General features: G+C 37.4%; 4 protein-coding genes and 1 non-coding gene across 6 annotated transcripts; 4 read left to right on the top strand and 1 right to left on the bottom strand.

Moving 5' to 3' along the window:
• Positions 1–23,373: 23,373 nt before the first annotated feature.
• Positions 23,374–24,081, top strand: LOC113312393. Its single transcript, XM_026561143.1, has one exon. It carries the CDS (start codon positions 23,374–23,376, stop codon positions 24,079–24,081), a length of 708 nt encoding a protein of 235 aa, XP_026416928.1.
• A 6,430-nt stretch (positions 24,082–30,511) lies between these two features.
• LOC113307848 (50S ribosomal protein L17, chloroplastic) lies at positions 30,512–31,533 on the bottom strand. Its single transcript, XM_026556309.1, has 2 exons — positions 31,221–31,533; positions 30,512–31,127 (listed from the first exon to the last, which is right to left on the bottom strand). The coding sequence occupies exons 1-2, from the start codon at positions 31,456–31,458 to the stop codon at positions 30,727–30,729; spliced, it is 639 nt and encodes a 212-aa protein (XP_026412094.1). The 5' UTR covers positions 31,459–31,533; the 3' UTR covers positions 30,512–30,726.
• A 234-nt stretch (positions 31,534–31,767) lies between these two features.
• Positions 31,768–33,091, top strand: LOC113314180 (bifunctional bis(5'-adenosyl)-triphosphatase/adenylylsulfatase FHIT-like). Its single transcript, XM_026562947.1, has 4 exons — positions 31,768–32,016; positions 32,242–32,388; positions 32,581–32,691; positions 32,802–33,091. Exons 1-4 carry the CDS (start codon positions 31,882–31,884, stop codon positions 32,916–32,918), a joined length of 510 nt encoding a protein of 169 aa, XP_026418732.1. The 5' UTR covers positions 31,768–31,881; the 3' UTR covers positions 32,919–33,091.
• Positions 33,092–43,653: 10,562 nt separating this feature from the next.
• On the top strand, positions 43,654–47,032 carry LOC113313523 (bifunctional bis(5'-adenosyl)-triphosphatase/adenylylsulfatase FHIT-like). Of its 2 annotated transcripts, none has more exons than XM_026562311.1 (5): positions 43,654–43,891; positions 43,953–44,087; positions 44,973–45,119; positions 46,509–46,607; positions 46,715–47,032. In XM_026562311.1, the coding sequence occupies exons 1-5, from the start codon at positions 43,739–43,741 to the stop codon at positions 46,829–46,831; spliced, it is 651 nt and encodes a 216-aa protein (XP_026418096.1). In that variant the 5' UTR covers positions 43,654–43,738; the 3' UTR covers positions 46,832–47,032. The 2 variants fall into 2 exon arrangements, with proteins under 2 accessions (XP_026418096.1, XP_026418097.1); XM_026562312.1 differs by having other exon boundaries at positions 43,660–43,891; positions 43,968–44,087.
• LOC113314471 lies at positions 46,202–46,391 on the top strand. The gene has a single exon (XR_003342418.1). It is a non-coding gene; the product is annotated as a U2 spliceosomal RNA (small nuclear RNA).
• Positions 47,033–72,089: the final 25,057 nt, after the last annotated feature.

Below are 72,089 nucleotides of genomic sequence, written 5' to 3'. Positions count from 1 at the left end.
TTCAATCATTGCAACATTCTTAGAGGATGACAATAGTTGTTTTCACAAAATATTAGCATCAAAGCTATTTTCAAGTGATTGACATAATCAATACGAAAACATTACAAGTCTACATCAAATAAGATGTTACAAGGCGATTTTCATATAATCATCTTTTGACTTTCGTCAAGAACATGAGATGAACATGGTTAAAGCGAAAGCTTACCAACACATATTTTGAGAAATATGTAAGCGAGTTAAGCTCAGCTCGAATTATCAAATGTATATAATCGAATACTATATAGCCATACGACTTTTGTCTCAATATATGAGATAGAGTAGAAATAGACTTTCCCATTGATAGATGAGTTTTAGTCTCCACATACGTTTTGTTGATGAAGTTCCACAAGCTCTCCTTAGTAGTTCTTCGTCTTCAATTGATGAACGTCGTGAATTCTAAAGTTTAACTACACAATTTATCCTAGTCCGAGACATAGCTATAAGTAGACTAGAAATCAAGACTTATAGTTTTGATCACTAAACTTGACAAACAAGCTTGAGATAGCAACGCTTGCGAGTTTGATCGAGCAGTGCTCTAATAGTTTTAGAGACGGTGTGTCTGCAAGGAAGGAAGTGGCCTTGGGACTCCTATCTTATGATGTTTCCGCTTTGAGGCCTGCTGATACTCTTGTTTACAACTGGGATAATGGTCAAGACACATGTTTTGATTTCACTGTGGCTTCTCCTTTCACAAGAGGGGGTGTTCGTACTTTCGCTCCTAGCCTTGCCATCTCTAATATTGTCTCTAAGTGTAGTGCAAAAAGTATTTAGATAAGTGTAGTGCTCAGGGATGTGGTTTAGGTGTCTTGGTGTTCTCTACCCTTGGTGAACTTGGTGATGATATGATGTCCTTTCTGAAGAGATTGGGATGTTGCATAGCCATCCATGATTTTAATGTTAAAGTTAGCAATTTTGTTTTTCATAGAATATGGATTGTCATTCAGAAAGGTGTTGGTGCCCAGCTTTTAGCTAGGCTACCGACCAACTCCTTTCTTTGGATTATAATTCTGATCGATCAAATAAAAAAAAATTATTTACATATTAAAATATTAAATTAAATGGAAATAAAATTTAAATCCAATTAAAGAAGTTGTAAAAATCAGTATGGTTGGAGATCAATATTTTTTCCCCTAACTTCAAGGGAAATTTAATGAAAAACAGGTTTGAGGATGTTTTGTTTGTTTCTCCACATAGGAAAGATACACAACCACCATTAGAGAAGCTTTTAATTATGTTCTAGACAAGTTAGTTAGTGGATACAGAGGGAATATGGGGTTCTTGATACAGAAGATCCAAACCCTTTTTATATATTTTATTTCCTTAATTAAGCATTAAATATGAAAGTATATGAGGTTAGTTAAGGTAAACTAATAACTAAAGATTTCAAAATATTATTTAGTCTTGCCTCCATATATGGAAATAACATGTAAGTTCTTGTTACACAAGGCCTCGAAATAGACTTCATAAATGAAAAGGGAAATCGTTTCTTTGTTGCAACCTTTCATATTATATATATACATGGTTTCCTTAGCCACCAGAGCACAAATCGAAAGAAACATAATATAACCTTCACATAGAACAAAAATAGGTGCATTATTAAGATACTTTAGGGGATTTTGGAAACAGGGAAAGATTTATAAAATCATCTTGTTATTTTCTTCTCTTCAAGGTAGCGATTCCAGTTATCCAAGGATATGTTAGAATTTCTAGTCTCTACCTTTACATTGATGGAAGATTTTCTCGAGGACGTCGTAGAAAAATTCTTTCTAACTTGGTGATTTTTATTCGATTTTCTATGAAGAATTCAAAAAATTGAAGTCCTATTCATAAGCCACAAAGTGGTGGATCTTACATACCATGCATTGTTTCTATAAATGGAATAGAAGTTTACATCTTTTTGGCATTCATACACAAACTAATTTTCATTGTGTACAACTTGAGGACAACATTGTTTTCAAGGGAGTGGGCATGATAGTGTTAGAGTACTGCTCGGACGAAATCGCAAGCGGTTCCATCTCAAGATTGTTTTTCAAGTTTAGTTGATCAAAACTATAGTCTTGATTTTTATTCTACTTATATCTATGTCTCGGATTAGGATAGAATGTGTAGTTGATCTTTAGACTTCACGGCATTCATCGTTTGAAGACGAAGATCTACTGAGGAGAGCTTGGAGGAACTTCATCAACAAAAGGTATGTGGAGACTAAAACTTATCTATCAATCAGAAGTCTATTCTATTTTATCTTATAATGCGACTGAGTTGTATAGCTATATATACTTTTACATTATACACATTTGATATATCGAGCTGAGTTTATCTCGCTTATCTATTTCTCGAAATATATGTTGGAAGATTTTTGCTTTAACTATGTTCATCATATTCTTTACGAGTTTAGTTGGAGACAATTTATTTGTTGGAAACTAAATATTAAGTCAAAAGATGATCATGTGGAAATTTTATTGAAACTTCTTACATGATTTGTGTGAGACAATCATTTGATGTCGACTTGGAAAGTTTCGTATTAATCGTTCGATCACTTGAAAATTACTTGGAGCTAATGGTTTGTGTGAGGCAGATATTGTAGTCTTCTAAGGATGTTTTAATGATTGAAATGGGAGTTTAGAACAATTAACCATGTTTGGATACAACACGGTATGCATACCTAGTATGCGAACTATTTTGTAATGATTCAGTTCCGGGAACCTTGTTTGCGTACCTAGTATGGGAATGGTTTTATCTGTATAGGCCAAGGTTCGAAGCTGTTGTTCACGTACCTGGTTTGCGAACACAATGGTTAAGCTCTAAAATCGGATATGTATGATTCTCATACTCATGAAATAAAACAATTATAAATTAAGGAATGCGATCTTTGCAAACCGTGGCTTAATGTTCATGAATTGATTCTTGTAGAAGTACTTTGTATGATTACGAATCAATCCGTTTTTGTTTCAATTTGTTCATATATATTTCTATGAGATAGTGAACAATTGAACAACTCTATGTGAAACCCAATTAGATTCATTTGATTATCTTTCATGTTTGATTGATCATCATATTTAATCTAGAAGTGTTAGATGAATGTGGTTAAGACAAAAGTGTTCATATGGCTAACTTCGGTTAACCGTTATTGAGCCAACTCAATATAAACGTTTAGGTACGGTTACCCATATCTAAATGAAGGTATATTTCATTTGTGTGTAACAAGCTAAGACCATCTAACAATGGAGATTAATTGCTCTATTTCTAAGCAGACTTAGCTTGAATCTTAAAACAGGATTTTATCTAACGGTGAATACTGAATGCTTTGTTACTAAGCTATCTTAGCTTTGATTGTAAGCAACCCTGATTTGAAAGACTATGTAAGGGAGAACTATCAACTAGAAAAACTAATCCCGGTACTTTCCTGTGTCCTAGTTGCAAACTAGAGTCGACTCTACTTTAACCTAGATTTTTCCAAAACCATATTAGGTTAACAATTTGAAGACTTCATTTGGGATTCGTGAAGCCAGATCCAACTATTTTCTCTTTAGTTGCGTATTTTGATCTTATTTGTTCTATCATATTGAGTATTGTCTTGTTCGTCTCAGACTTTGTGATTCTGCAGTAACTTCTTCTAGCATCATATAGTTAAGTTATTGTGAGGTGATTGATATTTCTAGGATGCTCTTCGGGAGTATAAGACTGGATTATCTATTGTTTCCTGTTCACCTTGATTTATCATAAGACGAAACAAAACTTCATCGATTCTTCTGTGGGAGACAGATTTATCTATCAAAATAGACTTTCAGTGCGAGACAGATTTGTTTATAAGTCTCCGACTTTGTGTCGTAGAAACTCTTAGTTGTGGGTGAGATCAGATAAGGGAATGAAGTGCGCAAAATCCGGCGTGGTTCTAAAGGCGTAAGGAACGCGACTGTACCTTAATCAGTATGTGTTGATGGTGGATTTTAGTTCAGGGCTAAAATTGTAAAACCAAATTTAATGTGCTGACATCCTGCAAAGGATAAAGCCATTTAATAAGCGATGAGCGCAGAAAACCTCTCGCTTTATTTATTTGAAGCAATTCAATAAATATACAAAATTCACCCAGAATGGTCCATGTAGCAACAATCCCAAATATTCTGTGAATTGATGGCATTATTAATTAATGCATGATTAGCCTAGTATTTCTTGTGTTGTTCTCAGCAAAACTCTCATTATTGGAGCGGCATGATGACTGGGTGTTACTCTCAGCAGAGTAGCATGAATATCCAAGTGTCAATAGTGAGGTATGCACGAAATACCCGTACAGGCTATACCATTCTCTAACAAAGATAATCTCGTATCGGCGTGCTTATATTAGCCCGGTCGAGCATGTTTAATTTCCTAAGGGAAATCTGGACTGTCCGTATCACTCCCAGAAACGATCACGGCCACGCAAGTTGACCGCATGATTTAACCAGCCTAGAAGAACCCTAACAGGAGCAGGCGATCACTGTGATGACCACCGGCGGGCCCGCTTATGCCCTAGACGGTCGAACACCACACTACACTATCAAACGACTGTTAAACGTCGGCCCAAAGAAAGGTGGCCGTGTTGCTTGGGGAAAGGCTCGAACGAGCAAAGGCTGTCCAAAACAGTCTCAAAGTCATCGCGACCGTCCAACTTCGCCAGCCTAGTTGGACGGCTTGGATCGTCCCGCGATTGATCAGTGAAGCGCTAATGTACACATTAGCGGGCCCACTCCTCACCTACCCTATCGGCTTTCTCACGGAATGGTCATAGAGCCGTGAACGTTTTCCCGAAACATGATGAGCGTGATGCTTTTCAAGGGTCACGGAAATTCCACTAGCGTCTTAAATTGATCGCAACCATTCAACTTAGCCAGCATTTTGGATGGCTTAGATCGCGCTTAGGATCGTCAGGAAGGTGCAGATATGTTCACCGTCAACCCAATGTGGGTCCCACACGATCAATTTCTCCAAAGGAGAAGCTTAGCTTGCCAAACCGTTTGGCCAAAGTCACGCGTACGTGACTATTAAAAACCCTAATTAGGGTTTGCGGCAATGCATATCTGTCGTAGTTTGATCTCGTCCATCCATCTTCACCAGCCTAAACGGAGGGTGTAGATATAGACTCAAGAGGTCCCAAGGATGTAGACATGATCACCGTGGGCCCACCTGTGCGTGTGACCGGTCGGCCTAGGCAGACTAGGACTCGGCAACCTCGAAACGCACTCCCAAAGGTGGCATGTCACGTGGCTTCCAAATCCTTTGCGACAATGGATTTTTGACGCAAATCGATCACGACCACTCATCTTTGCCGGTAAAATTGAGTGACCTAAATCGCACCTTCGTGAGACAAAGCGGTATGGACATGTACACCGGCAGGCCGTCTACACGCATGCCCTGTCGGTCCCAGCAAAGATGGTGTCCATGCTTGAATTCGGTCAAGCCAAAGAGTGATGCTTGCGCACCTCTTAAAAATCCTAAAATTCCATCAACGGTCGCAAATGTGTGTCTTAAACCATCTCGCTCGTCTAACTTTGACAGATTGGTCGGACAACCTAGGTTAAAGACTAGACAACCAATGAAGCACCTCGATGATCACCATCCGCCACTCTTCCACAGGGAATGATCGGTCAGGAGATGGCTCACCCATGCAGCCTCCAAACGATCACTCGAAGATGGTTGGACGTGATATTATTTTAAGACGCTTAATTCATGACTTATTCGGTTAAGCTTTAAAACATCGATGCTTCATGCATATTGATTGTTTTCGATGCATTACATGCATCGAGCATACACGATATTTCATGAATATCGATTTCTTAAACAACTTAGTTATTTAATTTAGCACCGTATGCTACTTCCTGCGGTGGGTCCCACGATCTACTCATTCGAGACATCAAGCATGTCACAAACTAGGGGATACTTACTGGGGTATTGGTCTGGCTGTTTACAGCGTGCAGCGTGCAACGCGCCATCACTAGAACGTGTCAGGAAAAGGTGGACGGTTAGCAGTGATGAGGGAAGTGGGCAAAGGTGTGATCGTGTGGCAATCACCACTCCTACACAACCCCACTACTCCATCACTTCACCTCCTCCACTTCCTACGAGATGAGGGTTGCGCTCAATGACTTGTAGAAATAGGTCCTTCACCTATATCCAAACAACACGGGGAAAAACATAGACAGAGAAACCAAGTGTTGTCATCAGTATCCAGAAAACACCCAGAACTGATAGCTTACATTATTGCAAGCCAGTTCATCATTCTGATATAAGCCATAAACAACCAACACCTTTACAATCTCAACACCTTCTTCGATTCCCTCCCTAAGATCAACCCCATCTCCTTCACTTTGTGACCGAAGCAAGTCTGGAACGGTCATTTCTTGGTTTAGGCCAGAATTGTATAGATTGATCTCTCGAATCAAAAGCACTCCCGTGCAGTGCATTTGTTTGGGGTTTAGATTCATTTCTCATCCACACACCCAAAATTAGCAAAACCAGCAGAAATAGTTTTCACCCATAAACAATTGGCGACCACAGTGGGAGATTAATCTCTCGGTTGTGAAGTGAATTTCTTCAATACCCAATCCCATTTGGTTGATTTCAAAATGGTTGGTCTTAGGACTTCCCCAACAACTTCAAATCCCGATCGAAGTTCTTCCAATGGAGATACCCCTCTTTCCAAGGGTGTATCTGATGGTGTAACCGGAAGAATCCCAACATTGATCGAGTCAGCACGGGTGAAGGAGATTAACACGAAGAACATGGACCTGATCAAAGAAGCGATAAACATTATACTCGATCTCCTCATCAAGATGACATCAGATATGAGCGGTCCTGTCACGGAGACTTCTACACTGGGGACTGATCCTCACAACGATCCTCCTCAAGTCAATAGTTTCACTATGAACCAGAGTCCGGTGGATCAGGAAGCGGCTTCTCTAGTAGAAAGTTTATGCGAACTTTTACACCTCTCGAAGAATCAGCGGGCGGAGACGTTTGCTGCAATCAACCAGATAGTCCTGGACGTGCATTTAACTCCTCTACGTCCGGAAACCTCGAAAACGCTAGAGATGTCTGTGAATAATGTCACATTTACAGAAGAGGACATGATGGCGGAAGAAGCTCACAACCGGGCCCTACACGTTACTGCACGCATCAAGGATTCGGAGTTCAAGAGGGCCCTCATCGACACGGGAGCATCTTCGAATGTGATTACTCTCAAGACGCTCAGGACGGTCAAGGTTCTCCCAAGCAAGATCGTACGACAACCTACCACGATGACAGATTTTGAAGGAAATCAAACCAACATGTACGGGTATGTCAATCTGAATTTATCTATAGGGCCCGTCCAGTCAAAGGTGAAATTCGAAGTCATAAAAAAGGAGCCGGACTACCATATGATACTGGGGAGACCGTGGCTTCATTACAATAGGATTGTCCCTTCGACGTATCATCAGTGCCTGAAGACTATGCTTGATAAAGAAGTCGTTCGTATTCCTGCATCGTTGTCTCCTTACGCACCGATATGTGGAGTGGAATTGTTTGAACCAAGAGAAGCTCCACGGGAAGAATCAGACAAAGTTCATTGCATCCCACTCCAAACATGGGCGTCAATCCAGGAGGAGGACCGACTTGCATCATTGAGGGATAAGCCCCACGATGCATCTTTGCTGACAAAGCGTTCTTCTTCATCCTGTGAAGCCGCGACCCACAATCACACTAAGAGGGAGCGAACTTTTGTGGCGAGCCGTGATCAGAAACGGAAAACTGTGTATCGACGCCATTGTTAGCAATTAGCAGGGGAGACTGTTATCCAGTCTCTCCGCCCAATGGAATGCTACAACGACGACGAACCACAGTAAGAGGTGTTGGATGCTCCACGACAGCTGCAAGATGGCACCAATTCCACAACTGAAGCTCGAAATCGTTAACATCGGGAATGAGGAATCTCCTAGGCCTATCTCCACCGGCTCAACCTTGTGTACGGATGAACGCACGAAGCTCGTGGAACTTCTCAAAGAGTACCAGGACATATTCGCTTGGACGTATGAAGAAATGACCGGTTTAGATAAAAAATTGGTCACCCATCATCTAGATGTCATACCTAGATCCAAGCCGGTTAAAACAGCCTCCGAGGCAGTTCAGACACGAGGTAGAAGAGCAAATCAAGACCGAGATTCAGAAGTTGCTAGCTGATGGCTTCATCAAACCCATTCATCATCCAACCTGGTTGGCTAATGTGGTTCCGGTGAAAAATAAAAATGGACAGATCAGGTGCTGTATGGATTTCAGAGACTTGAACAGATGCTTCCCCAAAGACGATTTTCCCCTACCTAACATCAACATGCTAGTAGATGCCACCAGCAGACACAACATGTTCTACAATCAGATAAGGATGTATCAGCATGACGCAAGTAAGACAACTTTTCGAACTCCTCTCAGAAATTTTTACTATATTGTAATGCCATTTGGTTTAAAGAACGCCGGTGCAACGTATCAACACGCTACGACGGCAATCTTCCACGACATGATGCATAAGCAAGTTGAAGACTAAGTGTATGATATATTAGTCAAGTCAAAAGTTCGGGCGTTCCACACAGGAGTCTTACGACAAGTGTTCGAGTGCCATGAATGCAAGTTGAAGATGAATCCTTTGAAATGCGCTTTCAGGTAAATTTCTGGGATTCCAGGTGACTGCTGAGGGAATCAAAGTGGACCCATCCAAGACCCAAGCTATCCTCACGATGCCGCCTCCGCGAAATGTGAAGGAACTCCAAAGCTTCATAGGCAAGGAAGCGTTTCAGAAGATTCAACGAATATTTTCATCTCCAAATCATCATAAAGAGTTCGCCTATTATGTCAGCCCGGACGAGAGCGAGCCCATGAAATCTTCATATCTACTGGAGCCGACACCTCAAGGGAGCATCCTCAAGAAGATAACGATGTCTGCATCATCATGTCGATAAAGAATCCGCAGCTTGGGTGAATCACTCTGTCAGACTTAAGAGGAATGATTCAGCGAAACAACGAACATCCAAATGATTATGTCAAGAGGTCCCGAATTCAGGCACTGAAGGGTCACGATCCAAATTGACTGAACAACAAGTGGTGTAATTGTGCATCAATAGGATGGTACATGTCAATCGTGATTTGTAGAAGAACATGCGCTTTTAGACATCCTCTGAACTCCGTGAAGCTGCTAAACGCTCAAGTTGCGACAGCACCTGCCCTGCTAGAAGGAACAAGCATGCCAGTAATAAAGAGCCTCATGATGTTCGTGGAAGCATACATCTCACCAACAGGCAATGCAAGCTTCAGCCTTCTATAAGCAGTTTCGCTGAAGTAGCAAGAGGAAAACCACCGAGATACAACATCCTGTGCGTCCAAAATTGCTAACTCCAACTCCAGTACCATATGCATGACTGCCACCATTATGAAACAACGTCCAAGATATTCCATATCTGGATCGATGATAACTATATCAATGAGAGACGCTTTCAGAATTTTGTCTCCTGTAGAATAAGTAGTTGTGTTACCAAAGGAGATTACACCTGGGGATTAAGAGGTACATACAGATCCTCCATGTCAAAAGCTTCATAATATTTGCAGAACCTATTAGTTAAGTCATTCACATGAAGGAACTTCCCTACTCCTCAAAGACACGATCCAAAGATGATAATGGCAAAGGAGTATGACTGGAGACTGCTTTGCACTGCCCATCTCAAAGATGGTGAATTTAGAGAGATGCAAGCACGCTATCATTATGATTCCAATATGTCCAAAGACGAGGATATACTCAAGAGAGCAGACGTAAAGACGGCTTCATGAACCTAGCGTGACATCATCTATCAAGTCGAAAGCTCAGTGGATACTCGTGGGAAGGGGATTGTCTCCCTCTTCTCTATTCCATGATGAAACATCAAGAAAGCCATCGGTTCCAGCTTCTCCCTCTAATAACGAGACGATCTCTACCATTATATGAAGAATGTCGATTTCGTGCAAGTTTCCACCACGCCTCTCCCTGCCAGTCTCTTCTGATCACAGCTTCTGCCAAGAACCGTTGTTGTTCGTCGATTGATACCATCCAGAGCTTCACCATATCAACTACCACTACGGACAGAGGTAATCCGAACTTCTGCATATTTTATTTTCCCGTGGAGATGTAATAGAGTCACGGAGGCGAGATGGCGATATCTTTATTATGGTAAAACCACCGACAATACAAGATAGAACCATGTAAATCACGCTTGGGGACTGAGGCTCAGCATGAATTTCCTTCACCGTCAGTCAAGGACTTCTTCAACACAAGAGAGATGGTCAAGAAGCATGTAATTCGCAAGGGGAAATCAAACTTAAGAAGAAGCCGCTTCAACACTCTCTCTAGAATAAGCCGCTTCAACGCTCCCTCCAGCAGAAACCTCTTCAGCGCTCTCTCCAACAGAAGCTGTTTCAACGCTCTCTCCAGAAGAAGGGTTTCAGCTCTCTTTCCAGAAGAAGGGTTTCAGCTCGCTCTTAGACGTACGCTCCAAAAACTCTCCAACGCTCTCTCCAGGAGCCGCCTCGACGTTCGCTCCAGAAGCTGCTTCAACACTCTCTCCGGGACCCGCTTAGACGTACGCTCCAAAAGCTCTCCAACGCTCTCTCCAGTAGCCGCCTCGACGTTCTCTCCAGAAGCTGCTTCAACACTCTCTCCGGGACCCGCTTAGACTACGCTCCAGAAGCTCTTCAACGCTCTCTCCAGGAGCCGCCTCGATGTTCGCTTCAGAAGCTGCTTCAACACGCTTTCCGGAAGCTACATCAACGTTCTCTTTGGGAGATTCTTCAACATATTTTTCAGAAATTGCTTCAGCAGCCTTGTAAGGATATTCCTCATGATAGGGCTCGTCCACATCAGAATCGAGGATTATGGCATCGTCATGAATAGTTTGAGATCCCAACCAACCACATGCCTAATCTACCTGGGGCCAACCGACATCATGCTAGGGGAACGCTCACCTGGATGCCTCTTGAAAGTGACATGTTCCAAAGACAGGCCGACCTATCTCTCCTGGTAACATCTAACTTTGTCTCATAAGCTTTATCTTTATTTGTCACCATCTCATGCCTACCCCACAATAATGCAACTATTATGTGCTAGGCAGGGGACTTAATGTTGATGGTGGATTTTAGTTCAGGTCTAAAATTGTAAAACCAAATTTAATGTGCTAACATCCTGCATAGGATAAAGCCGTGTGCTGACATCCTGCAAAGGATAAAGCCATTTGATAAGCGATGAGCGCAGAAAACCTCTCACTTTATTTATTTTAAGCAATTCAATAAATATACAAAATTCACCCAGAATGGTGCATGTAGCAACAATCCCAAATATTCTGTGAATTGATGGCATTATTAATTAATGCATGATTAGCCTAGTATTTCCTGTGATGTTCTCAGCAGAGCTCTCATTATTGGTGTGGCATGATGACTGAGTGTTACTCTCAGCAGAGTAGCATGAATATCTAAGTGTCAATAGTGAGGTATGCACGAAATAACCGTACAAGCTATACCATTCTCTAAAAAAGAGAATCTCGTATCGGCGTGCTTATATTAGCCCGGTCGAGCATGTTTAATTTCCTAAGGGAAATCTGGACTGTCCGTATCAGTCTCATAAACGATCACGGCCACGCAAGTTGACCGCGTGATTTAACCAGCCTAGACGAACCCTAGCAGGAGCAGGCGATCACTGTGATGACCACCGGCGTGCCCGCTTATTCCCTAGCCGGACGAACACCACATTACACTCCCAAACACCTGTCAAACACCGGCCCAAAGAAAGGTGGTCGTGTTACTTTGGTAAAGTCTCGAACGAGCAAAGGCTTTCCAAAACAGTCTCAAAGTCATCGCGACCTTCCAACTTCGCCATCCTAGTTGGACGACTTGGATCGTCCCGCGATTGATCAGTGAAGCGCTAATGTACACATTAGCGGGCCCACTCCTCACCTACCCTATTGGCTTGCTCGCGGCATGGTCATAGAGCCGTGAACGTTTGCCTGAAACATGATGAGTGTGATGCTTTTCAAGGGTCACGGAAATCCCACTAGCGTCTTAAATTGATCGCAACCATCCAACTTAGCCAGCATATTAGGATGGCTTAGATCGCGCTTAGTATCATCAGGAAGGTGCAGATATGTTCACCATCAACCCAATGTGGGTCCCACATGATCGGTTTCTCCAAAGGAGAAGCTTAGATTGCCAAACCGTTTGGCCAAAGTCATGCGTGCGTGACTATTAAAAACCCTAATTAGGGTTTGCGGCAATGCATATCTGTCGTATTTCGATCTCATCCATCCAGCTTCACCAGCCTAAACGGAGGGTGTAGATATAGACTCAAGAGGTCCCAAGGATGTATACATGATCACCGTGGGCCCACCTGTGCGTGTGACCGGCCCGCCTAGGCAGACTAGAACTCGGCAACCTCGAAACGCACGCCCAAAGGTGGCATGTCACGCGGCTTCCAAATCCTTTGCGGCAACGGATTTCTGCCGCAAATCGATCACGACCACTCATCTTTGCCGGTCAAATTGAGTTGCCTAGATCGCACATTCGTGAGACAAAGCGCTATGGACATGTACACCGGCAGGCCGTCTACACGCATGCCCTGTCGATCCCACCAAAGATGGTGTCCATGCTTGAATTCGGTCAAGACAAAGAGTGATGCTTGCGCACCTCTTAAAAATCCTAAAATTCCATCAATGGTCGCAAATGTGTGTCGTAAACCATCTCGTACGTCCAACTTTGACAGCTTGGTCGGACAGCCTAGGTTAAAGACTAGGCAACCAATTAAGCACCTCGATGATCACCGTCCGCCACTCTTCCACAGGGAGTGATCGGTCAGGAGATGGCTCGCCCATGCATCCTCCAAATGATCACTCGAAGATGGTTTGACGTGATATTATTTTAAGACGCTTAGTTCGCGACTTATTCGGTTAATCTTTAAAACATCGATGCTTCATACATATTGATTGTTTTCGATGCATTACATGCATCAAGCATACACGATATTTCATGAATATCGATTTTTTAAACAACTTAGTTATTTAACTTAGCACCGTATGCTACTTCCTGCGGTGGGTCCCAAGATCCACTCATTCGAGACATCAAGCATGTCACAAACTGGGGGATACTTACTGGGGTATTGGTCTGGCGGTTTACAGCGTGCAGCGTGCAACGCGCCATTACTAGAACGTGTCAGGAAAAGGTGGACGGTTGGCATTGATGAGGGAAGTGGGAAAAGGTGTGATCGTGTGGCAATCACCACTCCTACACGACCCCACTACTTCAACACTTCACCTCCTCCACTTCCTACGAGATGAGGGTTTCGCTCAATGACTTGTATAAATAGGTCCTTCACCTATTTCCAAACAACACGGGGAAAAACATAGACAGAGAAACCAAGTGTTGTCATCAGTATCCAGAAAACACCCAGAACTGATAGCTTACGTTATTGCAAGCCATTTCATCATTCTGATACAAGTCATAAACAACCAACACCTTCACAATCTCAACACCTTCTTCGCTTCCCTCCCTAAGATCAACCCCATCTCCTTCATTTTGTGACCGAAGCAAGTCTGGAATGCCCATTTCTTGGTTTAGGCCAGAATTGTATAGATTGATCTCTCGAATCAAAAGCGCTCCCATGCAGTGCATTTGTTTAGGGTTTAGATTCATTTCTCATCCACACACCCAAAATTAGCAAAACCAGCAGAAATAGTTTTCACCCATAAACAGTATGAGACTTGGTTAGGGATCAACTACATTCCATTCCGAAGTTAAGTTGTAGTAGGTTAGTGTCTGTAGCGGCTTAATATAGTGTGGTGTTCAAAGCTAGACTAGGTCCCGGGTTTTTTTCTGCATTTGCAGTTTCCTCGTTAATAAAATTTCTGGTGTCTGTGTTATTTCTTTTCCGCATTATATTTCTTTATATAATTGAAATATCACAGGTTGTGCGTAGTTCAATTAGTTGATAAATCCGAACTTGATTTTTGGATATAACTTGATTGACACTTGGGCATTGGTCTTTGGTACCGTCCAAATTATTTCTCATATTAATCAGGCTCACGGATTTCTATCTGTTCGATTTCCTGATTGCATTGAGGAATAGAGATAAATCTCTTTGATATATTTCTTGGTTGATCTTGCTTTTAAGTTGATAATCTCGAAATTATATTGGAGTGTAGTCCATACAGATTTCCGAACGAAATTTTGGGTGTGGTTGTTATACCCCGCTTTTTCAGATAGGGTCCTGAATCTGAAAGTACCTATTGTGGTAGAGTTAGGTATTAGGTATGTATGGTTATTAGGTGATTACTGTAAAAATAGTATCCATGTCCCAATATATATAGTTGTTTGTTTGTGTACGTGTGTGTGTGTAATATATAATGTAATAAATAGGAGTGAAAATGGATTGATATTCTTGTCTTTGTAATCTCCTCTCTATTTCCATGGTATTCTTCTTATTTCTAATCTGATTTCATCCCTTCTGTTATGATATTTCGTTTAATTTCACCATTGGTGATTCATAGGTTTTGAGGCTATCACTTTCAAAGGGTACCAATATAGGAAGCATTGGAAAGTAGCTCATCTACAAGTCAAACAACAGTTAAGAGAGCTATAAGAGATTAAAAGGTACTTAGGTTAATAAACATTTTCCGATATCATGGATAAAGATATTGCGGAACATAAACCCCAATATATGTCTAATCAAATGAAGATGGGATAATGAGGGTAATAAAATCTATCTTTCGACATACAAAATTACCTTATATTATCAATTCAATGATAGAGGACATAATTAACCAAGACTTTGTATCAGTCGATTAACTTCTCTTAAGCTTAAAATTACAATTACATATACAAAATTCTTAGCTAAGACAACCAATAGCCTTGCATAATAATTTGAATTAAACAACTTTGAACATTATAAATTTGAGGGGTGGGGAGGAACACAAGGTATTCAGTGAAATAACGAATAACAAACACATAAAAGGAATAAAAGTCAAGAGACAACAAATTAGATCTCATAAGAACAAGTTGAATCCGAAAACCAAACTCAAATTCTCAACTTCTTATGTCATAGTGAATTTTTTTAATTGTTCTAGAACATATAACATATAAGATTGTTACCAAAATATAATCTAATGAAACAAAAAAATAAACATACCTCCAAAACAAAATATTAAAAAAATAAATAAATGTAAAGTAATTTACAGAAACATAATAACCAAAAAACACTGTATCATTATGATCAAAACTGCCGAGAGAGATGAGAGAGCTTACCATTGTATTTTTGTCAAAAGCTAGACATGTTTTAAAGTTAGGAACAAAGATTTTTTCTTAAGAGGAAGAAGAAGGAATAATTGAAGATATCGAGGGTGAATTGACGCGATATACTATTTATACAAGGGCACAAAACTAAAGGAAGTCTTTGGGCGGTTATAACTAGATACAAATGGGTAGTTTGCTACTTGAGATTTTCTGTGTGAAATAAGTTTTCCTCTTATCCTTCAACCCTAGATAAATCATTCATACAAATAGGTATCAGGTATTAGAGTTACTATTATAATACTAAAAACTCTTTTTGTTTGTGTCTCACTCTCTACTATTTCACGAAAACATTATAAAGAATTCGTCTTTTCTTCTTCCCCTTTTCTCTATGTTAATCAGTAGGTTTTGTACTCTTTTCATACTAAAGAAATGTAATTAAATCATTCGCTGCACATAAGGATGAAACATTAGATACAAATGAACGTGATGTACTGAATAAAAAAGAGAAGGTGATCAAGAATAGAGAAGAAAACAAATAAGAGATGATGTTAGCAGAGGTTTGTAAGATACGTATTTTATCTAAAATCATCTTGTCCCAAAGACTTATATATTAAGAAAATTGTAAATTTCGGTTCTTGAAAAACGTTCAACCATTGGAGTGACAGTCACATATAATGAGATTTTATTCGGGGAATGTAAGACATAAACTTTCATGGATATTAATACCAAGAAAGGTACCCCTGAAATGTTTGGCTTTTCTTTTAAACCAAGGGATAAAGTTTATTTCTAGGTCAGAAGTGCATGATATGCCTTCTCCAATTAAGGCTTTGTTATTAGAGAAAGATATCGCCTTTGTTGGTATAAATATGTTTAGAAAAAGATCAATGAGATGTTACGGAACAAATACAATCTTGAGTTGGGTAATAACTTTAAATATTATGACAATATGGACTCTTTTGTTCATGTTGATTTTTATTTGTCCCTGCAATAAAAAATATATTATTTGTCAACGAAATTAGACTCCCATAACAAGACGAGATCATCACAACAGAGTAACGTGAACTTACAGAATGATCATATGCATTTGATTTTTTTGGAGTTATACTTTGTATTCAATGGCATCAAGCAATCGTTATCTTCAAAGGCAAAAAGGAAAAGTTGAACCGAATTATTGTTGTTTTAGGTACCACTTTCTCACTGGAAATGCATGGTTCACTTAGTCATGAATGCAAGTTTAACGACATATCTTAACTAAGAAACTATTAGAAACAATTTATCCATAAAATAAAAAATAAAATATCGATTTAGAAGTTGCAAAAAGTGACGAACATACTTAGTAGAAAGACTTACTTATCATATCCTAGACAATGAAAAGCATAATTCAATAAAAATTAAACGGCTCAAATTATGGTAATTCCCTTTTTTCCATATAAACATTTACCAATGTTTATCTGTTAATATATAAGTGTGGAAAAAAATTAAGAAAAAACTCGATATATAATGTATTCATATTATCATAATATGTTTATTATGTGTCCATTAACAAGATATTAAATAAGATATAAGTGTTACTGTATCAAGTTACGAACTTGTATTTTCCATACTTGAAGATGAATATGTTTTTTTACATATTGTTTTTTAATGTATAAAATAACTCTAATTTTATGCATATGAATACTTTTGTGCATATGATTTATCTTTTTTGCATGAGTTTGGGAATTTTGGGATTCATTCTATAAGAATAACTTTTCTCATTATAAATCATGCATGCAAAAACAATACCAGTTTGAAGTGCTAATTATTTTATATCAAAATGGAAAAACAATAAACAGTAGTTATTAGATATGAGTAAATATTTATAGGAAGACAAAAGTGGAATGTTGTTTAGTTGGAAAAAATCACCATACATTTACATTTAGTGATAATTATAATAATATCTAGGAATGGGGGTAAAAACAAATTTTGAAAAGTTTCATGTATAAACACTAATCAGAAGCTTTATACATGGGTAACCACATATTTTATACTACTTCCATTTCAAAAAGATAGGCCTCTTTCATGTGTAATTTGTACATGAGACAAGCCTATCTTTTTGAAACGGAGGGAGTATATCCCTAGTTAATTGATACCAAATCTTTCATACACCCTTCAATTTTAGTAAATACTCTGCAGGATATCTCAAGAATATTTTATAGATAAGATGATCAAAAAGGTCGTTTACAAAACAGTCCCTGAAAAATAATTATTCAAACATGGTTTAATTTTCGACAAATAACAACCATTTGATGATTACTTAATTAGATCTTGTATAAATCCGTCAATACCGATATAGATTACTTTTAGCGACAAAAGTTTTACAATCGGTAATTTGTTTCCTGTGCAATCTTTTATGTACATACTCATCGACATTTTTAACTTTATATGATAATGATGCTAACATAAAAAAAAAAGTTGGGGTAAATCTTATAAATCGAAGCATCAAATACTTGCTGGTAGGTTGATAAAAAACATAGGTTAATATTTTTGTTTTTTATCTCATGGATAACCTGGAATTGTCGAATATATTCATCTTTTAGAATATACAGAATGAAACTTAAACAATTACGGATTACAATGTTCGTTAACAAGGAGGTTCGTGACTAGGCTAAGCTTCCACCAGGGAACCAACATATACCAAACTTGTATAAGCACTTAAATGGTCTAGAGACTTCTCTTTCACGTTCCAATAGATGGACGTCGTATTCTAAAATAAGTATTAGTTTACTAGGTGCCTCTCCGGAAGATTTTATTCAAGAGCCTTCTGATGGTCCGTACTCCACCATGGAAGAAAGCTGGTTATGGAGCGTGTCTTCGACCAGCTACATGTAGTGTTTCGCCTACAGTTTCAGGTTGGCCCTTTTCTGCCCTTCTAACTTGGTACATGAGTTATTAGGGGAAAATAAGGTGATGAAGGTAGCCAGTTTAGGGGGAGTAGATAAACTTGAAATGGTAGTTGACACCATGGATGTCAAGTACCTCATTCACACCAAATTAGGTTTTACTATGGATAACATGTAACGAAAGAAGTCCAAAGAAATTTTGGATAAGTTAAAACTTGCTGCACCTTTTATATAGGGACTTGTTCCTGTCACAAAAATGTGTGAATAAAGGAGTATGTTAAAACGAAATGTTGGAAAACTTGGATAAACCTGAACTCCAGACTAAAGATAGTTGGAATGAAGGTGAACTTATTATTATGCAGAGAGAAAGGGAACGTCGATTTGCAGTCGACTGCTTGTCAAAGCTTCAGTGTGACACCAAAATCCCTAACACAATTAAGTTTTTTAATGATCCATATTTCAAATCAAATTGGAAGGTTTCTTCTTCCTATTTAGAAATATGTGGTGTTGCTACTTGCGTTTTGTAAAAAGGTGAGATTCTTACCGGTTCGTTAAAAATAAGGAAACTTATTATGCAAGATCATCCGCCAAATTTTATGTGGATAACTAGTCCAGCTAGGATTACGTGGGGTTTTCTCGAGGACCATGTTATGCAAAATTATGCAAGTGAGCATAATTTTTTTCATTTCTTGAAGATCATAAAAGAGACATGACCCACAAACGATGCCGGATTTCCTTTTCAAAATTTTAAATGCGCGATCGACATCATTCCTCAAAGCTATTGTTGCACGCAATGTAGTTAATATCGGTCGTACAGTTCAAAAATATCGTAATTTATCATGTATAAGCCTTTAACCTAAACGATACACAAAGTATCAGTGGTACATGATTATATCGGTCGTATCAGATTGATATGTCGATCGCAGTATCATCCGATAATATCGGTAAGGGTGTAAAGGTATTTATTAACAATGTTTTCTTTTGTCATTTTGATTTAATTTTTCTTCCCATACAAATTATATGATTGAGGATGTTAGGTATCAAATGAAACTACTTTAATTGATGTTTTTACGTTATAAATATATTCCATTAAAATTATAAGTAACATAATGCACATCCACCTATAAATTATAAAATTACAATGTTAATTGTGTATTGCTGATAAAGCCTGATATAACCATTTGTTTAGGTGTATCACACCTAGCCGATACTATACCAGTACACGATATTAACTACTTTCGTTGCATGTCAAAAATACTACTTACCCTTTAAATAGGATCCTCGCCAGTCTGATGTAGACTTGAACTAAAGTAGACCATTTTGGATAGATACCATCTGCCAGATAATACGCGTAGTTATGACCGTTGATTATGAAAATGCTTTAGATCTTCAAACAATGATGATTTACGCAAAACATTGATGTCATTTTGTGAACCCAGAAGCCGGAAAAAGACATGTCAAATCCAACAATCATAACTAGCTGAAATTCAGAAAATTTCAGTTGGTTGTGGGCAATGACCCTTAAATAGAACTGTCCACTCAACTGGACATCCTTGCCACGCTAAATGCATGCAATCAAAACTACCTAACATTCTTGGGAACCCTTTTTCATATTTTCCTTAAGAATTCGATCAACACATGTCTGAGTAGGTTTGCGTATCCGAAATAGTTGACTACTGTTTCACGACACACAAAGATATATTTGAATGCATTTGTTTTTCCCATAATATATCTAAGGTATATCCGATAACATAATATTGGTACGGCTGCAGTGTTTTTTTTTCAGAACTAAATCCACGTACATTTCTTGCACCAAACTGATAATTAAATAAAGGTTGTACCAGACAAAGCTCAGTAACAATTCTTTGAAGCAAGTTGTAGCTCGTGCGAAATCAATGCTGAAAATTTTCATCAAAATACACACTTCCAGGAACAAAATACACATGCATCAGCTTCTCATGGTAAAAGTGTCACCCTCGACACGTCCATCTTCTTGTGCAAACTTGTTTTGGCTCTAAATGCCTACGTATTATTCCTGAATGTATTTGCAACATATCGTTTCAGCGCCTTCTAGCCTCAACAAACTCTTTATCTAACTGTCACAAAATCTTCAAATACTTTTCTTGCTCCTCTCCGTACACATCCATATTAACTTTCATTTCCTCCAGAAGAATCAAAATCGGAATTCATGGTCGCAAAAATCAGATTGAGTAAAACATAGAGAAAAATAATTTGTGTTAGAGGAACCTGATTTAAGATAATATAATGGTGGAAGAATTATATTGAATAAAGAATATTCTTTGAGGAAATACCAGTTAGCGGTTCAACTTTGTTGGTGTTAAATATTATGTCATTTAATTAATTTTACCATGATGGAGAACTTAATTTGTTACCATGGTGCACACAAGAACTGCCCTTCAGTAAGCCGAGATGGCATAAGACGATGGATTGTGGAACTTATATAAATTTACAGCTAGCTTCCTGGTAAAGATGCCGGGGATTAGTTTGAGAAATAATTTTTTATAATGTCTTGAGGCTCTTTCCTTGGAAAATCAGGCCCTGTTACTTTCAGATAGCTTAAGCTGATTATTATAGACCCATTCCTGAATAATACTCGGATACCTCACATTTCTATGAAACAAACCGAACAAACCCGGTATGTCGACTAGTTATATTAATAGTTCTGGATCAAAGTATAGAGGGAGGATGGTATGATGAGATTGAGGCTCTGCAAATCGGGCGAATTCTGAGTCGACTCTTTCTTCACCGATCCAAAATTTCAAAATCATCTCTTATGAAAATTGAAAGCAAGATAAACTAAAATGGTGAATTCAACTTTTCAATTTAGGATGTGAAGTACATGCTAAGATAAGTGATTGAGTTTTTGATATCTTTTAAGTTTCGTTTTATGAATTTTGCCTGCTGATTGGTTTTCTTATTTCATATCGTAAATTTTAGGTGGGTTTGCTTTTGTTTTGATTTTAACTCGATCTTTTTGTTTTCATGGATCTAATTTCAGCCTGAATTTGGAGCTCTCCATCAAGAGTTAATTTCCCTGAAACTAGTTTTCCTCCTACCGGATTCCATGGCTATGAAATCTTCTATGAGGGTTTTGCTAGATCCCCTTCTAAAGATGTGGAATAGGTGTTTCGACTCAGTGATTCATAAATTTGACATCTGGTGGAAGCAGATCGACACGTGTAATCCCAAAGCTGAACTTGCAGAAGAAGGTTTGTCATGCAAGGATGGTTTGATCAAAATGGAGTATACGAGGAAGGTAATTATTGTTCTCTGCAGAATAAAGTTTTCCATGACAGTAGATAAAAGAATGAATCTTTGTTTAATTGGAGATATTATATATTGCATGGGTATTTTAGAAATTTTTATACAAGTGGAAAATAGCTTGCTAGTTACAGTGTTGAGTGTATTTTCCTCTCATATATGTATGAAATCAATCACAGAGGATTTTCTTTTTATCAAACCGTTTGGCTACAAAAAAATTTCTTAATCAAAACCACTGTTCTGCAAAATCAGCATCTACTTTCAATGGGAGACTTAATAATGTCTTTAGGTTTAAGTAAGGTGGTGGATTTAATGGAACAAAAGGCTAATCCAGCAGATAAGGGAAACATGAGATTGCTTGATTTCTTGAAAAGAGCTGCTAATTGTATCAAAAAAGGAGAATCCATATAGCTGGTTGGGAAAGTTTTCAGAGAAGTAGGACTTTATCACATAGAGCTCAAGCATGATGAGGTAAGGAGGAGCTTGAAGAACATGTAGAATCTTAACTAGAAACTGGAGATAAGGATAATTTGTTTTTCTTACTTTTGAGGATCCTGATGAATTTGCTAAAGTGGTAATGGTTGTTGCATCTATAGAAGGTAGACTCTTAACTTTTAGAGAAAATATAGAACAAGTTAGATTGTCAGACTTAGATTTTACTAAATGCTTGTTCTGGGCTAAATTCACTTTTAAGGACATTTATGCTGATAGAGTTTACTTAGCAAGAAAGGTGGCTCCTCTGGTTGGTGAAGTCTTAACTATGATTGGCCCTCATGATGGGGAATATAAGATTTTTGCGATTATTGATGTTAACAATCCCCTGGTGAAGAAGGTTGATGTTTTGGTTTCTGATTTAAGCTGTGTGAAAGATATTTTTAAGGTTTATTATGAAGGGTTACCTTCTAGAACTTGTTCTTATTGCAATTGGTTGATGCACCCTGATGGATATGATTGTAAGAAGGATACTCCAAAGCTTAAGAGACAAAATCCATTGGTTATTAGTTCAAAAGAAGAAGCTAAGGCTTTTTCAACTTTAAAGAAGAATAAAGCAAAGATGGGAAAGAACAAAGTGTAGACTTCAAATGAATTCATGAGTCTAATAGACAAGGAGGCAGTAAATAAGGCTAATGGAAAGAGGCAAAGGATGGAGATTGACTGGGTTAGTCCAAATCCTAATATAAAAGCAAAAGCAGTGGTCATTAAAGAACAAAAGGTGGATCAATTAGGGGAGGAAGCAATTAAGAATGATAAGGAAGAAAAGGACTTAGATGCTAATGAAGAAATGGATAAGGAATACCAGAAACAAAGAGAGAAGGAAAAATTCATGGAAAATGTGTTGGCTGGTAGACATTATCTACAAGGATATGCTTGGTTACTGACTGAATACTGCAACTTGGGTTATGAGAAGATTGGTGAAGGGGTGACTAATGTGCCATCTGAAGAATCTGGGGAATCTACTTCTACCTGTTATTTTGTTAGATGAAGAAAAAAGGGAGGAAGCTGTGGTTTCGAACAAGGTGAGGAAACTTAAACTAGGGGAAGGAAGCTCAAGTGCTGGAGGCTCTGATCAGGTTAGTACTTCACTACTAAATTCTTTGCTGTTGTTTTTCGTTTATCTTTTTGAATATACTGGTGTTTCCTCTGTTTGTGTGGTGGTGTTGTGCTTTAAATTTTCTTTAAGGTGCAATTTGTGGTCTAATTTCTGTGCTTTGCATGCTAAGTTTTCCAAAACTCATAGGATTATCAGTTTTAAGCAATTTCTAGTTAGGATGAAAATAATCTCATGGAATGCTCAAGGATGTAACAGTCCTAAAACTTTTAACCATCTGAATTTTCTGCTTGAAAATATACTATGGTTTTTATTTCTGAAACTAAAATGGGTCTGGAAAGAATGGAAACTACGGCTAAAAAGCTTCATTTTTGTGATTGGATAATAATCCCTTCAATTGGAAAATCCAGTGGTCAAATAGTGGCTTGGAATAGTAATTGCATAGCACAATTGTTTGAAATTAAGTTTAATATTATTATGATGTCAGTTAAGATTAAGGGGTTTTTATGTTTTGTGTCATGTATGTATGGAGCTTTAAATACTGTTAATAGGAAAGATCAATGGGATTATTTACAATGTCTCAGTGAGAACATTAAAAATCCGTGGATGTTGGTGGGGGATCTTAATTTCATTTTAGATAGTAGTGAAAAGGAGGGTGGAAATGAGGCTTTATCTAGCGACTCAGCTTTGATCCAAAATGTTATTCAACAGATTGGATTCATAGACCTTAAGTTTCAGGGTGATCCCTTCACTTGCTATAATCCGAGAGAAGGGGATGCTAATATAAGGGAAAGAATTGATAGGAGTTTGGTTAATATTAGCTGGTTTCAACATTTTCCTGATTCTGTGGTTCACCATCTTACAAGAGTAGCGTCTGATCACAGTCCTCTGTTCATTGAAATAGATCCAATTATAATGAGACTACATAGACCGTATAAACCTTTTAGGGGTTGGAAAGAACATAAGGAGTATGATATGTTTTTTGAAAATGCTTGGAAGAAAATAAAGAAAGTTGTGAAAATGATATCATTATAACTCTTGGTGATTTCTCTGTGGATTTTAGAAAATGGAATAAAAATGTTTTCAAAAATATTTTCAAAAACAAAGAGGATATAATGAAAAGGATAAACAAGGAAAATGCTACACCAGGTCATTTAGTTTCAAAAAAAGTCTTGAAGGAGTTAGAAAATTGGAATAAGATAGAAAACATATATTGGCTGGAAAATAACAGGGATAAGTTTTTTAATGAGCATGATAAATGTACGAGGTACTTCCATGTGGTGGCGTCAAATAGGAAAAGGTATAATCATATTCACTCTCTTAGAGAAGATTCAGGTATTTAGATTGAGGGTAAAGAACAACTTGATCAATTATTAAAAAAATCATTTTGCTAGTATTAGTTCTATGTCTGGGAATCGAATAGATCAGATTTTTGATACTATTATCCCCAATGTTATAACTGATGAGGAAAATTTTGATCTAGTTAAAATCCCAGATAAAGAGGAGATAAAGTCTGTGTTGTTTGAGATGAATTCTTGGGGATCTCCGGGTCCTGATGGATACCCACCAGGATTTTTTTAAACACATTGGAGTGTAGTTGAAGAGGATGTCACTAATTTGGTTATCAAGTTCTTTGTAACAGGGAAATTACAGGAATCACTAAATGATTTTTTTATCTCTCTTATTCCATAGGCTGAAAATCCAGTGACTCCTATAGACTTTAGGCCGATAAGCTTGAGTAATGCCTTGTATAAGCTTATCTTTAAAATACTAGCGAATAGGTTGAAAAGGGTTCTAGAGAAGAAAATTTCACCTAATCAATCCGCTTTCATTCCAAAAAGGAAAATAGTGGACAATATTGTCATAACACATGAAATGCTTCACAATATGAAAACTAATAAATTTAGTAAAGGGCACTTTGCTCTTAAATTAGATTTGGCGAAAGCTTTTACAAAATGGAGTGGAATTTTGTGATACATGTATTCAAAAATTTGGTTTCAGCCAAAAGTTTTGTGATTTGATTTTTGAATGCATTTCTACGGTGAAGTCAACAATTTTATTGAATGGGATTCTCGGTATCCAGTTTTGCCCTACTAGGGGTCTTCGACAAGGAAACCCATTGTCTCCGTATTTATTCATTACGACGCTAGAGGGTCTGTCGAGATTACTTATTCATGTTGAATCAAACAATCAATTCTCAGGGTTTATGATTAATAAAAATGGTCTTGTCATTTCTCATTTATTGTTTGCGGATGATTGCTTCATCTTCAGTAAAGCAGATCTCCCTGAGGTTAGAAAACTTATGAATTTACTGGAGATATTTTCTAGTTCCTCCGGTCAGACAATAAATTATCAAAAGTCGGGGGTGTATTTCAGTAGAAAAATGCATAAAAGACATGAAAAAATGATAGCAAGAATGTTAAAAGTTAACAGAATATCTGTTGATGAAAGTTATTTAGGTACTCCTCTATTTTTCAATAGGAAGAAGGCTTTGAATTTTGAACCACTTTTAGATAGAGCTTACAAATCTCTGAGTGGGTGGAAAGCTAAATTGCTATCTCAAGCAGGCAGAACAGTGCTGATTAACTCGACATTGTCTGCTTTCCCCTGCTATCAGATGCAATGTTTTGAGTTTCCTAAAGGAACTTTAGATGAATTCGATAAAATTCAGAGGGACTTTTGGTGGAATAAAGACAATCCAAAGAAATCTTTTTATCCTAAAGCTTGGGATGAAATCAGAACTCCTAAAATAAGTGGAGGTGTTGGTATCAGAAATCCTCATAATGTTAATTTATCATTACTTTCCAAGTTGGCATGGATGATGATGAATAATCCTAATGATCTTTGGGTTAGAATACTGAAAGGGAAGTATTTTCCTATAAATAATCCCTTGCATAAGAATAGAGACTATGAAATATCCTGGATATGGCATAGTATTAGAAAAGGATTAGAAATAGTTAAGGAAAATTATATTTGGGAAGTAGGAGATGGAAGAAATATTAGCATAAACATAGATAATCGGATCCCTGATACTGGTCATTTTAATGAATTGGCACAATAATGATTTAAAACTTGTTTCGGATTTGATTGATGATAATGGTTGTTGGGATATTAACAAGGTTGATGCTGCTTTTACCCCTGATGTTGCTGATAAAATCAAATTAACTTACATAAATGCAGATAGTCAAGACAAAATGAGATGGATGAGAACAAAAAATGGAGAATTTTCCACTAAGTCAGCATATAGATTATTGTCTAATGTATGGGATAATGAGGATAAATTCTGGTTAAAATTGTGGAATTTGGATGTTTTTCCTAGAATTCGTTTGTTTGTGTGGAAAATGGCTGTTGGAGTTTTGAATTTAAAAGAAAAAATGCATGAAGAATTAAAAAAAGGTGATCTGTTTTGTGTTCTGTGTAGTGGGGGAATTTTAGAGACATATCATCATATTTTTAGGGATTGTAACTTCACAAAAGCGGTCTGGTTTGGTATGGGTATTCAGCTGCCACCATCTAACATTAACATGTTGAATTGGGTAAAATCTTGGTTCAATAGTCATTTGAATGAATGGAAGAATCATTTTAGTATAATATGTTGAGAAATTTGAAATCATAGGAATGTTGTAGTTTTCCAGAATGCTAAAGCTAATCCAATTGAATGTATAAGGTCTATTAAAAATTCCTTAAATAATAGGGAGCAGTTTCTTGGAAAAACAACTTTGAAAAATAAGGTGGGAATCAAAAACAGAATGTCTAGTTCCAATGATTCCGATGAAATCAAAGACAATGTCTTTTATGTGGATGCGACTTTTGACAAAAATGATGGATCTTATGGTTTGGGCTTAATCCATTGGAAAGATAACAAAATTGCTAACATTAAAGTCTTTGCAGGAAGTACAACAAGTTCCTCAGCAGCAAAAGGATTAGCTATCAAGAAAGCGGTAGAATGGGCGAAGGAGCTCAATGAAGTTTGTGTGAAAATAAGATCAGATTGTAGGGATGTATAAACTTCTTGAATGGAAGGCAGGTGAACTGTGACTGGAGGACAAGGAAGATTTTGAATGATGTCCTTTCTTTTTTGGGTAGCAATATTTTGGTAGATTTCAAATATGTAAATAGGGTTGATAATAGTGAAGCAGATAGGCTAGCTAAATGGAACCGTGTAAAGAAAGGTTTTTTTGTTGAAACAAACTCCCAGCATAATATTCTGAAAAGAAAAATTCTAAATGGAATTGTAAAGGGAGAAAACATTACGACGTATAACTTCTAGTATTTAATATAATGTCTTTTCACTAAAAAATATTAATAGTTCTGACATCTTTCACATCAAAAAGGAAGCAAGGTATTGGTGCCCCGAAATGGGCTAGAATAACAATTGGGCTAGAATAACAATTGGGCTACTGTTACACCAACTGATGTGCGTAGGAAAAGGAATGTTTAGACTACTGGAAAAGGTTGTTGGTTTAAAGTTTAAACTAGAACGGTTTTTTGGGATCAGCCTTTTTGTGGGGGACCATTGTTTTATTTTGGGTAAGACATTAGAAGTAATTTTAGGTCACCCCTTATCTACATATTTATATTAATACCAAAATTACTCTCTGACTATTTTTGTATAATGATTAGTTAGTGTAATTAATCATTGATTAAGGTTTAATTAATAGATTGTTTTTTTAAAGTAGAATTATTGAGTGACTAAAGTGATAGAAGAAGAAGAAGATGGAGAAAAAAATTATTTTGAGATGGGTGAATATGGAGAAAAAACATCCTCTGGGTACCGAAGTATGCTTGTAACTTAGTGAATGTTGTTATAAATGGCCTAAAATATCTTCAAAATCAAAATTGTAACAAAAAAATTTCAACCAGGTCAACAAAGTTCGGTTAGATTATATGAAGAACATGTAACCGAACTTTCTGCAAATGCAGTTCGGTTAATAAATCCAAAATCACAGGCAACCGAACCAGAGCTTTAATGGAGTTTTTGTTTGTTCGGCTAGCTGATGAAAAATCAAATGTAACCGAACTACTATGCTTGAGTTTACAGAGTTTGTTCGGTTCAGTCGACTCGACCACGTTATAACCGAACTTTAAACAACAGAGTTCGGTAAGTTCGCAAAAAAAAAAATTGCGATTAAACCGAACTCAACATTTGGCTATACAGAGAAGAGTTCGGTTTTGAAATTATTTTTGCGAGTTAACCGAACTCATTGTATAGGTTTTCTGAATAAAATTCGATTAGGATTTTTTTTGGCGATTAAACCGAACTCAACATTTGGCTATATGGAGAAGAGTTCGGTTTTGAAATTATTTTTGCGACTCAGCCGAACTCAGGTGTTCGGTTAGGCCAAAAAAAATTCTTAGCCGAAGTGTTCTTCGTGTTCTTCATTTTTAAAAGTTCGGTTGTAAAACTAGGGTTTTTTTTTCAAAATTATCCTAACCGAACTTACTACTGTAACCTCCAAATTCAACATATTTTGATGACTATGGCTCAAAATTTCAATCAAAAACGAATTAGAAGTAATGGGTTTGTGGAAAAATATTTATGGATAGGTTTGTTTATAAAAGATTGATTAATCGACGATGAAAACTCAATGAATCGACGACGATGAAAATTTGATGATTTTGATTAGATTTGTATACGATCAGGTTTAGATGATCATATATTGATGAAGAAGAGAAGAAGAAAAATTGTAGAATAGAGGAAGAAGAAGTTGTACATTAGTTATAATTTTAATTAAGTAAAAGGATAAACTAGTCATCTCCACCTTTTAGGACATCCCTTATAATTATAGGGAAAGTTCCCTAATCAAATTATGGTCCCCTTAAAAAACTCATGGTCCCAAAAAAATGATTCTTAAACTAGGATGCGAGCGAGGCGTGGTTCACAGAAGTCGCAAGTCCAAGAAAGAAATCTAGAAAGTCCTTTTCTTGTAATCGGAGAAATCTAGAAGTCCCATGGGGAAGACGAGGAAAAGAGATGCGGGAATGAAGAAAATAATTTGTCCATATATGTTGAGTGTTCTGTTTGTTGCTGATTCAAAATGGTGTTATTGTTAGAAACGGCCAGCATAACCACAATCCCCCAGAATCTCTAGTGGAACATGTGACCTCGTCATCGAGTAAACAAGGGTATCTCAGGGTTGTACAGCTCTATGGATGGTGGAGAACCCGCTAACATCCTCGAGCATCGAAACATAAACCCTGGGATTTGCCATTTCAAGACCATTTACAACGCGATTCAAAAGAGGAAAGAGTGTACCAAGGAATGGGAGGCAACAGACCAACGGTTCAAGAGTTTATGCATTTGTGTGCAGATAACCACTACACCGTCCTGTCGAGAACTAACACGAGCCTAGAAGTTTTTTTCCCATCCGAAGTTTGCTAATTTAGTCGACACTTATCACAACTTTGTTGTACTTGTCAAAGTTCGCTAATTTAGCCAACACTTGCACGACTTTGTTGTACTTGTCAACACGTACAATATGACATGCCATCGCTAAATGTGGTCAGCCATACATCAACCACAGCTCCGTTTACAGTTGTGTTATGTTCATGCAATTTTGTCTAGGCATTAGAGAGTCTCAAGGAGCTTTACTTGTATAACAATGTGCCAACTTTGTTTCTGACGGGTTCCAACCAAATCATGATCCATCTAAGCCATGATCCAAGCTGTTAACTGGGTATTTTCCATTGTCAAGGCACTTGCTTGCCATGTTAACAAGGATATGATGGCACTTGCTTCCCATATTAACTAGCAAATGATGGCATTAGAATGCTGTACCATATAGGCAAATAGGCAACCACCGGAAGCAATTGATCCAGAAAACAAAACACAACATACTAATAGAGAAGTTGCAAAAGTAACAGACATACTAATAGAGCAGCTTCCTAGCCAACGAAAAGCATCTATTCAGTAGAAAGTAAACTGCTCAAAGCGGAATCGTAGCCAGAAGATGAAGTAGTTTCAGGTGTCAACTTAATGCTAAACCCACGGACTCTTGTCATATGCATTCCCATTCCTGTTACTATCTAATACCTGGGGGACATAGATTAAGTGGTTATGATCTCTTACAACTAGGATTTTGGAGGTCATTGTTATATACATCCCAGTGCTTAGGTAATGAGACATTCTTTGCGACTCTTTTCTGCACATAAAACGGTGTTATATACATTGTCGTTCCTCTCTCTAACAGTACATGTTTCTACAGTATGCGATTCTCAATATAAAAATGTTCCAAGCAATAGGTGAGACATAACTTCTTGGGAGGTCCGAAAGATGATATTACTGCGAGAGTCATTTACCTTCAATGAACCAATATGGTACTTCAGATAAATATGATTCAACCAATTATGCATCATGTGATTCACAATGTAGCTTCACTCACAATTCTAGCTTCAGCACTAAGTGAATCGCTAATAGTTTCCTCCCTAACAAAACCATAACTAACCCATACATCAACAGCACAAATTCATTCCAAAAACATCCTTGATTCCACAATATACATCTCAAATATAACTTAGCATTCAATCGCAATTATCTACGTTGCGCTAGCATTATAACAAAGAAGCTGAATAACAAAATCTTAACAAATTGTTGCACAATCATTTCATCTAACTTCAAAACATAAACCGTTTTACCAAATTAACAACACCAAACATTTTAAAATTGTTATCTTTGTACCTCTAAACAAGCTCAATGTAAGCCATTGGAGCATTATCACCACGTCTAGGCAAGGTTCTAATAATCCTAGTGTACCCACCATTTCTTTCTCCATATCTCTCAGGCACTTCAGCAAACAAGGCATGAACAATTTGTTTCTCATAAATGTATCCTAAAGCCTGTCTACGTTTGTGAAGAGACCCATCTTTTGCTAATGTAATCATCTTATCAACAAACTTTCTCATTGCACTTGCCCTAGCTCTAGTAGTCTTAATTCTACCATGTTTCAGGAGTTGAGTAGTTAAACCTCTCAGCAAAGCCTTTCTCTGATCAGGTGGTCGATTGAGCTTTGGTACTTTCCTTCCATGCCTCATCGCATACACCCTCCCACCATTATCAATGATTGTTAATGTAAATCCCATATCTGCAAAAACCAAAAACAAGACTTGGGTATGTCAGAAAATAAAGAAATTAAGGTCATTTTTGGATAATTGGATTTCTAGGTTTAGGATGTTACCTTGGGTACCAAAGGAGAGAAGTGGGTTTAGAGAAGAAAGACCATTAAAAGTAGGAATCATCATTTTGGGTTTTTGAGTAGAAGATGAGAATTTGAGAGATGAGGAAGTGTATGCTGATGAAATGGGGAAGTGAAGAGAAGGGATTGATAAAGAAGGAGATGGAGAGGGAAGAGTAGTTGGTAATGCAGACCTAAGTGAGGTCATATTCCATGTTGATGATGCTGTTGCTGTTGCCATCTTTCTTGTTTTTCCTTCACAGCTGCTGCTGCTGCTGCTTCAATTGTGAAATTGAACTTCTCTTCTTCCTCTTTGCTCAGATGAGGTTTTAGGATAAGACCCTGTTTCTGTTATCCTTTGGATGATGCATCTCCTGCATTATAAACCGTCCGATGATGTTTGCTTATGACTTATTGGGCTTGTTTTTCAAGTCCAAGCCCATGCTCAAGCTCAAGATGTTGTTGACTTCTGGTCAATGAAATACAAGTCAAGTAAAAGAATTAAAAATGAATAATGGATACCAACAACTCCAACTGAAATTATTCTGGGAATTATTCTGTGATGTAAGATTTAAAAAGTGAAATGAAGTTTAAACCTAACTTTCAGTTCGAGTCCATTGATCTTCATCTTCTTCTTCTCAATCTTGAATTTTAGCTAGTAGAAATGGCATTCTCAACATCATCAGCATCTGAGGAGGAGTATTATATGTTTGGTCCATACAAAGTATACCACAAAGAAGTTTTTCATACAACTCAGCTCACCTTTGCTATGGTTAATCTTAGACCTCTTCTTCCCGGTTCGTTTCCATTTCCGTTCTCAAAATTCATATTTCCAGTAGATAACATTATTTTGGAGCAGTAATTGATTGTTATTTTTTGTTTCCTTTGTTTTGCAGGTCATATCCTTTTCACTAATTGATTTTTAGATTTATGTACTTGTTAGAACTATTTTGTTATTTTGGTTGCCTACTATTTTATGAGGCTGATTTCAGGATGATGACTACCCTTAACATATACCAGTATACATGTTCTAATCTGTCCGAAGCGCGTAGTAAAGCGTTTCGTTGACTTAACTTCAGAAGAGGCAACTGATCTGTGGCTCACTGCACATAAGGTAGGCGGTACACTTGAAGATCACTACCAAGCATCCTCACTCACCTTTACCATACAGGTATAACTTTCATATCTTTAATTTGAATCTTAATTTTCTTTTTTGTGGAGCATTTTAATTAGGACCGAGACGGAAACATACATGAACTCGCTAGACTAAGTTTCTTGTTTTGCTTGCTCAGTGGAGTCTGAACTCTAAAGCTTAATTTGATAGGGATGTCGATGGTCTTTCTTGTTTTTTTGCCAATACCAGGATGGACCAGAGGCAGGACAGACGGTACCTCATGTACACATCCATATTCTTCCCCGGAGAGCTGGCGACTTAATGAGAAGAAACGGGAAACATGACCGTTTCTATGATGCTGTAAGTTTTATTGTTTACATTTAGCTTTTGGTAATTCAGCTTGTGGAAAGAGATATAAATTTGGTTATGTTGTTGAGATGTTTTTCTGATGCAATATTAGTTTTGAACAGATAGATGAGAAGGAGAAGGAATTAAAACAAGGTTTTGACTTGGATATCGTGAGGAAGGACAGAAGCTGGGAGGAAAGGACTCAAGAAGCTCATGTATTTCGAAAGCTTTTCCCATAGAGAGGCTATGCCAAGATTAAACTACACTTGCTGGGAGTTGCGACTGATGAGTACGTATGGGAAGCTTATGTTAAGCTCAAAAATTGGAGAAGGTCTAAATAAATGAGCAAGAATAGAGTTGCAAATCTTTATGTACTCACTATGGCTCATTAATTAAATTTCTGATACAAAAAGATTAAACCCAAATTGGTGTAAATGCACCATGGTTTATGATCTGCTAGATGGTGCAATGCCGCTGATGGGTAATGGCCAATAGAGCCGCCCACTGCCATATATATAGCATGCTTTTTTAGGCCAATAGCAACACCCAAAATCTGATTCAAGTTCTTGTTCCGGTTGGGGCCAAGTTTCTTTTGCTCTTGTTTTCGAGCACACCACTTGGGGGGAAAATTAGGCTAAGGTCCAACTCATGGATAACCCATAATATAAGGCCCTTAATTAAAAGAAGTTTAAATCTAGGCCCCGAGTTATTAAAAGACATCCATGCCCTTTTATATATTGTCAACCTCCAAATTAAATAAAATTTAAATTTAAGCCCAAAATTTTAAATTTAGGCCCAAAATTGTTAAAATACAGTGTGAATGACAGAAGTTACACATGCATATGGCATGTGTATCCTGAAGTTACACATCCTTATGCCATGTGTAATGCAAAGTTAAACATCAAAAAAATAGACATCAAAAAGAATACATACAAAAAATACATGTATTACTTTAATATTCATTTACAATAATTTCTTAGCATGTGTAACTAGAAGTTACACACGCATCTGTCTAGTGTAATTGAGAGTTACATGTGCATCTATCTAGTATAATTGAGAGTTACACATGCGTCTGACGTCTGATTTGTGCTTTTATGAAGTTTAAATATTTGCATTTCCTTCTTGTCTTCCTCCCTCCAAAATGCTTGCATATCTGCAACGAAATAAACATCCATAGATTAGGTTGGATGAACAAAAAGCAAAAATAATAATATTATAGAACAATTGTAAGGCAAAATTATAAAACAAAGATCACAGAAAAGACACATGATAACCTATCTTAGCATGTGTAACTGGGAGCTACACATGCATCTGTCATGTGTAATTGAAAGTTACACATGCATATGACTTGGATACCTAGCATGTGGAATTTTTTGGTTGCAAGTTTGTTTATTTTAGAATGTGTAACTAGGAGATACACGTGCATCTGTCTAGTGTAAAGAGGAACATGCATATAGTATGTGTAACTAGGAGTTACACATGCATATATCATGTGTAACTGAGAGTTACAAATGCACCCGACTTGTGTAACTGCGAGTTACACGTCCATATAAAGCACACATTTTCAACTACAAAAGAGCTAAAAATCATCACTTCTCACCTGGACGGTAGCCAAAATCCTTATCTATCCATCCATAAACCGCAAGAATATCCCAGAGCTTTGATAAATGTTCTTGGTTCTCTTGGTAAGCTAGTTTCTTATCAGTGCGCGCAAACCACATCGAGACCTGCATAGACGTCAATTGATATAGAAAAGGTTACAATTATTCAGAAATTACTTCCATAGAAACATTGAAATACCATAGTCAAAACACCCCTAAACAAGCATGTGTAATCAGCTGAGACACGTACAAAATCCATGCGTAATTCGGAGTTACACATGCATCCTTCTAGTGTAACTGAGAGTTACACATGCATGTCACAGTACCTAACTTCTGCATCCCAAACCTGTAATCCTGTAAATAGATGCATAATCCATACCCAGTCAGTTGCTCCAGAAACAACCAATCCCCAAAGGCTGGTAAATACCATTCATTTATAATCATCCTGCATAGAAAAAAAACATGCAGAAACTTAACTAAAATCGATTAGATACATGTTTCATACCATACTATCATTCACATATTATACGCACGTTTAATAATGAAAAGAATGCAACCTTAATGAAAAGAATGCAACATTTTCAATCAGTAACAACCATTAATATATGTAAGTAAAATCTATGTAACCAGAAGTTACACATTCAATCAGTATGTGTAAGTAAAAGTTCCACATCTAATTAGCATGTGTAACTAGAAATTACACATCTATTTAGCTTGTGTAACTAGAAGTAGATTACTCAAGGAGTAGTAGAAGGCAACTTTGTAGTATTTGACATCCCAGCCCTTTGAACTCCCTCACAAACTTTCCAAGGCATTGAATAGAAGGAGATGACATTCTTATTCTTTCTATGAGTAACCTGAATAAGATGTTCAAAAACTGAAACTAGTTAGGATATATTTATCATCTATCAATATTTGCATAAAATTTGATCAAAGCAGTACTTGAAAACCTAGAGCAGTTATCAACGTTAAGATCGACAAACTAATTGAAACAATTACTTTTATATCGGAGAATGTCCTATTTGAGTTTTAGCCAGCCTATCAAATCTGTTAGATTCTTAATCTGATAAACACAATATATTATAAACTTCTAGTCTAACCAACACAATATCATATTGAACCTACTAGTAAACTGCACAAAGCATCATTTCAACTACACCTTCAGGTTTTATAGCCTGTGCAGGATATTTCTCAGTAATTAATACATTACTAGAACTCATGTATATGCTTAGTAATCTACAACAAAAGATAGGCACACAACCGCCAAAAACCTAATATCAATCTATGACTGATTTTACACATTCAACGGGACTGAATTCTGACAGATATAACTGTAGAAAATTTCCCATTTGGGCTACTTACCATGATCCATTTGTTTTGAAACTTTTACATATCAATCATCACATAAATGGGTTCTACATATCCAAAAATCAGACAAAACCATGGATTTAAAGTGCTTAATTAGAGGTCTCGAAACTCTGCCACGTTATACAAGTTCTACAGAATGTGTCTCTGTAACACAGCAGTTTCTGCCACTTTCCTTGGTCCGATTATCCTGAAATTTTAGACGAGTTGTCCTGACAAATCTAAGTATAACATATTCAAATTTCACCTAGTTCTAACGGTTAGATCTCTATTTATAGCCTTAATCGTACATATGTTCCAGACATTAGAAAAACAGATTCGTAGGTTGTGCTAAGGTTTTATCATCTAGACTAAGTTTCCAAGTAACTCATCACTGAAACTCAAGTTCCAGCAATAATAAAGGTTGGGGAAAGAGTAACTTGCCTTCATTTATGCTTCACCCACCCATACCACATAAAACTGGTATTATTCTTGGTTCCCTTCAAACACTTTGCGTGGAGTTTTTAACGCAAAAATAGTCTAGCATTGTTCCTAGGTCATGTGAAAAATGATTTCCAGTAGAATGAGTGTAGGTGCAAGTGTTCTCTGTGTCTCATTATTATTCTTAGCTACTTACCATTGTAGCAGACTAGGAGCAACACCTCCATGTCATGAGAAGCTCATGCCAAGTAGCTTACTGTTAAGTTTATTGCTCCACAACACAGGGTTGACAAGGAACTCGCACCTTGCAGAAAGACATAGAAATGTTTAACCTTGATGTAACTTATATTAACAATATAATACAGAAGGTCAGTGACTATTACTTTCCATGACCAAAAATGAGAAATGACTGAAGATGGAAAAGAGTTAATGTTTGATCGTGATGCTCCATTTTTTACAATTACTGACAATGGTGTCATGGATCTAGTACGTGAATGGGAACAACGAGGTTTTGTTGCCGAGTGGGAGGAGAAATTTAATTCTAAACATAAATTACCTGCAATAATTTACCGCATGCAACAAATGGATGTTCCGGTATCCGCAGGAAAGGGAATATAACAACAAAAGAATGGTAATTAGTTCCATGAACCATGTCATCACTAATGGACGTTCTGTGAGAACATAAACTATTAACAAAAATTGATACAAATGCTCTAGATTAGATATATGATTCAATTCTTAAAACCAGCTAATTACATGTGACAACCACCACCACCAGTAACACCAGCAGCAAAAACTAAAAACGGTTCATCCTCTTTCATGTCACATTCTCCTTCAATTATATCCCCTTATTATTCAACCTACCCGTGAAAATTATTACCACTGCCATTAATCATCCCTGTAAAATCAAAATTGAAATATAAAAAACAACCAATCGAACCTCAAACAACAACAAGAACAACATCAACAATAACAAACAAAAACGTACCTAGATTCAAAATACATGAATCGATTGATTCAAGAAAAAAATGTGTTGTTCCTCTCTCCGATCTCATTTGACGGGTTATGGATATTAAGATGCTCTGAGTTCATAAATAAACCTAAATTTTCGATCGGAAATATAGATTAAAAGTTAAATCGAATTTCAATTCAAAACCCTAGAAAATTTGCTTACAAAATTTTTCCGAAATTTCGATCTTAAAAGAGAGATAAAGATGAAATAATTATAGATATTTGTTCTAATCATATTTTCAGTACGGATTTCTAAATGAAATCAGATCGGTTTGGTTTTCAATAATAAACCGAGAATATTTTTGTTTCTGATATTGATTTGGAAATCAAAAAACTAGAAGTTGAAATCAAATGAAAAGATGAAGATATATTAAACTTATCTTTCTCATCATGATTTGATGATTAAAACCTTCATTTCTAGTTGTTGATGACAATTTTGATTAAGATTTCTTCATCAATATGCACTGCAACCTCAAGAACAAGAGTTTTGGACGATGTTTTTATGTTTGAGAACTTGATTTCGACAGAGAAATCTTCTTTGATCTGAAAATGAAAAATCTGACCAGAAACTGTTTCTGCAGAAGAAAAACTTGTTCGGAGGAGAGAGAGATGAATTCTGAAAATGAAAATCTATTATGTTTTTTCTCTTGTATATATTCAAAAGGGTAGTGTTGTCATTATTGAAATTAATAATAATTAATTATGGGCCGGATTTGAAGAAAATTTGATATTTTGGGCCTAGCAATATCATTTTCCTAAAATACGGAATTGACAGTGTATGATCCATTTAATGGGGCTTCTATATATTGAACCCATATAGTAAGGGGGTTCTAGTATTTTTCACTTTGGAGAAACCATGGCAATACCAAACTGGGATCGAATTATGACCTGACGTCCGATCAAATTACACAAATGTTACCAAAGACAAAAGTAGTGCAAGAAATGGGAAATCCACTATCACTACCCTAAGATTGATAAATTAAACAAATCTTACCAGAGCCAAATGTAGTGAAAAGAAATGAAAAATCCACCACGACCCGCGCCACTGTCCTAAGATTGATTCATCAATAACGAAGTTGGTAGTGCGACTACTTCCCAGCTCAGGATACTGGTATCATCACCCAATGACTTCACTCATACCAAATTTTTTGTAAGGAAAAAAAACGATTTAGTCCAAAACCGCGTCAAAAAGTACAGATTAGTCCGTCCCGAGTTAACTAGGTACAATTTAGTTCAAAAGATATTTAAAATATGGAAAATACCCGTATAACCTTCCTGATTTACAATTTAGTCCACATATTTACTGTTTAGTCCAAAGTGACACATGATGATGTCAGCAATTTTAAATAATATAAAAATAATTAAAAAAATGATTTATCTTTCGAACCGTTCGCCCAAAATTCGCAAATTTTATATATTCGGAAAGCTCTTTTTCGATATCTACGAAAAGAGTACCCATATGACTATATAATTTTCATAAGAAAATCATAGTTTACACTGGTGTATATAACCATGTACATTCACAAAAATCCAGAAATTCCAAAGAATTTATCCAGAGATTACACAGGTGCACCAATATGTACACCCCCAAAATACATGTATAAAATCAATTATTGATAACCGACCACAAGCCTTCGTTATCATGGGAATTACACAGATACACCAATATGTACACCCCTGCAAAACATGCGTAAAATCGATCATTTATAACCACATATAAACCTATTTTATTCATGGGAAATATTACACAACCACACCAACATATACACACCTAAAAACATGCATAAAATAAATTATTGATTGATAACCTGACACAAACCTACTTTTTACATGGGAACTACATAGGTATACCAATATGTACGTCCCTACAAACACCTACTTTGTACACCGGAAACAAGTTTAGGGTAGCGGAAAAACATTTACAAAACACAACCCCGAACAAGCAAAAGCGACCGGTGCCAAACTACATCTTCTACTAAATCTACTAACATTTGCTTACAATAAGACGAATTCCACAAAGCGATATTTCGGATTCTAGTAACCAAATACTCTATAAACTATTTCGTATTGTAAAGCTAATATTTGAACAAGGACAATAGAAACTAAAACATAAAAAATGTTATTGTCATCAAACTTGGGCATGATTTTCATTAATTATCAAACTCGTGGTTAGTAAAAAAGAGAAGGAGAAAGAAACAACAGACTTACTATGGATTCCCTTAGTCTCAGAGGCAGTAAGAGCTACAACACCTGTTGCAGACTTGCAGCAACAACTATTAGTGCCCCTCCACCAAAAATCATGAAACCCATTTTCTCCCTTCCACTTGCAATTAGCTCGTGGTTGACTTGGGATAGAAGAAGCTAATCTTGTCATCATCAACATAAGCTCCAACTAAAAAATAAATACAATGCTCAACACCTATATTTACATGCCAAAATAATGAACACTTTACACATTATGTGCAAAACATATATCTCTACGAATGATATTCTTCTCATGGCATTAACAATCAACTGGTGTATGACTATGTACACAAACAGGTGTACAACTATGTACACCATCATTAACTATGGTAAAATTCACCCGCCAATTAGATATATATGAAATCTCCAAGCTTCCACTACTATATGGTAAACTACCACCAAGTAGATCAAACATTCATGGGTAGATAAGAGAATAAAAATCTTAACAAGAAGTAATCAGGATTATTGAAATTATTAAATAGCCAAATAAACCCAATAAGGTATCATAACGTTTCGTTTCTTGTAAAATAAACTATAATTATTAAGCAATGTTTCGAAAAGGGTAGCTGTCTCAAAAACTTGGAAATTTAGGTCCATTGGGCGCATCATGATCCAACCAACAACCACGCAAAATGGAATCTACATGCAATAATATTAATGTGTAGAACCATGTACACATTAACAATAAACAGGTGTACAACTATGTACACATGAAAACCGTAGAAGATCAAGCTCGCACGCTGATCTTTTTTAAAAGGTAAAAAAGCAGTAGAAAATGAAAATGTGGATTCTAAGGCTGATAACTTAGGATTGAGAAAGTACTAATGATATAAAAACATCAAGGTTAACATCGTATTGGTTTACGAAAGTTGAGAAGAAAAAGATTTCTTCAATCCAGACATCAATAGTCCAATTTAAGCATAAAAACGAAAAACGATTCATAAGAGAATAAAAAAAAAGTGGATTACCTTTCTGTATTCCTAAAAGGGGTCGGCATAACTAATCTTTCAAAGTGTTTAATTTCCTGGCAGTACCAGGTACCCATTGATCATTTTTCTGCATTCAGCCAAGAAAATCAAGGGCAGTTACTAGTAATATAAAATCAAGTCACATCTACTAATTACCTAATACAATTATCCAAGAAAGTGCATATAGTTAACCGTCATTTCCTTGAAATATATATAAAAGAAGACCAATAATCAATTCTATCTCCACGGTAATTTATATAAAAGAAGACCAATACTGCATGATATGCTTTAAATTAGAAAGCATATGTAAGCAACACAATTCAGTGCATCTACTTAATCAAACTTGAGATGCCCCTCCTTCATTATAGCGATAATGATAAATATTTTTTGCGTCATGTTTTCTCATTTCTTCCTCTGTAAGCGCATGTATGGTCTCATACATTAAACTCCTGAAATCGAATTCCTTTCTCGGATCCATTCTGACCTGAGTATCGACAGAAACAACGAAGCAATCACAACCACAACATTCCAATAGGTGTCTTTACTGAATAAGGATTTAAAAGGACCTAAGCTTCAAAAGTAAAAGTGCGAAAAGCCACGATCGACAGGTGTACAATTATGTGCACAGTAAAATTCAACATGTGTACAATTATGTGCACATTAAAAATCAACATGTGTACATAGTTGTACACATTAATAATTCAAAACTAAAGTCTCCCCAGAGGCAAAAAAAGTGTTCCAGAAAACAAGGCAATCAAAACAAATGCCCTGAGCCTGTCAATTAATATTGTCCTGCAAGTAATGATAACGCAGACTACAAAGAACCAGAACAAGAAAGGCCATGTCGATAATAAAGTGTATACGTTGATATTAACATAACATACTAAATTTTTATATATGATCTTTGGAACTAATGTATAATCATGTACACATTAAGAATCTAGAGAAACTAATGTGTGGTAATCTTGAAGAAAGAAGTTGCACATTTTAATTCATTGGTACTAACCTAAGATACACAGCTCCTCTTATGCAGCTCCTAAAACAAATCTCTGGGAATGATTCAAGCAACAAAGAGAAAGAAAAAAAAAATCATTTTAGGTGACAATAGAGATTACACTAACCTGATTCGAAGCATCGAAGTTAAAAATAATAAAAAAGTAAATAAGGCGTTGGCGTTTGGGAATTGGTATCATAGTGTTACTGGTCAATTTCATAAAGTGTACGACTACGTACAAGTCAAGAATCAATGGGTGTATAACTATGTACACATTACTAATTCAAAAACAAATGTGTAAGAAAAAAAGCTAGGCATGACCGTAACAAACCTTTCATCTTTATTGACCACTTGTTCCCCTTTTTCCACATGATCATAATGGATACTACGGACGCTACCAACTCAAAACTCACCTTGAATACCTGAGTTCATGTGCAAACTTGAACTTGATTAAATTGATCTTTCGCAGGTATTAGCAAGCCATGTGAACTCAAAACATAGAGGACAAAATATTGTTGCAACTGGTTGTACAAATTGCCAAATAGGCTTACCTTGAAGATACAATTGCTAGTAGTTTTACGTTCCTTGGGTACCCATCCATATATTTCACATCAAATGTGATCATTATGAACTTTTTCTGTTAACTGTAGTGGGATCTCACTATCCACCTGAATACCCTGCACTAGTTTACTATGAGCAGTAGGTAGCTAGTTAAAGGTCATTTCCATTCATTTTAATCTTTTCTAGTTCCCATTGTAGCATCAGAAATAAAATAATTAAATTGCTATTCACAAAATAAGTAATGTATCTCCGAGTACCGGCACGCCGCTCCTCCTTGGAAAATTGATACAATGCACCAAAAATAGAAATGACTTTATAAAAAAAAATCAAACTCTCTTTGTGGGCCTTTGGATTTAATCCCTGGAAATGCAAGTCCACATTAAAGGCAAACACCATAAGTCCTCACCATTTTCTGGTATAATCCGCACCCAAATGGTCAAATCTATGCAAATATCATTTATAATTTGTGTTTACAACAAACCCAACTTTTGTACCTATGCTAGGACTCCAGAAAATAATCAATCATAATCATTCATCACCTAACTTCACATACGGAACTTATTTTCCAGCAGCAATATTAACAAAAGAAGAGAAAAATGGCTGATGTGTCATTCGGATATCGGTTTACAAAGTTCAATACTAAGCTGAAATTGATCATTGAGCAAACTGATTTAACTCCATGGGATCACTCTCTAATTCAATTTTGTTCTCTCTACACAAAATGAAGAAATATTTCTCCAATTTAATAACAAAACTGTATGAGATCAAAAAGTAAAATAACGACTGATTTTTAACCTTCATGCATATAATTCATTTTCAATTGTAAACAAGACAAATGATATAGTTTATACCCTAAGGCAATTTCAACAGCCTCTTGCTTCACTGGCACCAAATTAATGGTGTTAGAACATCTCCTCCAGACCATCATACGCAATTTCTAACTACGTATAGTTTCTCAGTAGTCAATAATAGAAATGTATAGACATTCTTTAAAGAGGAATAATTTTCACTTCCAAATTTTTTTTTTTAAAAAAAAGCATAAACTAAGACATTAAAGACAGGCAAGAATTCAAGTGAATTCATATTATCCAAATACCAAAAACTCGTGATTGGTACGGATATTAAAGAGATCAGATGCAATTTCTAGGGGTGTACGTTTTTATCTAGTAATTCTTCTTCGTTGAAGTTCGAGATCAATCAACTAGTGATTAGCCTAAATCTAAATTAAATTCCAATACCAAATACAAAAAATCCATAATTCTTGTTCGAAAGATCAATCAACTAGTGATTATCCCAAATATGAATTAAATCCCAAATCAAATCAAAAAAGACCTAATTCTTGTTCGAAAGATCGATCAACTAGTGATTAGCAGAGATCGATCGAAAGCTTACCTTGTGTTACAAAGGAATATTGAAAATGGATTTCAACTGGAAACGGAAGAACAGATTAGGGAGAGGCAGAGAACAATATCGACGAAGCTAATGGAGCGATTGACATTTGAATATCATTTTTAGCTTATGGGTATGTTTGTCATCAATATTTCTTGTTTTGGACTGAATCGTCTATAAAAAGATTAACTCGTTCTAAAAATGGTAAATTTGGACCTCCTAATACCAGGCCTGAGAGGATAAGACTAGATTGTCCAAAGCCCAACTAATTTAGGATTAAACGTCAATTTCTACTTTTTGTAATCTTAATGTCATACTTTAGCATCATAGCACCACTGATGTAGTGTGCCAAGAACGGCCGCTGCCTCAGAGGCTTTGACAAAATTGCACAAAGGCCAAAGCCACACATTCAGCGGCCCATCTTAGCAGAATATTTGCCTTCAAAGGAACTCTTCAGGGCAGGAGCATCTTTTCTTCTTTAAAGTTGGTAGAAATAAAATTAGGAAATGCTAAAACTGCAATTATTTGGTAATATTGGGAAAGGGCTCGTTACAACCAAATCTCTGTTCAATAATCGAAACCCTAGACCTAATTTTTATTTCAGCAGCAGAATTATCAGATCATCTTCATCATCATCAAGTTCTGTGAAGTTCCCGAAGGTATAATAAACTATTCATCTTCGTCATTTGATATTTTTGTTGCTTTGTAACTCGGTTTCAGTTGTTAATTTTACAGGCAATGGCATCTGAAGAGGAGAATTATATGTTTGGTCCATACAAGATACATCTGAATGAAGTATTCTATTCTACAAAGCTCTCTTTTGCTATGGTTAATCTCAGACCTCTTCTTCCTGGTTCGTTCTCTCCAACTTTTTTTTATTCTTTTGAAACTAGGGTTTATTGGTGATTACAAATTCAGCTTGTAAAATACCCATTTTTGGTTATTTGCATTTCCATTTATGTAGTCAAATGGGGTTCCTGATATTTTGAATTCTAAACTACAAGAAGATGAGACTAAAATTTTGTGTTCGCCTTCCCTTTTAGCATAGTAAAATCCGTTTGAGTTAATTCTCTTAAATGGTTAGAGTTTCACCAAACCTCTGGGTTTTAACCGATTATTAGTTTAATTTCACGACAACATTGAATTTCAAAAGAATCAAAAGATTGTTTCAGATGAAGCCTTAAACAGATCATTTTCTCTGCAGAAGCTAGAGTAATCATTTGATTAGGTTGTCTTTTCTAAATTCCTTGGGGAAAATGTCTCATAAAAGAACGGAGATGTTGAAAGGTCCTTTCTTGGTGAAAATTTTGTTCTTCCTGTCATTAGATGATAGTTCCACCCGTATCCATAATCAATCATATTAAGTACTTTAGAACTTAATTCTATGACGCTCGTTAAGCCACTGTTTTATAATTTCCTCATGGTCCATCTTGGTTTATTATGAACTTTTATTTTTGAATGCATGAAATGGTCTTTAGGTTTGACTTAGGGTGATCGACTTCATAAACGAGTTTATAACTTAATATACGAGTTAGTTTGGTATCTTTTGCTTCGCGTGCTATAAGTCATCTGAAAGCAACTTCTTTCTAATGAAACTTCTTTTATTTTTGTTTTTGTGCAGGTCATATCCTTTTTCTAGCATATGTTGCATTTTTTTAAATGATTTGTTGTTGTATTTTAATAATCTGTGTGAATTTCTGGTTCTGAGCATTTCATTTGATTAACTTGACATTGCAAGTACATGTGCTTGTCTGTCCAAGACGTGAAGTGAAGCGCTTTGTTGACCTCACTTCTGACGAGACTAGTGATTTGTGGCTCACAGCACAAAAAATAGGTGGTACACTAGAACATCATCACAAAGCATCTTCGCTTACTTTCACGATCCAGGTAAAACTTCTCCCTCCCTCCCTCATAAGCAAATTGTTATTATATCTAATTATGTTTCAACTATCTATCTTTCACTTCGGCTCCAATTTCTCATGATTCACCATCTGTTACGTTCTGCATTTCCACAGAAGTAGTTCTATACTACCTAATATTATAAACTGTTTGCTGCATTAACAAGCTATGTCATACTCAAGGTCAGTTAGAACCATAGAAGAATAATAGAATATAGTACATGGAGTATTACAAACCTTAACGTGTATCTAAGAATTTTCTGCGTTGAAGAAGCTATGCCATACCACGTTCAAGAGTATGTCAGCTCACCGTTCCACTAAATGTTAATTAATTTGCAGTATTTTTTTTGCATTCATGAGTATGTTCTTTCTCATAGGATGAAGTGTCACATGTGTCGGCATATTGGATTTGTGTCTCATTATTTCCTACTTTTCATGCCAATGAGGACACAGAAACACAACTCACAAATATAAAGAGTCTTATTAGTTCTTTGGGCAATCTAGTGTCTCCTCTCTCCTAAGGTTTTTTCAAGGATCCGTTTATGCTTAAGTGTCAGAGGTCAAGGAAAATCAATTCCGGCTTTAAAGGGAAATCACTTTGATGAATAACGGAACTTTATTTTTGTAAATTTATGGCAGTGTCATTTTCCTTGTGCCTAAACCAGATACATTTTATACAAATAAATTATCCAATCATTCCCTCGAGCAACCGAGCTTGTAAGCTATCTTGCAAGTGTACGATTTAATCCTTCGGCGGATCAAATGATAGAAATTACATTTATAATGGATATTTCTGTTAAGAAGTTCAATACCCTAGTTTTCTTTTTTCCCTCTGGCTGTAATAAACGTTGTCCTGTTAAGCTTGGGGTATTGGGCTTTTGCAGTTTCTCGCTGCCACTCTCTCTCCTGCAACCACCACACACATGGTCGAAATCAGATAACCTTTAGAAAACCTTTCGTAAAAATTAAGATAAATTCTGCATCAAGAATCTTTTTTATTTTTGTTTTCTAACAAATGGCATAATTTGCATTGATGAAGCTTGAAATTAAACTAGTAACTTGACATGGGGAATACCTTTCCGTGGCCTTTTGGCTAAGATAAAGTGTAGTTTCTGTTCTTATCAGTTTAAGATTCTGATATGTGATCAATCGGCTCACATGATTTTAAATTAATTTTTTTTTCATGGGGGAGTTCCCATCACAGTGGCTTACTGTTGGGGCTCTTTCCGCATTTCGGAACTAGTCAATATGCGAGAATTGTGTGTATAGTAGAACAACACTTCTGCATATAAGTTTTCCTAAATATAGGCGATGGCGTACACCTGCAGATCACTAGTAAACGCCAATGAATGAACTTTAATTTTCTCTTTGCCTTCAGGATGGACCTCATGCAGGACAGACAGTACCTCATGTACACATTCATATTCTCCCAAGAGCAGCAGGTGACTTTGAGAAGAATGATGAGATTTATGATGCTGTAAGTAACAAAGTTTATTTTCTGGTTCAGTTATTTTCCTGTCTTGTTAGACAAGAAAGTACATGGATTTTGTTGGCTTATGAAATTTTTAACCTGAGTTTTTGCAGTTAGACGAGAAAGAGAAGGAATTGAAGCAGAAGCTTGACTTGGATAAGGAAAGGAAAGATAGGAGCTATGAGGACATGGCTCAAGAGGCTGCTGAGTATCGAAAACTTTTCTCCTAGAAATATCAACTATAATATGTGGTGCAACATAATTCTTATATTAATTTGGCAACAATTTTCTGGATGTGATTATGATCAAAGTCTATAAGTACGACTCATTTTGGAAGTAAGTTCCAGTACAACATTGTTTTGAACTGGTAATGAACTCATCATTTACAACCTCAGACTGCTCAATATAAATGGCTTTATTTTGTATTATTTTATCGGGATTCGATGCATGTTCAAGTGCATTTTGACTTTGTGCTTTTTTCAGGTTTATATCCACTAACCTCTGCATCAGAGTTTAAATGTCCATAGAGTGCCCACTTATTCAGTATCATTCTGGTCTTTTGTTGATCTTTTGACATTACAAAGCTCCTTTCTCCTATGGTGTTCGCAGCTGACATTATTTTGTCATCTCCAACACCACCTTTTTTATAAGACAGAAAGAACGGCTAACTAGAGACACCAATAAAATCACTGGGGTTTTCTTTTCAAAGGTAGATTTGAAACTAGGTTGCATACATACTGAGCCTGTAATTTGTGGTTACCGACTGTAGGAGCAACTTTGGTAAGAAAAAGTCTCGTAGGAGCAACCTTGGTAAGAAAAAGTCCACTTCGAGAAAAGGATGTTTTCTGACCGAGTCAAGTCAATAACTCATTCACTTTCATCTAGTTTGGCAATGAGCATTCATTTGAAATTATTAAACAAGTTGGATTTCGAAGTGTTGTAGTGCAGTGTGATATTAATCATAAGTCTATAAATACTAAGGCATTCTGCAAATCCGTTGTTCAAGCAAAACCTAGACATGAATTCATTCAAGAAGAATACTCGAATAAAATCACATCTTCTTCATCTAACTAATTTGCATTTACTGTTCAGATTAGTTATGGGCGTCACTGAATTCGCACTTGCCTCTCATGGCTGTCATGAAGGGGAAAGAAGAGCTCTATTAAACTTTAAATCCTTGATGACAGACCCTGCGGATCGCTTATCTTCATGGCAAGAAGGCAGACAACATTACAACTGTTGTAGTTGGCAAGGTATTGGGTGTTCCAGTGAATCTTTCCATGTCATTTAATCGACCTTCGAAACATAGCCAGTGAAATGTATAACACTGAGTTCACCGAAACTTCGCCGCCAAATACTGGTCTACGAGGTAAAATCTCTCCTTCCCTTTTCAACATTACCCATCTCGAGTATCTTGACCTTGCCTGGAACGATTTTCAGGAGTCTGATGAACTTCCTCTTCAGTTAACTAATTTAACAAAACTCATTCATCTTGATCTCTCCAACTCAAGGATTTCAGGCTCAATTACAACACAGTTCACCAATCTATCTTCTTTGCAGTACCTTGGCTTATCATGCGAGTCAGACCCATACGTCTGCTTAGAGTTGCCGTCTATGAAATGGGCGAGGCAGTTGGTAAATTTAAAGGTATTAAGGTTGAGTCATGTTGATCTTTCCGTGGCTACATCTTCAGATGATAGTTTTGCTGAAGATATTTCATATCTCTCCGATCTTAGGCATCTTGATCTCACATCTTGCAATATATCAGGCTCAGTTTTTCCCATCCATGAGTTTCACAATTTTTCTGTCTATCCTCACTCAAAATGAGTCGAAATTACGGCCTTAATTCCCCAGTCCCTCAATATCTGACTAATCTAACTTCACTATCTATTCTTGAGCTATCTGGTTGTGATTTAAGAGGTTCATTTCCTCAGCTTTCTCAACTTAAGGAGCTCTATATGAGTTGGAACTATGATCTTCATGTTGATCTAATTAAAATGTTTAAACAACGATGGCCTAAACTACAAACATTTTCTATATCACAAACCAAAGTTACCGGATCATTCCGGGATTTTGTGATAAACACTCCAAGATTGGTTAATCTTAATGCCCCATATTGTTATATTCAAGGATCTATCCCAAAATCAATTTGCAAGATATCTTCTCTTCAAAAAGTAAGTTTAAACCATAACAAATTTACAGGAACTATTCCAAGTTGCATTACTGATCTTAAGAACCTTAATTTGTTTGATATTAGAAGTAACTCAATAAAGGGCAAAGTTTCATTGATCTCTTTGATTAATGAACTAAACCTAACATTCCTAGACCTGAGCTCAAATAGGCTAACTGTTGTTATAGACCCTCACTTAGTTGCATCAAAATTTGAACTAGAGACGCTAAACTTGCGGCCATGCAACTTGAAAGGAATAATCCCTCCTCTCATTTGTAGTTTAACTCATCTTAAGGAATTGGATTTGTCTAATAACATGCTAACTGGATATATACCTTCTTGCATCTTTGAGTTCAAAAATGCCAACCGGTTTAAATTGGCGAACAATGGACTTCGTGGAGCACAGCCTCTTCCACCCCCATACAACTTTGCAAAAGAGAATGTGTTGTTTTATGGTGATGTTGCGTTGGGGTATATAATTGGCTTTTGGGGTCTGTTTTTTGTTCTGCTTATAAAAAAAGAAAAATGGTGGTTACGATATCGGAGATTTGTTGATACTGTTGCAACAAGAATCGTTGGATTTCGGCATTGGTGTTGGAGAAATAGAATTCGGTTCAAAATAGATTATGTACTGTATTATTTTTTCAACGATTGAACTCCTGCCGCCTCTTCAACCAGCAATAAAAGAAGAACGATTTTTTAGGTACCATGGTTATTTTGAGGGGGCCATGGTTTTATTAGACCACCTTCCTATAGTTATAAGGGGTGTCCTAAAGCATTGAAATGACTAACCTATCCTTAACCTAATTTAATTTAAAACCAACCCAATAACCATATATATATATAACCACCACCACCTCCCACCATCGCCGATTACCACCACCACCACCTCCGATTAGCACCACCACCAACCACCGATTACCACCACCACCGCCGCCGCCCACCACCGTCGATTACCACCACCACCGCCGCCGATTACCACCACCACCAACCACCGATTACCATCACCACCTCCCACCATCGTCGATTACCACCACCACCACCTCCGATTATCACCACCACCAACCACCGATTACCACGACCACCACCACCGCCCACCACCACCGATTACCACCACCACCACCGTCGATTACCACCACCACCAACCACCGATTACCACCACCACCTCCTCCGATTACCACCACCACCAACCACCGATTACCACCAACACCTCCGATTATCACCACCACCACTATATATATATATATCTTAATTTAAAACATTAACAAAGATATTCTCACAAACCCATTACTTGTCATTCGTTTTTTGGTTGAATAAATGAGAAGTACTCATTAAAATGAGTTGAAAATGGAAGTTGCAGAGAGGTTTAATGGAGGGTTTTTTTCAGAGAAAAGTTCGGTTATCACGAATTAATTTTTTCTTAACCGAACTAAGAGTTCGGTTGATTCGCAAAAAAAATACTTTTAACCGAACTCCTTGTATTAGAACAACACAAGTCCATAAGTTCGGTTCCTTCGCAAAATAAGGACATCACCGAACTTTAGTTTACGAAAATAATGAGAAGTCCACAAGTTCGGTTCGTTCGCAAAAATGTTAAGTTTTCTTTGTAACCGAACTCTACCTTTGAAACTTCGTAAACGAACTCTACCTAATTCGCCAAGAAATAAATTTCGTGGTAACCGAACGTTTGCCTAATTGCATATATGCATATATAAGCCCAGTTCGGTTGATTCGCAAAATATGTTGAAGTTTGCGAACCAACCGAACTTCTAACACTAGGTTACGTTTAACTTGCAGTTCGGTTGGGAACTTGGTTGCGTTGAAGTTTGCGAACTAACCGAACACACAAGATGTACTCAAATAAATTGTTAAGTTCAAAGTTCGGTTACCTACCATTTTATCCCAGGTAACCGAACATTACACTGTACGACCAAAACCTCCATTAAAGAGCGAGTTCGGTAACCTGCGTGTTTGGAAAACGTAACCGAACTACACTTTCAGGTGTGTTCGGTTACATGTTCTTGACATATGGTAACCGAATTGTCCCAGTCTACATAAAAAATTTCATTTTTTTTGAAAGTTTAGAGCATTTCAACCAACATTATCTAAGTTTGAAGCATACCTGGGTACCCAAATACCCTTCCTCCGGTTGTGGTTGGTAAAATCCATCGTTTTTCATGTTTTCCTTCTTCATCTTTTCTAACTTTACTCTCTCAATAATTCTACTTCTTTAAAAAAAAAACATCTGATTTTTTAATCTCACTAATTATCTTTAACTTAATCATCTCACTAATCATTACACTAACTATTATTAACACTAACTAATCATCACCCAAAATTAATCAGGAGGGTAATTTAGGTATTAATATAAATATCTAGATAAAGAGTGACCTAGATTTACTTCTAATGTCTTTACCCAAAATAAAACCATGGTCCCCCAAAAAAATTATGGTCCCCAAAAAATCGTTCTAAAAGAAGAGATAAGATTTTCATGAAATTTGGTCCCGATTCAATGTTATTGCTATGGGCCTTTTATAGTTGAATAGAGAAATGGCAGATTTGGGTTTTTCTTTTTTTGTAACTAAGATTTCATTAGGAAAATCAAAAATGGTTGGGGCCGTGGTTACATCAGAATTACCATCTGATACTCCTGATATTTGATTTGTCTATTTGAAGTTGAAGATTAATACATGGGATGGGGTGTGGCAGGGGATAACATCCCAATCAATAATGTTTTGAAAGTGTCTTGCTTCTTTAACTAGAGTATCTGCTACTGTATTTCCGTTCTAGGAACAAAATGAAAAACCTAGAAAATTTGCACAATTAAAAGCTTTTTTAACTGTTTCTTTAGCAGATTGGGGTATTGGAATTTGGTGATGTTGTTTCGACTGCAGTTATATCAGGTCATACCAGTAGTAATAACTTTAGGTAGTGGAAATTTGTAAACAAGGCTGATTTTATTTTATTTTTGGTTATTGAAGCAAACAAGATAGATACCCTCACAAATCCGGAAACATCTCGTCCAAGATAGATACCCTCAAAATGTCCAAGCTGAGCTCGGAAAATGGTACGAAATTAGAAATGATTATTATCATCAACTTTCAATGGATAAGTTCTTTAAAGAATATGATCAAAACACAGAGTACTTCCATGCCTCTATCTCAAATATGAAGAAAATCAATGTTGTTCACTCCCTCAGAAAACCATCAGGTCTCTATGGCTTTCCGATCGAGACCAAATCAATTCCCTTCTTATCAACCATTTCACCCAAATAGGTGATTTTCAAATAAATAACTACAAATTTGACTTATCAGAAATAATACAACCTTGTATTTCAGATCTGGAAAACTCAACTCTAACCCAAATCTCATCCAAAGAACAAATTTGGTCTACTATATCTAACATGAATCCTTGGGGTGCTCCTGGCCCTGACGATTTTCAACCGGGTTTTTTCAAAGTTAATTGGGAAATCTTGGGTCCAGATATAACTATTACTGTCCAAAAAAAATTTAGAACTGGGATTATGGTTCAAGATTTCAACCATTCTTTTATTACTCTTAACCCTAAAATATCAACACCCCAAATTCCGACGGATTTTAGACCTATTAGCCTCAGAAACACAATTTATAAACTCATTTCCAAAATCCTAGCTAATAGATTAAAACCCATTCTAAATAGAATAATATCCCCAAACCAATCTGCCTTTCTTCCAGGGAGACAAATTACAGATAATATTATCATCGCCCATGAAGTCGTACACTCAATGAAAACTTCCAAAACAAAAACAAAACAAAAAAGGATTTTTAGCTCTCAAGATTGATTTGTCTAAAGCCTTTGATATGGTTGAGTGCCCTTTTATTAAGAAAGATTTATCTTCCTTCGGATTTAGTGATGAGAGGGTTAACCTCATCCTCCAATGCATTTCCACTACTTCCTTTTCTATTCTTTTAAACGGTTCCCCATACCCAATTTTTTCCACCTCTAGGGGATTAAGACAAGGTGATCCTCTTTCTCCATATCTCTTCCTAATTTGTATGGAGATTCTTTCAAGACTCCTTGATAAAGCTACTTCAGAAAATAAAATATCGGGGATAAAAATAAATAAACACACCCCCTACTATCTCCCACTTGTTTTTTGCCGATGACTGCTTTCTTTTCACCAAAGCTGGCCTAGGGAAGAAAAAAATCTAATGGATATCTTATCTATTTTTGGGGAAGTCACGGGCCAAATGGTATATCTTCAAAAATCAGGTATATATTTTAGCCCTAAAATCCATCTGAAACATGGAAAAATAATAATGAAAATCCTAAAATTCCCGCTGATGACAAAAAAAAGACAGATACCTTTGAACTCCTCTCTTCTTTGATAAAAATAGAAAAGAGAATTTCAACCGTTACTTCAAAAATATTATAATACTTTACAAGGCTGGAAAGCAAAGCTGCTATCTCAAGAGGGAAGAACAGTATTGATTCAATCCATCCTACAAGATTATCCAACGTATCAGATGCAGATGCTGGCTCTTCCCAAAGATACTTTGGACAAATTAGATAAAATTCAAAGAGATTTTTGGTGGAATAAAGATAGGTCAAAAGGCAAGGGTGGATATATGAAGGCGTGGATCGGCATGTGTAAGCCAAAATCGCAGGGAGGTTTGGGAATAAAGAATCCTCATAATTTCAATATAGCTCTCTTAACGAAGCTGGCTAGCGAGTAATGACGGATAAAGATCAATTGTGGGTGATATTTCTTGAAGCGAAATATTACCACAACTCGAATCCTTTCAAAGACTAACTTGAGGTGTTCGAAACCTTTAGTACAATAGAAGTAGAGTCATCTAATATGAGATGTGAGAGGTCTTCCCTAGCATTAGATTTATCGACTGAAATTTGAAAAAGAATACATGTGGGTGGGATACCATCCTAATTAACCGTACGGCCAAAAGATTTTGCCTTCTTCGCTAAAATGTTTGCTATCCTATTAGCAGTTCTAGGAACAAATAAAAAACCGACAAAGTTAAGGTAGGATTTAGCAATCCTATTTGCCTCATTCAAAATTGCTTGAGTCTACCAAGAAATAGAAGATTTTTCCTTGCAGATAATCAAAAAGGTTCTTGCAATCTCCTTCGTATACTGAAATTAGATAAGTTCTTCTCATTTTCCCATGTTGGTGCTTGCAGAACTCCTACTGCCTCCGCTTATTCTGGTTCAGTTGTTGAGGATAATCTTGCTCTTCCTTTTTCAAATTCACCTGCATCATCTTTTAAGATTGGTGCATAGCCGGATTTCTTATCATGTGTTATCCAAGTTGCATCCACATTTGTTTTATGATTATTTTTAACAGGAAATTTCCATGTTTCTTCAACATTTGTCTTTTAGGTATGGTGTTCTTCTTAGTTTTACTACCATTGTTGAACCAGAACTAGACATGTCTTTGTATTTCAATAGATAGTTGTAAAGGAGATTTTTGCTTTCCTTGAAAACCTGTGTTGCATCTTTCCTTCCAAATAAACCACACCTTGTCAAAATTAGTTCTAAATAGATTGGATCACTTGGTGAATCCATACAATCCTTACAGATATCAAGCAATGTGACAACATGATTAATTAAAATGAAGTTGAACTGAATTAGGGTTGAGGGACCAAACTTGTTTAACAAAAGGACAATGTAGTAAGAGATGTTCCCAAATTCTAAAAAGAAAAAAACAGGAGAGAGAAATGTCCCCAAATTTGTAAAAGAGGGAGATGTGGTCCCTAATGCGAGCAAAATAGTAAAGTAACAATATTTGACCATCCATTTATGGAAACCAACCTATTTTTTTAACATACCCAAATAAGGAAACCCAACCTTTTTTTTTTTTTGAAATGGAGGGAGTACTAACAAGTATTGAAAGTAAACGAAGTAAACTAAAAGTAGAAAACGACATAACTAAATAAAAAATCGAACAAAAATTATCAAATAACATGACAACAATATTAGAGATAAAAAAAATTAAAAAATGAGATACAAGTGCTTATGTAGTCAAAGATCCTTCTAGTGGATTAATTCAGATGATTTTTTGGCATCATTGACTTTAATCAAGATTTTTGAGTTCTTTTCATCAATTCAGGGTTGTTGTTTTTTTTTTGCATTCTATATTTTCTTTGTCTCGATTTCAGCTTTCATGATTGATTCTTCGTTTTAATTTCTTGATTTTACATCATGTTAGATGTTAGAAGATTGTGGGTTTTTTCGAATCATAAAAAGCATTAAAAAAAGTCAAGTAGATTTTTTTTCTTACCTGGAAGTTGGATTAAGAGGTGATGATCCTTTTATTGAATTGTCTGATAATGTAATGAATATTAGTTTAAAAGAATGGAAGCTCAGTTTAAATGGAAAATTGGAACTTAATGAGGGGTCATTTCTTTGAGATCAAATTGTAATCTTATTTGTGATTTCAATTGATTCCTCTGGGAAAAGGGTTCTTTATCATCAAATTGAACATGAAATAGATAAGAATCATGTTTGAAGAGAAAAAATTTGGTGGGTGGGAACCAACTTGTAAGAATAGGGGATTGAGAACCAAATTTTATATTATAAAATCTGAAGATTACCTCTAATATTGTCTGGGTAAAATTCCTAAGGCTTTGTATTGAGTATTAGAAGGAATAAATTGTTCTTGCTTTACAAAAAGCAATAGGTAAGCCTATTAGAGTTGATGAAACAACTTTTAACAAGGTTGTTAGTTACTATGCCAGTGCTCTAGTTGAACTGGATTATGTTAAGCCAATTCCTGAGAAATTTGGGTGAAGACTAAATTTGGAGGTTTTTACCCATCTGTAAAAATTGTGAAAGGTCTTTATCCATTTTCAGATGAATTTTCCACATTGTTCTTGAGCGTAGATCATGATTCGGGATGGAAATGATATTGCTAATCCTTTTGTGAAGCATACCAAGAGAAAAAACAGAAACAATATTAAAGAAATAAATGAACCCACAACTATGACTTCTGGCTCAAATATGGATGATTATCAAATGAAGGCAAACAATTACTTTTGAAATTGGTTATGAGAACATTGTCCATGAGACTATTACTGAAGAAGTTTTTTGTTATTTCTAGTAATTCTCATTATTCTGAGTAATCCTACTTCTAGAAGCAAATACCAGGTCCTTGTAAAGAGCGAAAATGAAGAAGATGATAATACTTATGAGGAGGATTAAGATATTATGATAGTTTCCTATCAACTTCTACTTATTGTTTCATATAATCAACAACTTTGCTCAACTTGTTCCAAATAATGATGAAGTGCGAAAAATCGGGGGTACCAAAATACACCACCACTTTTTTCTTAGGAAATCTGTATGGACAAATTCAATACAACTCCGAGAGTCAAATTCAATCAAGAAATAGTATCTAGAGTTATATCTCTCTCTCTTGTGATTAGAACGTTTACAGAAACAAATCCGTGAACCTAATCACAAAGAAATAACTTGGACGATACCAAAGACCAATGTCCAAGAATCAATCAAGTCGTATTCAACAAACTAGGTCGGATGTATCTACTATGATTGATCAACATACAACCTGTGATCTTTGACATATAATTCTTGGGTACGGCTAAAAGGAAAAATTGCAATCCATTTAAAAAAGGAATTTGAGAGTGCGCCTGATTTATTTCCGCCAAATGCTAGTTACTGAAAATAAAACGAATTTCAGCCTAGTGTTATAAAACTTGCCAACTTGTTATTTTTTGCACTAGTAAAATAGTGATTGCTAGTTCATATAATTTCTGTAACATTGAGTGAAAAGAAACATGTTGGTTTCAAATTTCAAGTTTTCAACTATATTGATAGAGAAAAAATGTACACCTAAGATGAGCTATGCTTCAACAAAGACTACAACCAACTTAGGAGCAAACTAGACATGATATATGACCCTAAGGCTTAGTCCTATGAGATAGATATCTAGCTGCTAGATTGGCCATCCACGTCAGCATGGGCAACCTCCTAAGAGCTACTCCAATGGTAATATGGTCAGTTTCATATGTGGCATTATTGGAAGACATCCTTAATTCTATGTGGCAATTAATTTTCCTAAATACAAGGGAGAAAAAAATCTTTCTCCAACCCATATATCTTTTAACTTATTTCTTACCAAGTTATCTTCTTAATTTCACAATTTATTTGATTTGATAACAGCAGAAGATATACGAAGATCTCTATTTTCTTGGCGTTAGTTGATACATATGCAAACCCACACTTCTTTTCCGGGCTCCAATAAAGTAGCAGTGATTGCTCCTGCACCACCGGCTATATTGATCGTAATTGCATGGGATTATATTAAATTACATGCATCACAAAGAACGATTTTTTCCCGTGGCTCAAAATTTTAGAACCAAATGTGAACCAAAACATGAAGTTCCGGTTATATGACAATCAGATTATTCTTTCATGTTCGCATTAGTTCTGTTTGTAGAAACATTCGATGATACTGCCTTGACTTATGAATAAGGCTATCATTCACAATAATATAATAAATGAACCAAAGATTGGCTTTATACATTCAAATTTGTAAGCCTTACGATCACTTGATCATTTTTCCCATTACGAACACTTGATTTTGTTATTGGTTTATGTGCATATACTTGATTTTAAAAAGTATGTTTTGAAGTTACAGATTTCGGTTGTCGCAACGGAGAAAAGCAAAATGTGAAGAAAGGGTGAGAAGAAGAAAAGAAATGAGTCATGGAAACAATGGAAATGAAATCAGATTTGGTATGATCTGAACTTGACTTGATTAAAAAATAAGAACTAATTAAATCTAATTATTTTTAATGGAAATTAGGATTTTTAATTATAAAAATGCTGATTAGGATGGATAGACATCCTCTTGGTGAACCTCTAAAACAAGAGGTCGAGCAAGAGGATGTCTATATAAAAACATGCCATGTCATCTACATGTTAGTTAAAGAGATTAGGATTGGAGATGTATTTTAGGAAAAATGGAAGTGGATCCTACATGGACGGGGACTTTTTTCCTCACACACATTCCATTGGAGAATCTCTAAGTCCTATGGGCTAGATATCTAGCAGTTAGATTGGTCACCCACGTCAGCTGGGATCACTATAGAACGCTGTTTGGTTCAGCGTCAGCGCTGTTTGGTTCAACGTTTTAAATCTCAGCCGTTGATCATAAAATTTATCTCCCAGCGCTGAACCGTTCAGCGTTAAAAACACTTTTTGAGCGCTGAACCATTCAGCATTTCAATCTCGTTGATAGTTGAACTGCGAGCACTTGCTAGGAGAGAGAACTATCAACTGCTAGTGTTAACTTTTTTCCCAAACTTTTTTCATGATTTGCAACACTTTTTGGCCAATCTAGCAGTTCAATCTAGCCCATAGGGGTTAGCCTAATGAAAAATTGGTTTAGATCTAAAGTTCGAAGGTATTACCTAACTCCTTTCCTTTAAGAAATATTTTTCCCATATTAATCATCTGAGAACTAGATACAAACTTTGTTACTGGTTTGAAACTCATCTATACCAAATTCTTTACCGTTTATAAAAAAGAAAAAGAAAGTTATGATGCATGAACATTAATCGTGTAAACAAAAAATCAAATGTTTATATATAATCTAATGACACGAGATTAAAATATACTCCCTTCGTCTCTAAATATATGACCTAGTTCAAGTTTGCACGATTCTTAAGGCAAAGAGGAGATAAGAGCATTTTTAAGTATATTTTTTTAATAATTATACCCCTGTGGGTAATAATTAACAAAATTTAGAAGTGATTTATCTCTCAAACTATACCACCGATATTCGTAAACTTTATACCATTGAAAATTATTTTAAAACACCTATATAACGAATATGAACGTGGCTATCAAATTATACATATTTCTTATACTAGAAATAACCAATTAAAATAATAGTTTTAGAAATATCCTCTTGTTTAGTGATACGGTCATCATGTAATGGGACAAAATTTAAAAATAAATAGGTCATGTATTTAGGGATGGAGGAAGTATTAGAAAACTTAAATTCTGTTAAATCTTATCACTTCAACATAGACGATACTTACAAGGTACATACGTTGGCTGTTGGTGCCAAGACGACGATATACATTAGAACTTTATTTAAATTAATCTGAGATAAATTATAACTTTGTTAAAATGATATATTTTGTCAGTCCCAATTTGGACCAATGTGTTAAATTAATAAACCCACTAATTTATAAGATAATAAAAATTTCAAATTTCCAATAGGACCAACTAATATATAAATTAATAAGCAGTGTAATAGCACTTATGATGCCTTATTAAATAGGAGTGCAAAAAACGTTTGTTTCTTGCTCACAAAGTAAGAGAGGTGTTCATCTCAAATACGTTGACTTCATCTCAAATAAATAGCACTACATTATGATGCCTTATTATGTTACTCCTTATTTATATAATATATGACTTCATCTCAAATACGTTGTAGTCTCTTAATAAGTTTCGGAGTGATTTTGTTGTGTTTTTCTTCTTATTGATTTAATTATAACATCAAAGTATATATATGTACACACATAAAATGTAATATATTATATAGATATTATGCCATAAAGTAGTTTGAACTGTAATTAAAAACTCCAGACATTTGTTATTATACTAAAATGATCTACACACTTATCTAAAAAACTAAGTTGGGCATGTTTACGTACGTTAAAAACTCATTAATTCATCGATAAATTAATACTTCGCTGAAATGATATAATTTAACAGTCCCAAGGCTATTAACTTATTGAAGTTTTACTGTATACATATTATATTTTTAATAAGTACATATCAAACATTTTGATGTTCGATGACTTAGAGATTTAGTTTAGCCTGTGTTGTCGATTATGCCTAGTGAATTGGCACTCAGGATGCTTAATGCATATCATTATCTCTATCCATGTCCATAAGGGATCGTTGTCACATTTTGAGCCTTCTCAAGTTGGCGATTTAGGAGCAGTAACTTCAGAATTGCAACTGAGCTTGCGTGCAGCGTGTTTAGCTTCCGGTGGGGATGGGACACGACACAATTTTGTAAAGATCTCGGTATACATATCGTCAGCACACAACAAGAAAACTTGGACTCTTTTGGGGGTTCCACTGTTCCAGGCTTCTACTAGCTCATAAAACCATTCATCATCCAATACTTCATTGATCACCGTAAACTGATTGATCTTCTCAATCCAAACATTTGTTCCTTCAATATAACAAGAGCCATCGCAATTGTATAATCAAGTTCAGGTTGTATTGTTGTTTATGGGTGAAAATTATTTCTGTCGGTTTTGGTAATTTGGGGTGTGTGGATGAGAAATGAATCTAAACCCTAAACAAATGCACTGCACGGGAGTGCTTTTGATTCGAGAAATCAATCTGTACAATTCTGGCCTAAACCAAGAAATGACCGTTCCAGACTTGCTTCGGTCACAAAGTGAAGGAGATGGGGTTGATCTTAGGGAGGGAAGCGAAGAAGGCATTGAGATTGTGAAGGTGTTGGTTGTTTATGATTTGTATCAGAAAGCTGAACTAGCTTGCAGAATGTAAGCTATCATTTATGGTGTTTGGATACGTTGTACCAACACTTGATTTCTGTCTTGTCTTATTCTGTGGCAATAGGGAGGAGAACCTATTTATACAAGTCATTGAGCCTAACCCACATCTCTCATGGGAAGTGGAGGAAGCGGAGTGATGAAGTAGTGGAGTTGTGTGTTAGTGTCACACGACCAATCTTGCCCACTTCTCCCATCATCACTAACCATCCATGTCTTCCTGACATGTTCTTGTGATGGTGCGTTGCACGCTGTACGTAGTAAACCGCCAGAACAATACCCCAGTATGTATCCCCTAGTTTATGACATGCTTGATATATCGAATGTGTGGATCGTGGGACCCACAGAAAGTAGCATGTGATGCTAGATTAAATAACTAAGTTATTTAGGAAGTCGTCATTTATGAAATATCGTGTGTATTCTATGCATGTAATGCATCGAATATATTCAGCATCGCTGTTTTAAGGATTAACGGAGTAAGTCACGAATTAAGCGTCTTAAAATATCTGCATGCATAGCTACCTTCGAGTGATCGTTTGGAGGCTGCACAGGAAAGCCCTCCCTTGGCCGATCACATGATGTGGTATAGTGACGGATGGTGATCACCACGACACCTTACTGGCCATTTAACTCCTGACCAGGGCTGTATAACCAAGCTGGTAGAGTTGGACGGACGAGATGATATTGACGCTTATCTGCGACCGTTGATGGAATTTAGGGTTTTGAAGAGGTGTGCAAGCATCACTCTTCAGCTTGGTCAAAACCAAGCATGGGAGGTATTTTTGGCAGGACTGGATGGGCATGCGTGTAGACGGCATGCCGGTTTACATGTCCATACCTCACTGTCCCATGAAGTTGCGATCTAGGCCACTCAATTTGACCGATAAAGAGGAGTGGTTGAGATCGATTTTTGACAGAAATCCTATGTCGCAAAGGATTCCTAACGGGGTGCGGCATGCCACCTTCAGGGCGCGCGGACCGAGGCATCCGACCATGGTTTGTCTTGGTCGGGAGGGCATGGAGATAGATGGTCCCAAAATGATCACGTTGATACTCTCCGGACCTGCTTAGTTTATTCCTGGACCCTTCATCCAAGCTGGCGAAAACGGACGCTCGTGATCGATTTGCGACATGCATGTCGCAAACCCTAATCAAGGTTTTTGGTCGGTCGCGTGCATGCATGTTCGGCCGGCCGAAACTATGAGATACACTCCTCATCCGGGGAGGTCGACCGTGTGGGACCCTTGTTGGGCCGGCGGTGAGTGTGGTGGTATATGTCCGACCAACCCAGGCTTGATCTAAGCCATCCAACCATTCCGGTGAAGTTGGATGGTCGTGATCGATTTAAGTCTCTAGTGTACTTTTCCTATGACCCTTGATTCTTCACGCGGACCCAACTTCGGACAAGCATACGTTGCAATGTGGCTAGGTCAGGGAAAATTCGGCTACAAAGAAGTGAAGGGGACCCGCCGGTGTGTACCACGACAAATGTCTGACCGGCTTTGGAATAATCCTCGCCGTCCAACCGCGCCGGCGATGTTGGACGGCCGTGACATGTTTAAGTTGCCTTGGCCGGTTTTTGTCGCACGACTTCTTTTTTAGCTGCTCCACACCAACTTGTTCATCCAACTCTGGGCTGGTGTTTGGTGGCTATCTGAAGGGCGTGATGTGCACCTGACCGGCCAGGGCATAAACGGGCCCGCTGGTGGTCATTGCGGTGGTAGCCTGCTCTTGCTGAGGATCGTCTAAGCTGGTTAAATCATGCGGCCAACTTGCGTGGTCGTGATTGTTTCTGAGACTGATATGGACAACCCAAGTTCAAATATGCTCAATCGGGCTAGTATAACACACCGAGAGATGTATGCTCAATCAGGCTAGTATAACACACCGAGAGGTATAGCCTATACGTGTATTTCGTGCTTGCCTCACTTTTAACACTTGGAGATTCGTGTTACTCTGCTGAGAGCAACACTTAGTCGTCATGACGCACTAATAATGAGAGTTCTGCGGGAAAAACACAGAAAACACAAGGCTAGTCATGCATTAATTAATAATGCTGTAAATTCACAGGGTATATGGAATTGTTGCTACATGCTCCAACCTGGATGAATTTTGTGTATTTAATTCACAGAATACTGGGATTGTTGCCACATGCTCCATTCTAGGTGAATTAGTAAAGTGAAGAAGTATTCATCACTTATCAGTGGCTTTATCCTTTGCAAGATGTCAGCGCATAAATTTGGTTTTACAATTTTAGCCCTGAACTAAAATCCACCATCAACATTAAGTCTCCAGCCTAGCATGCAATGGTTACACTATTGTGGGGTAGGCATTAGATGGTGACAAATAAAGATAAAACTTTCAGACAAAGTTAGATGTTACCAGGAGAGACGAGTCGTCCTGTCCTTGGAGCATGTCACGTTCAAGAGGCGTCCAGGCGAGTGTTCCCCTAGCATGATGTCGGTCTTTCCTGCTTCGATCGACCTTGCTATGCCTGCTTGATAGGCATGTAGGCTCGCCTACTTCGCTCAACCGTGGGACTCATCATGCTCCTGCTTGATCGAACGTGGGCTTGTTGTGCCTGCTTTAGTTAAATGTGGGTCCACTGCGTGCCTGCTTCGGTCGAACATGGGACCCGATGTGAGCATGCTTGCTTCGAACATGGGCAGATGTGCATGCTTCGATCAAACACGGGTCCACCGTGTACATGTTTCAAGCGTCGGCTCTGTCCTGTGCCTGCTTTGCCCGTACGGTTTATGTGCTTGCTCAAGTGTCATCCTTGATACTTCGACCAAATACCGACCCTGCTATCTTGGCCAAACACCGGTCTTGCTGCCTTGACCAAACACCGGACTTGCTGCCTGCTTCGCTCGAACGTGGCACCCACCGCGTGCTTGCTTTTCTCAAAAATGAACCTTGTGTGCTCAAATGCGAATGTGGGTCCTGCAGAGAGCGTTGAAGCAGCTTCTGGAGCGAGCAGGTCCCGGAGAGCGTTGAAGCAACTTCTGGAGCGAGCAGGTCCCGAAGAGCGTTGAAGCAGCTTCTGAAGCGAAGGTGGAGGCGGCTCTTGGAGAGAGCATTGAAGCAGGCTTCTGAAGCGAACATGGAGGCGGCTCTTTCTTCAGTTTGGTTTTTCCTTTACATGTTTATAGATTGACCATCTCTTGTGTTGAATAAGTCCTTGACTGATGGCGAAGGAATCTCGTGCTGAGCCTCAGTCCCCAAGAATGACTTGTATGGTTCTATCTCTGTCCGTAGTGGTTGTTGCTATGGTGAAGCTCGGGCACTGGTATCAACAAACGAACAATGGTTCTCAGCTGCAGCTATGATCAGAAAAGACTGGCAGGAAGAGGCGTGACAGCTCCGGGGACGAATTCGGCGGTCTTCATATAGTGGTAGAGCTTCTCTCTTCATTAGAGGGAGAAGCTAATGATGGAACCGATAGCTTCCTTCATGCTTCCTCAAGGAATGGAAAAGAGAGAGACAGTCCCCTACCCACGAGTATCCTCTGAGCCTTCGACTTGATAGATGTTGTCATGCTGGGTTCATGAGGCCATCTTTACGCATGTGTTGCGCTTCATAGACGTCCAGGAATATTATCGGCCTTTGATAATACATCTGCACTCTTGAGTATATCCTCGTCTTTGGACATCTTGGAATAATAGCGTGCTTGCATCTCTCTAAATTCACCATCTTTGAGATGGGCAGTGCTAAGCGTCATACTCCTTTGCCATTACCATCTTTGGATAGTGTCTTTGAGGAGTAGGGAAGTTCCTTCATGCGAATGACTTAACTAATGATGAAACTATTGACTTGGAGAATCTGTATGTACCTCTTAAGACCCAGGTGCAATCTCCTTTGGTAACGCAGCTACTTCTTCTACGGAGACGAAATTCTGAAAGTGTCTCTCATTGATGTTGTTGTCGTCGATCCATACATGGAATATCTTGGACGTTGTTTCATCATTGTGGCGGTCGTTCATGTGGTATTGGAGTTGGAGTTGGAGTTGGCGATCTTGGACGCGAAGGATGTTGTATCTCGGTGGTTTTCCTCTTGCTGCTCCAGCAAAAAACTGCTTACAAAAGGCTGAAGGTTGTATTGCCCGTTGGTGAAATGTATGCTTCCACGAACATCGTGAGGCTCTTAATTACTGGCAGGCTTGTTGTTTCTAGCAGAGCAGGTGTTGTCGCAACTAAGCGTTTAGCAGCTTCACGGAGTTCAGAGGATGTCTGAAAGCGCGGCTTCTTCGAAAAAGCACGATTGACAGGTACCACCCTATTGATGCGCAATTATACCTTGAGGTGTCGGCTCCAGTAGGTCTGAAGATGTCCCGGGCCCGCTCTCGTCCGGGATGACATAATAGGCGAACCCTTTGTGATGATTTGAAGATGACAATATTCGTTGAATCTTTAGAAACGCTGTTGTAGTGCGGTCCAGACGAAACTTGCTCATCTCTTCAGCAAGGTAGTGAATGAAGCAACGAGCTAGGCTAGACCAGGTATAAAACGTCGAATGTAGTTCACCTTTCCCATGAATCTTTGGATCTCCTTCACGGTTCGCGGCAGCGGCATTGTGAGGATAGCTTGAGTCTTGGATTTGATTGCATCATGCTCATACATCCTTATCTGGTTGTAGCCGCTACATCCATCCATGGAGGAGAACATGCCGTGTCCGCTGGTAGCATCTACCAACATGTCGATGTTAGGTAGACGACAATCGTCTTTGGGGCAGCATTTGTTCAAGTCTCTGGAATCCACGCAACACCTGATCTTCTGCCTGCATTTCCTCAAAGATTGTTTGACCGGCTTGGATCCAGGTATGACGTGTAGATGATGGGTGACCAATTTTTCATCTAAATCGGGAATTTTTTCGTACGTACAAGCGAATATGTCCTAGTACTCTTTCAGAAGTTCCCCGAGCTTCATGCGTTCATCCGTACACAAGGTCGAGCTGATGGAGATAGGCCTGGGAGATTCCTCATTTCCGATGTTAACGATTTCGAGCTCATCAGTTGTGGAGTTGGTGCCATCTTGCAGGTGTCGTGGAGCATCTAGCACTTCTCCTTGTGGCTCGTCGTTGTTGTAGCATTCTGTTGGGCGGAGAGAAGAATTGAGACGCCTTGTCAGCAAGGATGCATCATGGGGCATAGCCTTCGATGATGCAAGTCGGTCCTCCTATTGGATCTATGCCCACGTGGGGAGTGAGATGCAATGAACTTTGTCTGATCCTTCCCTCGGATCTTCTCTTGGTTCAAATAATTCCACTTCACATATTGGTGCGTAAGGAGACAATGATGCAGGAATACGAACAACTTCTTTATTCATCATGGTCTTCAGGCATTTGTGATACGTTGAAGGGACGATCCTATTGTCATGAAGCCATGGTCTCCTAGTATCATATGATAGTCCGGCTCCTTCTCTATGACTTCGAATTTCACTTTCGACTGAACGGGCCCTACTGATAAATTCACATTGACATACCCGTATGTGCTGGTCTGGTTTCCTTCAAAGTCTGTCATTGTGGTAGGCTGCCGTACGATCTTGCATGGGAGAACCTTGGCTGTCCTGAGAGTCTTGAGAGTAATCACATTCGAAGACGCTCCCATATCGATGAGGGCCCTCTTGAACTCTGAATCCTTGATGCGTGCAGTAACATGTACGGCCCGGTTGTGACCTTCCTCCGCCATCATGTCGTCCTCTGTGAATGTAACATTATTCACATATGTTTCTGATGCATTCGAGACTTCTGGGAGTGAAGGAGCCAGGTGCACGTCCAGGGCTATCTGGTTAATTGCAGCAAACGTCTCCGCCCGCTGATTCTCCAAGAGGTGTAAAAGTTTGCATAAACTTTCCACTAGAGAAGCCGCTTCCTGATCCATCGGCCTCTGGTTCATAGTGAAACTATTGACTTGAGGAGGATCGCTGCAAGGATCAGTCCCCAGTGTAGAAATCTCTGTGACAGGAGAACTGCTCGTATCTGATGTCATCTCGATAAGGAGATCGAGTATGTCGTTTATCGCTTCTTTTATCAGGTCCACATTTCTTGCCAGAACTTCTTGCCTCCGTGCTAGCTCATCCAGAGTTGGGACTTCTCCATCGGTTGAAGCGACAAAGATAATGAGGGTATTGAAATATGAAAATTCGTTATAAACATAATTGTTCAAAGGAGGGTGAGAGACATTACCATTTGAAGGATTCTGGATGAGATCCGTCGCGGTAGAATCATCCCAAAGTCCAACCATCTTTTGAAAATCTTGAGATCGCAACCGAGAGATTAATCTCCCACTGTGGTCGCCAATTGTTTATGGGTGAAAATTATTTCTGCCGGTTTTGGTAATTTGGGGTGTGTGGATGAGAAATGAATCTAAACCCTAAAAAAATGCACTGCACGGGAGTGCTTTTGATTCGAGAAATAAATCTGTACAATTCTGTCCTAAACCAAGAAATGGTCGTTCCAGACTTGCTTCGGTCACAAAGTGAAGGAGATGGGGTTGATCATAGGGAGGGAAGCGAAGAAGGTGTTGAGATTGTGAAGGTGTTGGCTGTTTATGACTTGTATCAGAAAGCTGAACTGGCTTGCAGAATGTAAGCTATCAGTTCTGGTGTTTGGATACGTTGTATCAACACTTGATTTTTGTCTTGTCTTTTTCTGTGACAATAGGGAGGAGAACCTATTTATACAAGTCATTAAGCCTAACCCGCGTCTCTCATGGGAAGTGGAGGAAGTGGAGTGATGAATTAGTGGAGTTGTGTGTTAGTGTCACACGACCAGTCTTGCCCACTTCTCCCATCATTACTAACCGTCCATGTCTTCCTGACACATTCTTGTGATGACGCGTTGCACGCTGCACGCTGTAAACCGCTAGACCAATACCCCAGTATGTATCCCCCAGTTTGTGACATGCTTGATGTCTCGAATGTGTGGATCGTGGGACCCATAGAAAGTAGCATGTGATGCTAGATTAAATAACTAAGTTATTTAGGAAGTCGACATTTATGGAATATCGTGTGTATTTTATGCATGTAATGCATCGAATATATTCAGCATGTATGAAGCATCGTTGTTTTAAGGCTTAACAGAGTAAGTCACGAATTAAGCGTCTTAAAATAGCTGCATGCATAGCTACCTTCGAGTGATCGTTTGGAGGCTGCACAGGAAAGCCCTCCCTTGGCCGATCACATGATGTGGTATAGTGACGGATGGTGATCACCACGACACCTTACTGGCCATTTAACTCCTGACCAGGGCTGTATAACCAAGCTGGTAGAGTTGGACGGACGAGATGATATATGACACTTATCTGCGACCGTTGATGAAATTTAGGGTTTTGAAGAGGTGCGCAAGCATCACTCTTCAGCTTGGTCGAAACCAAGCATGGGAGGTGTATTTGGCAGGACCGGATGGGCATGCGTGTAGACGGCATGCTGGTGTACATATCCATACCTCACTGTCCCATGAAGATGCGATCTAGGCCACTCAATTTGACTGGTAAAGAGGAGTGGTTGAGATCGATTTTCGACAAAAATCATGTGCCGCAAAGGATTACTAAAGGGGCGTGGCATGCCACCTTCAGGGCGCGCGAATCGAGGCATCCGGCCATGGTTTGTCTTGGTCGGTCGGGCATGGAGATAGATGGGCCCACAATGATCACGTTGATACTCTCCGGACCTGCTTAGTTCATTCCTGGACCCTTCATCCAAGCTGGCGAAAACGGACGCTCGTGATCGATTTGCGACACATGCATGTCGCAAACCCTAATCAAGGTTTTTGGTCGATCGCGTGCATGCATGTTCGGTCGGACGAAACTATGAGCTACACTTCTCATCCGGGGAGGTCGACCGTGTGGGACCCTTGTTGGGCCGGCGGTGAGTGTGGTGGTATATGTCCGACCAACCCAGGCTTGATCTAAGACATCCAACCATGCCGGTGAAGTTGGATGGTCGTGATCGATTTAAGTCTCTAGTGGACTTTTCCTACGACCCTTGATTCTTCACGCTGACCCAACTTCGGACAAGCATACGTTGCAATGTGGCTAGGTCATGGAAAAGTCGGCTACACATAAGTGAAGGGGACCCGCCGGTGTGTACCACGGCAGATGTCCGACCGGCTTTGGAATAATTCTCGCCGTCCAACCGCGCCTGCGATGTTGGACGACCGTGACATGTTTAAGTCTGCCTTGGCCGGTTTTTGTCGCACGACTTCTTTTTTAGCTTCTCCACACCAGCTTGTTCATCCAACTCTGGGCTGGTGTTTGGTGGCTATCTAAAGGGCGTGATGTGCACCTGACCGGCCAGGGCATAAACGGGCCCGCTGGTGGTCATTGCGGTGGTAGCCTGATCCTGCTGAGGATCGTTTAGGCTGGTTAAATCATGCGGCCAACTTGCGTGGTCGTGATTGTTTCCGAGACTGATATGGACAGCCCAAGTTCAAATATTCTCAATCGGGCTAGTATAACACACCGAGAGATGTATGCTCAATCGGGCTAGTATAACACACCGATAGGTATAGCCTGTACGGGTATTTCGTGCATGCCTCACTATTAACACTTGGAGATTCGTGTTATTCTGCTGAGAGCAACACTCAGTCGTCATGCCACACTAATAATGAGAGTTCTGCGGGAACAACACAGGAAACACAGGGCTAGTCATGCATTAATTAATAATGTTGTAAATTCACAGGGTATATGGGATTGTTGCTACATGCTCCAACCTGGATGAATTTTGTGTATTTAATTCACAGTATACTGGGATTGTTGCTACATGCTCCATTCTAGGTGAATTAGTAAAGTGAAGAAGTATTCATCACTTATCAGTGGCTTTATCCTTTGCAAGATGTCAGCGCATAAATTTAGTTTTATAATTTTAGCCCTGAACTAAAATCCACCATCAACAACTTTCAACTTAAATACATCACCACCAAATGATACACCTGCTTATTTCCTTTGAATTTCAGCTACCAGTCTTTTCATGTTATCATACGCTGCCACACACCATTGTGCATCGATCCGATAATCTCATACAATAGTTCCTTATTTGACGAACTATGTAAACTTTTAATACTCTGACATGATATCACGTGAGCTAGGTCCTTTGAAGCCAAGAAATTCACGGGATTTTTCACTAGAAATATTGGACTAACTGAAGTTTCCCCGTCGAACACCATCCAATTATCTGCAAAACTCGATCCTTTTAAACACAATTAACAAAAAGAAAATTAGAAGCCATTAATAAATCATGGGTGAAAGGCCCGTGAAAACAAATATAATCTTACCTCGATAAACGAATACCCTTGAAACCGGAAAAAAAATATTTGTTCAGCGAGGTTATTTATTTAGCGATAAATGAATAATACTCATTTATCGGTAAATGAATATTTATTTAGAGTGTATATTTGGGTTTCTACAAATATGAGTTTGATGCTTCCGAATTAGAAGTTGGACAATTAGAAAAAGATACTCAAAAATTATTTGATGTTTCTAACTTAAATTATAAATATGTGATGGATATCGAATATATTTTGAACAAATACTAATGAGAATGACACAATTATATTATCACCTACGGACAAGGAATTATTGAGTTAGTAATAAATGATAAGAAAGATCATGTACTAGATGATAGTAATGACATACCAAATGTGTCGTCAAAATAGGTATTTCAAGACGTAATCACCATAAAAAATGACTTACTAAGACACGCGCAAAATATTTCTTAGGTTGTGAGTGCATTAAAAAAAATTAATTAAGTATAAGTTACACTTTTGTTTAGGTGGAAGGAAAAGTATAAACTTTTAATGCGCTTTTTGAAAATAAATGACTTCTTATAAGAACATTGTTGATTGGATAAAGTGTTTTGGTTTATTTATATCCATTTTTTGTCTGAAGATTTGCTAATTATTCATTTGTATTCTCATAGGACCTTTATGGACTCAAGAAAACTTATTCATTAAAGCATTTGACGAGGTTATTCATTTATTCCCTTTGCCCAAGTCGGGACCGAAGAACTATTCATTTATTGAGGTTATTCATTTACCAAACATTCATTTATCGAGGTTAGACTGTATGTAAAAAACTGAAAATGTGGTAACCTTACAACAGATAGGAAGAGAGGTTTTCCTGAATCCATTCCTCAAACTCGAAAGTAAAGTAAAAAAATTAGCAATACAAATATGAATGAAAAAGTTAAAATGGAAGTTAAGTTTCGGATTGTCCGCAGCTTGCAAAGATTCCAAGCAAAGGACATACATAAATCTTTAGTTAAATAAAATAACCACATTTTGGTTTGTGTTACTGAACCAAAAGTTTGGTGAAGAAGTGATTTCACCAAAAAACAAACACTTAGATTTCCTGGTTTGAATCAATAAAGTAATTTGTAACTATACCGCTTCTTGAAAAGGTGACCTATGGATTCTATTGAATAAATATATTATCTCACCTTATGTTATTTCTATAACAAGACAAGGTATTACTATTGAAGCTGATGGTTTTCTTATTACTTTTGTGCATGATGATGTACTCACTATTAATAGAAGGTATTAGAGCATAGCTCGGTTGAACCCACCAAGCGTTGGTATGTCAAGTTTGGTTGTCATATTATAGTGAATCAAAACTCATTTAAAGAGTCGCTTGATTATATACTAGAGTCAACTTCGTATAGGTTAGCTTGAAAGTATTAGGGTATGAGACTTACAAGTATTACATGAAGACTTGAAGAATGTGAAGAAGTATGGATCTACAACGACAACATCATCCTTCCTCTTGAGGTTAGTAATATTTGACTTGTACTGTTTCATTCCCTAACATATCTTTCAAGTCCTGCATATTGAAAACATAACTGCGAAGCAGTGTATGAAACTCTAGTTAGATATAGTATTAAGGAATACAATACGAGGTTTATTGCTTAACCATTAAACTTTGTATATAAGACATCGACATGATCATATGAATGTTATTGTGATTATGTATGGGTATGAGTGAAGATTTCATCCTAGCAAACAATGTTTTACATTCGTTTAAAGGAAATAAGTTCATAAAATTGTTTTGTGAATCGAAAGGGAAATCGCTAGGCTTATTGGTATTGTTATTCATTTCAAATCTATTTTGAATTACCAATATGTGTGTTTAGATAACCGCTCATAAAACTTGTTTATGTATCTTGGTAAAACTATTCACAAGGCCTGACTTATGTATTGGTATGACTTTTATTAGTGAAACCGATCTTAAGTAATCACTCAAGATGGTATGATCGATGCCTTGTAAATAGAAACTTTTATCTAGCCATTGGGGAACTGATCCTAGTAAGAGGTGCAACAAATTTACAAGAGGGGAATCGATCCTTGTAAGAGGTGCAACACGTTTTTAGTAGATGGGGGAACCGATCCTATGAACATGTGCAACAAGTTTTTAGTTTTGGGGGAACCGATCCTATGGGCATGTGCAACCGAATACATGTAGTTACCATAAGTTTTGGGGAACTGATCCTAGTATCTAGTCAACCGAATTTTGGTAACTAGCGTGACTATGCACAGTTCTCACATGGAGGTAGCATCGAACTTTTTTTGGTAGAACCGTGAAACCCATAATTGGTGATTTGATAGGATAATCAATCACATAGTTCTTGGAATTCAGACGAACCAATTCTAAACTTGTTTGGAAGTGTGGAAAATCGTTTCCAAGATTGTAAGTATGAAAAAGGACTTGCAAAGTAAAGATGTCGACATACTTTGAACATGTGAAGTAACTCTTATCATTAATTGTTC

Source organism: Papaver somniferum, chromosome 9 (assembly GCF_003573695.1).
Source record: "Papaver somniferum cultivar HN1 chromosome 9, ASM357369v1, whole genome shotgun sequence".
In the NCBI taxonomy this organism is placed as follows: Eukaryota; Viridiplantae; Streptophyta; class Magnoliopsida; order Ranunculales; family Papaveraceae; genus Papaver; species Papaver somniferum.
This window is presented reverse-complemented; position numbering and strand designations above follow the sequence as displayed.

Coding starts and splice junctions, on each gene's coding strand:
- LOC113312393 (XM_026561143.1), top strand. CDS start 23,374: ATGGGTCTGGAAAGAATGGAAACTACGGCTAAAAAGCTTCATTTTTGT.
- LOC113313523 (XM_026562311.1), top strand. CDS start 43,739: ATGCTAAAACTGCAATTATTTGGTAATATTGGGAAAGGGCTCGTTACA. Junction 43,892..43,952: donor GTTCTGTGAAGTTCCCGAAG/GTATAATAAACT, acceptor ACTCGGTTTCAG/TTGTTAATTTTACAGGCAAT. Junction 44,088..44,972: donor TCAGACCTCTTCTTCCTGGT/TCGTTCTCTCCA, acceptor ACATTGCAAGTA/CATGTGCTTGTCTGTCCAAG.
- LOC113307848 (XM_026556309.1), bottom strand. CDS start 31,458: ATGGCAACAGCAACAGCATCATCAACATGGAATATGACCTCACTTAGG. Junction 31,128..31,220: donor TCTCTCCTTTGGTACCCAAG/GTAACATCCTAA, acceptor TGGTTTTTGCAG/ATATGGGATTTACATTAACA.
- LOC113314180 (XM_026562947.1), top strand. CDS start 31,882: ATGGCATTCTCAACATCATCAGCATCTGAGGAGGAGTATTATATGTTT. Junction 32,017..32,241: donor TTAGACCTCTTCTTCCCGGT/TCGTTTCCATTT, acceptor TATACCAGTATA/CATGTTCTAATCTGTCCGAA. Junction 32,389..32,580: donor CACTCACCTTTACCATACAG/GTATAACTTTCA, acceptor TGCCAATACCAG/GATGGACCAGAGGCAGGACA.